This window comes from Lactuca virosa, chromosome 2 (assembly GCF_052849685.1).
Source record: "Lactuca virosa cultivar CGN04683 chromosome 2, Lactuca_virosa_CGN04683_v6, whole genome shotgun sequence".
NCBI classification, from domain to species: Eukaryota; Viridiplantae; Streptophyta; class Magnoliopsida; order Asterales; family Asteraceae; genus Lactuca; species Lactuca virosa.
In genome coordinates this window covers 98,193,140-98,265,228 of record NC_136427.1, presented here as the reverse complement: position 1 = coordinate 98,265,228, position 72,089 = coordinate 98,193,140, and the positions used below count along the sequence as shown (strand labels likewise).

The 72,089-nt window shown below is 38.5% G+C and overlaps 1 protein-coding gene across 5 annotated transcripts; it reads right to left on the bottom strand.

The window, feature by feature from the left end:
- Window positions 1–56,006: 56,006 nt before the first annotated feature.
- On the bottom strand, window positions 56,007–61,615 carry LOC145159323 (hydroxymethylglutaryl-CoA lyase, mitochondrial-like). Of its 5 annotated transcripts, XM_079078267.1 has the most exons (10): window positions 61,251–61,615; window positions 60,931–61,051; window positions 60,184–60,376; window positions 59,907–60,054; window positions 59,476–59,655; window positions 59,132–59,212; window positions 58,870–59,033; window positions 58,459–58,595; window positions 58,268–58,383; window positions 56,007–56,370 (listed from the first exon to the last, which is right to left on the bottom strand). In XM_079078267.1, the coding sequence occupies exons 3-10, from the start codon at window positions 60,348–60,350 to the stop codon at window positions 56,140–56,142; spliced, it is 1,224 nt and encodes a 407-aa protein (XP_078934393.1). In that variant the 5' UTR covers window positions 60,351–60,376; window positions 60,931–61,051; window positions 61,251–61,615; the 3' UTR covers window positions 56,007–56,139. The 5 variants fall into 5 exon arrangements, with proteins under 5 accessions (XP_078934393.1, XP_078934392.1, XP_078934390.1 ...); XM_079078266.1 differs by lacking the exon at window positions 60,931–61,051; XM_079078264.1 differs by lacking the exon at window positions 60,931–61,051 and having other exon boundaries at window positions 61,323–61,615.
- Between the last annotated feature and the right edge of the window lie 10,474 nt (window positions 61,616–72,089).

Sequence of the window (72,089 nt, the reverse complement as noted above, 5' to 3'; positions counted from 1 at the left end):
TACTTAAATGTAAATCTAATATTTGTAAATGGCTTGCAGATATTTATTGAAGAGTAACCAGCTGAGCACAACCAAGTTGAAACTACACACTCGGAGTTTAGTTTATTATTTATGCTTAGAACATAAAATACTTGTAATGTAAAACAATATTTGTTTTCGAACAATGTATGCTTTAATTTAGCATGTCTAAATTAATGTCTCGGTTATTTTATTCAAATGTTTGATAATTTACTCAATCGTTTTTATAAAGATAATATTCATATTCTGAAATGATTAACTTCTATTTATGAGGCTAGATCTCTTAATAGAATAGTAAAGTAAATATCAACATTTTATAAATAAAATCAAGTTCTATATACAAGCACTTTTGACTTCAACTTATTTTAAATCAAACTCATCTTTGACATTGTTATCTTTATTATATAAATGACATTCACATATTCCAACTTCAAAAAAAGGATCTTTGAAGGCAAATAACGTAGTTTACTTGACATATGTGAACCTTATTTATATGTAAAGGATTCCTAATGATATTTTCACTAAAGTGTAGAGAAAATAATTAAGGAACTATACACTTTGGTGTATGACTTCCTTTCAAATGAATGTTTGAGATTAAGCACAAGATACCAAATCAACTTTATTAACAAGGGCTAATGACATAAAATCCCTTGAGTTTTCAAGAAATGTTTGGTTTTACCCTTTAATGACTTTTAGGTTCATTAAAACCTGAACGTTATGTAAAAATTTGTTGGGTTTTATGTACTCTAACATCCCTATGGTGCACATATAACCCTAATGCTTTGGATCTAAGTTTTCTCTAATTATACATGCAATATTCATTTTCCAAAGCATGAAGCCTAACTAGCATGCAAAGGTGATATTTAAATCATAAAAACTAGTTAAAAGATTACCTTATGTAGTAGCTTGTAGAATCTTAGCCTTTATGAGAGCTTAGCACCCCAGGTGTGATGCCTCAAACAAGTCACAAACACCAATAAATAATTAGATGAATATGAGAGAGGTTTATGAGACTCTAAAATCGGCTAGCTCTTCTTGGAATACAAGGGGGGTCGATTTTAGGGCTTAGGGTATACATGTATTGTGTAGAATTCCAAGAGTCATATGTTTAACCCTAATTCTTACACTTAAGCTTATGGTCCAACAATTGATTTGGACTAACACTTCATGGACTAACCCATAATCTTAGCCCATCACAAATCAATCATAGATCATTAACCCAAACCATCTGTATCACTAGATTTACATAATCAGTCTCCGTTAATTTAATTAGTCTCTTTTGATCACTAAATTAATTCCAAATTAATTCTTGATCAATACTAATTGAATAATATGATTTCTCAATTAATATATAATTCTTATAATATATTAACAAATCACAAATAACCTCTTTCTCAAATATCCATCTATCAAATTGTTCTGGTGAAGGCAACCCGAAATGCACCATGCTACTATCGGGTCAAGTACATACCAATTATAGTTATGGCTTAGACGCCTAATCCAACAGTCTCCCACTTGGATAAGTCTAATAACTATAACTGCCAATGTAACTTCAAAATTGGATTAGCAATCGTAGCTCTCAAGTACATACAAATTATAGTTATGGCTTAGACACGTAATCCAATAGTCTCCTGTTTGGAACTTTTCCAAGTTACTGCTCCTCCATTTAAGGTAAATATCCAGCCCGACTGAGAGCAGAAATTATATCTATCGGTCTGAAAGTTGGCGTCACTATACCCTGTCACTCTCAAGTCATCACTCCCACCGAGGGTAAGGACCCAGTCCCTAGTCCTTCGCAGGTACTTAAGAATGTTCTTTACTGCAGTCCAATGAGCTTTACCAAGGTTCCCTTGATATATACTAACCATGCTCAAAGCAAAGGCTACATCGGGGCGAGTACATGTCATAGCATACATGATCGAGCCAACTGCAGAAGCATATGGTATTCGACTCATTTCTGCTATCTCAGCAGGTACTCGGACTCTGAGTCTTACTCAGTTTGGTATTGCTCTGGATAGGTAATTCTCCTTTCTTGGAATCCTCCATGCTGAAGCGTTTCAATACCTTGTCCAAGTAGGTACTTTGACTAAGTCCTATTAGACTTTTACTCCTGTTTCTCAATATCTTTATCCCTAGAATGTAAGCAGCTTCCCCGAGGTCCTTTATAGCGAAACACTTCCCAAGACAGGACTTAACCTCCTGCAAGGTCGGGATGTCGTTTCCTATGAGCAGTATGGCATCCACATACAATACCAGAAAGCTAACTATACTCCCACTAGCTTTGACATATACACAAGACTCATCCTCACTTCTCGAAAAACCAAACTCTTTGACTTTCTCATCGAAATAAAGATTCCATCTGCAAGATGCTTGTTTCAATCCATAAATGGATTTCTCAAACACACTCTATTAGGGTACGCTGCATTGACAAAACCCTCTGGCTGATTCATGTAAACATCTTCAGCCAACTTCCCATTTAGGAAAGCGGTTTTGACATCCATTTTCCATATTTCATAATCATGAAATGCAACTATGGCTAGCATAACCCTTATAGATTTAATCATAGCCACTTGTGAGAAGGAATCATCATAGTCAACTCCAGGAGTTTGAGTAAAGCCCTTCGCAACCAATCGCGCCTTATAAGTGTGTACTTTCCCATTCATGTCGGTCTTCTTCTTGAATATCCATTTGCACCCGAACATCTTACGACCTGGTACATTGTCAAACAAGTTCCAAACTTGATTGTCATACATGGACTGAATCTCGCTGTCCATCGCCTCTTTCCATTTTGTAGACTCGGGGTCTGCCATGGCTTCCTTGTACTTGTTAGGTTCATCCAAATTTACCAGTGTACTATCACTGATAAATGTATCACCTTCAGTAGTAATATGGAAACCATAAAACTCAGGTGCCATTCTAACTCTACTGGAAAGTCTTAAAGGTAAGGACTCGTCAATAGGTTTAAAAGGAGTTTCCTCCTCGGGTTGAGCGCTATGTTTGAGGTTCCTTCATCACTTAACTCTTGAAGCTCTTCAAGGTCAATTTTCCTCCCATTGTCCTCTTGACATATGAGTTCTCGTTCGTTGAAAACCCATATCCTCAAAACGAAGACAACATTGTTACTCGGTCTATAGAAGAGATATCCAAAGGATTTATGTGGGTAGCCGATGAAAATACATCTCTAACTACGAGGTTCGTATTTTTCGTGAGTCTCTCGTCTTACGAAAGCCTCGCAACCCCAAACCTTGATATGTGTTGACGAGGGAACCTTCCCCATCCACATTTCGTGAGGTGTTTTGGCAACCTTTTTAGTTGGGACTAGATTAAGGATATGGGCGGCAGTCTCTAAGGCATACCCCCAGAATGAGATAGGTAACAAAGCTCGACTCATCATGGAACGAACCATGTCCAACAAGGTTCGATTGTGCCTCTCAGCCACACCATTAAGCTGTGGTGTCCTAGGTGGCGTCAATTGTGACATAATTCCACATTCCTTAAGAAAGTCGTGGAACTCGATACTAAGATACTCACCACCTCGGTCGGATCAGAGAATCTTTATCTTCCTGCCCAATTGATTCTTCACTTCTTGTTTAAACTCTTTGAACTTTTCAAAGGTTTCTGACTTATGCTTGATTGAGTACATATACCCATATCTGCTATAATCATCAGTAAAAGTCACATAGAAGCGGTTAGCAACCCTTGTGAAGGATCTGAAAGGTCCACACACATTTGTGTGTATGAGATCCAACAAACCCTCACCCCTTACACAAGAACCAGTGAAGGGTGACTTGGTCATCTTTCCAAGAAAACAAGATTCACATGTGTCATCCGACTTTAAGTCAAATGACTCCAACACTCCATCCTTTTGGAGTTGGGCTATGCGCTTCTTCTTGACATGTCCAAGACGACAATGCCATAAGCATGCTTTATCCAAACCATTGGACGAATCGATATGCAACACATTATTTCCTAAGTTATCTACAACCATCACAGTTTCATATATACCATTACAAGGCAATGCTTCAAAATAAAATTTACCATTATAATAAGCATTAATACTACCAATCTCATTATTAAATGAAAAAGTAAAACCTTGTTCATACAAACCATGAAAGGAAATAATATTTCTCGCCATATTAGACGAGTAGCAACAATTATTCAATTCTAAATTTAACCCACTACTAAGCAATAAAGAATAAACTCCAATCTTGGTGACAGGCGACTTTTCCCTATTCCCCATGATCAAGTTCATCCTCCCATGCTCCACATCCCTACTTCCTTTTAGACCCTGCAAATCAGAACAAATGTGAAAACCACATCATGTATCAAGGACCCACGAATTAGAATGTGATGAGTTATTAGACAGAATAGTGTAAATACCTGCAAAGGTGGGCTTGATCTTCCCATCCTTTATGTCTTGCAAGTATTTGAGGCAGCTTCGTTTCCAGTGCCCTTTTTCATGACAATGGAAGCACTCTACTTCCTTTCGGTTAGAAGAGGGTTTAGCATAACCAAATTTGGTGCCACTAGAATAGGATCCATCATGGGACTTTCCCTTGTGTCTCTTAGAAGGAGACTTTCTCTTCTTTCCCTTCCCATGTCCAATTGCCAAGATAGGGGCAGCAGCAGTAGGAGTAGGTACAACAGATTTTCCTTTCAAAATACTTTCAGCAGTTCTTAAAAGACCATGAAGCTTGCTTAAAGTGACCTCCTCCTTGTTTATATGATAAGTCATACGAAACTGATCATAACAAGGAGGAAAAAAGTGTAGGATAATGTCAATGGCCAACTCTTCATCGAAATTGACATTCAACTTCAGAAAGCGGTCCACAAACCTTTGCATCTTTTGCAAGTGGGCCGTGATAGACTCTCCATCCTTCATTTTGGTAGTAATCATGGAGGCAATAATTTCATACCTTTCCTGCCGAGCAATTTGATGGTACCTTTCCATCAAATCTTGGTGCATTTCATAAGGAGAAAAGTCCTCATAAGACTTTTGAAGCTCAGCGGTCATGGTAGCAATCATGATACACGAAACTTTTGTCACGTCCCTCTCATGAGTCTTATACTCAGCAATCTGTTCGGGAGTAGCAGTGTTTTCATCAATCTCCTTTAGCTCTTTATCGAGGACATATTCTTTGTCCTTGTAGCGAATGGCCATTCGAATGTTTCGAATCCAGTCATTGAAGTTTGATCCATCAAAAATGACCCTCCCACATAAGTTCATGAGGGAGAAAGAGCCGGAAGGGATTGGGTTTGAAGCATTGTTTGAAGTAGACATCTGAAAAGAAAGACAAAGTTTAGATTAGATAAGGATCCTTAATATAACACCCAAATGAAATATTAAGGCTAGGACCCAACACAATATTCTACAATTCAGAAGAGGGATGTCGTAACCAATTGTAAAATATTTGAAGGTAGGTAAATGACGATTTACCAATTTCCACCATGAAAAACAAAAAAATGAAGATTTAGGTTTTAAATGAATTGAAATTCCTAGATTATTTTGAGATTCATTGAACTTTTCAATGACATGTTTAAATCTCGATTATGCCCTTCAATTTTGTGACTGGGATACCGAGGATCACAAACAAGGTGTGAATAACCATGCAAATGTGCTTGGTACTCTTGATGTTACACATCACTTGATCAATGTGCCGGTTAACCATACACGTTCCATTGATCCATGACTAACATCAAGCTACCCTTTGCCACCCTTGCTAATCCCAAATTAGTGTGCCGGTTAACCACACACGCTCCACTAACGACTTAGCAAGGTGCAAAGTGCAATTTCCATGGAATTGCACTATTTTCATATTTTTCCTAAAGTAACTAACATTGGGAATTTATAAAAGTTTAGTTACTTTATAATATCATTATACTTATTAATGAGGATTAATGTCCTATCCAACCCGTTCGGCTAACGACCATCCACCAGTCAAGGAAGCGGTGGGTGAGAGTGGACACCCATTCAATCGTCATTTTATAGGCAATTTCTTTATACCCCCTTATAGACCGGCTTCGTGAATGAGGCCTACTAACGGTAAGACTGACTTGAGTTAAACATATATATAAGTATTAAACTTTAATATTATAATTGTATAGGGTTTAATTTTAACTTTTAAAATTCTAGGGTTTGGAATTAAAGTTTCATAAATGAGACATTTCAAATCCCAAAACTTGAGGCCACGTTTTGAAACTCTTCAAAAACTCTTGATTTTTAGAATTTATGTTACATAAATGAGACTTTCCAAGTTCCATAACTTTAGGACAAGTTATGAAACTCTTCAAGACTTTTGGAATTCTATAACTTAAAGATTTTAATGTTTCATGAATGAGACTTATCATATTTCATAACTTGAGGACAAATTATGAAACTCTTCAAGAAACATTTAGATCAAATCTTAACTAATAGAATTATCATATAATTTATCATTTACCAATTTGACCTAATACTTGTCATATAGCAAAATAATTCCAAATTTTACAAATAATTAGTTCTTCACAAAATCAAGTGATTATCTTAAAATTTGACAACCATCATGTTATTGGATGAGGATAACCATTACCATATCATTAAAAACGAATATTTTGAACAAAAACAGTTTGTGGTAATAATCCTAATCCAAAACAGGCCAAAAACTCGAAAAATCTGCCAACTAATGTTCCAACTCGTCAAGCCAGGCTATGGACTCCTCGAGTTCATGGTCAGATCATCCAACTCGTCGAGTTCCATGATGGGACTCGACGAGTCCAACAGTCAGACAGCAAAAATCATAAATTTTCGACTTTGAAAATCACACAATTGCATCAATATAATAAAAAACACCCATGGCTCTGATACCACTGTTGGGTTTTATGTACTCTAACATCCCTATGGTGCACATATAAACCTAATGCTTTGGATCTAAGTTTTCTCTAATTATACATGAAATATTCATTTTCCAAAGCATGAAGCCTAACTAGCATGCGAAGATGATATTTAAATCATAAAAACTAGTTAAAAGATTACCTTGTGTAGTAGCTTGTAGAATCTTGGCCTTTATGAGAGCTTAGCACCCCAAGTGTGATGCCTCAAACAAGTCACAAACACCAATAAACAATTAGATGAATATGAGAGAGGTTTATGAGACTCTAAAATCGGCTAGCTCTTCTTGGAATACAATGGTGGTCCATTTTAGGGCTTAGGGTATACATGTATAGTGTAGAATTCCAAGAGTCATATGTTTAACCCTAATTCTTACACTTAACCTTATGGTCCAACAATTGATTTGGACTAACCCATAAGCTTATCCTATCACAAATCAATCATGGATCATTAACCCAAACCATATATATCATTGATTTATATAATCAGTCCCCGTTAATTTAATTAGTCTCTTTTGATCACTAAATTAATTCCAAATTAATTCTTGATCAATACTAATTAAATAATATGATTTCTCAATTAATATATTATTCTTATAATATATTAATAAATCACAAATAACCTCTTTCTCAAATATCCATCTATCAAATTGCTCTGGTGAAGGCAACCCGAACTGGACCATGCTACTATCGGGTCAAGTATATACCAATTATAGTTATGGCTTAGACACCTAATCCAACAAAATTTTCATTTTCACCCTTTTAACAGGTTACCCGGTTACCTATACACATGTTGCACCATATAGAAACTATTGGACTTTTTTTCGCTGACATGGTGCTGACTAGAGGGCTGACAGCTCCTTCCCTTATTTAATAAAACAGGAATGAGAAGAATGGAGACTAGGGATTCGAACACCTGACCTCACACACACAGCACAAGGGCCTTTCCACTAAGTTGCGCCATATTTTGGTTAAAAACTCCTTCCGCTTTGTATATAACATATCTCACTGTATTACAATAATAATCACTTTGATTATTATTATTACTTTCAGTAATATATTATTATTATTATTATTATTATTATTATTATTATTATTTTCATTTTCATTAATATTGTTATTGTTATTATTATTATGTAACTACATTTTATGAATGCATAAATACATATAAATATTTTTTTAAAATGTATAAACACATATAAATACAATGTAAAAACATATAAACACATAATTACATTTTTAAATTATATAAAAACATATTTCAATGTATATACATATAAAAACATATTTAAAATTACGTATAAAAACAAGTGGAGATATACGTCTTTTTATTTTTAAATATGTTTTTTATATGTATAAATACATATAAAAACATTTTTCTATATGTTTTTATATGTATAAAAATGTTATTTATATTTTTATACATATAAATATGTATACAAAATGTTTTATACGTTCTTAAATTTATTTATAATTATTTTATACATTTAATACGTATTGTATACATAACGATACGATAAGTTTTTTTACAATACGTTTTAATATGTATAAAATATTTATTTATACATATAGTTATACTAAAATGTATTTATACATTCATAAAATGTAATTACATAATAATAATAATAATAATAATAATAATAATAATAATAAATGAATAGCTTCTTTTCTACAATATATATGGAGGAAGCGGGATTAAAATCATGAAATGTAGGGCAACTTGGTGGAAAAGGTGTTGTACCTCTCTACGATAGGTCTCGAGTTCGATCCTCTCTTTCCTCATCTCTGCTCAAATTATATTTTTTTAGTTGAGGACTAGTGCTGACGTTGTTGCCTTGTCAGCTCCACGTCAACATCTACAGCCTAAACCGGATAGAAGGGTAAAAATGACCAAACCTACAAAAATTTAAAGCATTATTGAACCTAAAAGTCCTCAACGGGTAAAACCAAGTATTCCTTGAAAACTTAAGGGTTTTTATGTCATTTTCCCTATTAACAACTATAGTAGTTTTAATTATATTTTACGTGGTAAAGCATAATGGTGAAATCTTTGTTGAAGGTTTCAAAAGTTGAGATAAAAAACCAGTAAGAACCATCTAAGGCCTTAATGATAATAAATTATGAATTAAATCTTACTTTGTATGATTTAGTTTCTAATTAGTAGAAATATCTTCCTTTAATCTTTTGGGGATAATACTTCAATCACTATTAATTATATCTTGAATACAAATACCAACTAATAAGTAGATTAAACACTTTATAAGATTTAGTATGGAAAGACTTCATCCACATCTTACTTAATGTTTTGTGGATTTGAGGCCGATGTTGGACTAAAGCTTCTAAACCCAAAATCTACTAAATACATAGTTGTATAATACTCTTTTATTTAATTCGACTAAAATAGTTCAATACATATCGATTGAAGGCAAACGGGCAACAAGCTGCGCCGCTAGCCCGTTCTGGATGGCAAAACCAATTCTTTTGAAAACAACATTTGTGGATCTAAGAGATATGACATTAGAATGTATGACCCGTTGTTACATTCAAACCCACCAAGAATAGGTTCTTTTATTGTTGTGAAAGTTAAGTTAGTAGAAAGCAAGCTTCTAATGTCAAAGCAAGTGGGAGGTACATGGAACTTGAAGCAACTCAAGAGCCATAACCTTATGTAGTAATAGTTAGCACTGGTCTTAACAAGGATTGTTAAACTTGAATAATATCTATTCACAAACACAAATTGTTTGTATTAATGGTAAAAATCCTCTATGACTTGAGAAATGTAGAATCTCTCATTGATGAGCTTTTATTGATAGTTTTTGGAAAATCCATCAAGTACAAAGATGTTATGTCAGATATCGAATCTGATAAATGACTTAGAGTCATGAACATGAGATGTAATCCATGTATGAGAATCAAGTATGGGCTTGATTAAATTTTATCCCTATAGCAAGGTTAGAAGGAGTAAATAATTCTTCTAGAAATAATAAATTACATGGATAACCATACACATTTAAAGCAAGACTTTTAGTAAAAAGGTTTTTCTCAAACTCATGTCATTGACTATGGTCCTCATCATACTCATGACATTGACTGTGATCAAACCTTTTTCACAAGTAGCTATGATTAGATCAGCAAGGATATTATTTACTATAAATTCATATTCTTAATATGAGATATAGCAAATAGATTTCAAGAGAGACCGCTTTTCTTGATAGACATCTACTAGAAGATATATATATATATATATATATATATATATATATATATATATATATATATATATATATATATATATATATATATATATATATATATATATATATATATATATATATATATATCTTCTAGTAGATTAGCCTGGAGGTTTTCTTAATCCATGTTATCCTAAACAAAATGTGTAGAGCTTGAGATCCACTTGTGGATATAAAGCAAACATCTCAATGTTGCAATCATCATTTTGATGTAAAACCACAAGGTATGTTTTTATATCAAAATGAATAGAACATGTGTGTTTACTAAGAACTAGTGGGAGTATAGTGAAATTCCTAATCTTGTATGAATGAGATCCACTTGTGGATATAAAGCAAACATCTCAATGTTGCAATCATCATTTTGATGTAAAACCACAAGGTATGTTTTTATATCAAAATGAATAGAACATGTGTGTTTACTAAGAACTAGTGGGAGTATAGTGAAATTCCTAATCTTGTATGAATGAGACATACTTAATCATTTGAAATCATATTCTGACTAAGCAACGTCGTTTTCACCTTAACTCGGAATTGTTTTTTAAATGAAAGACTTAGGAATGAGAAGATACATTCTTGGAATGTAAAATCTATAAGGGATAGATAAAATGAATGTTAAAAGCTTCATTTCCTTATACATATATTGGCAATATCTTGAAAGGGATCAAGACACAAGATTCTTTTGGAGAATTCTTGGCATTGTAATATGGCACCATTTTGAGCTAGCCTCAAAAGTACATAGCTCATAGGCTTGAACTAGATGAAATGATTTATATTCAATTTTCTTGGAAAATGAATTCATCATTTACGCCATATTATGCATAGGACATGGTATTTGATCATGTTGTAAGCATGTCATAGGATACTAATTGAATACATGGTTAAGTCACTAGATGAATAAGAGAAAACTCTAAGAGTACTTTGGAAGAACTAAAAGAATGTATATGAGACAATCAGTTTAGAAAGGATCTTTATGGAAAGAGCTACACAATATGTTAATTTCTAAACAGATATAAATAATTATTAAATATAATTGGATTTTGACTTCATTATGGAATGAAGGGTAAGTTTTGTTGGAATGAGGTCCAAGCAAAACATAATGACACAATCTACTATACAACAAGAATACACTACTTTAGAAGTTGAATTCAAATACGATTGGATTAATGGGATCATTGAAAAACTATGTTGATTTTTGCCATTCAAGGATCATATAGAAATATTTGTGACTTCGAGACTATACTTAATCAAGCTAAGAGACTCTATGTCACGAAAGAACACCAATCATATTCTCTAAGATATTTAACTATACTTAGAGTAAAGTTAAGTATGTAGATGATAGTATCATAGAATTCATACAAATTAAATTTTTCCAGACCCATTGATAAACTCATTCTTTTGAGCTAAGTATGAATAGCCACATTTCAGCTATAAGACTTTATTATTCTAGAAATGGTTTTTTATATTTGTATTTAGTATTTGGATATTGGAACATTATAACAACTATTAGATAATGTTATGATATATTGGGATATAGTCCTCACATTTATACTTGTTGGGTTCTATATTAACATGTTTAATCCATGAATAATGTTATTATTCTAAATGTTTATAGTCGGTTATAATTGCGGGAGCAATTATAAAGCAAGACTAATATGAATTGGATTGGTTGACTCTCACTAGATGAAAGTAGGAAAGTGGTTGTAACCAGGTTTCATAGATACTTGTCAGAGAACTAGTATTGAACTGGCCCGCATCAAGATCATCTCATGGATCGCTATCATGATTGATAATTGATTAAAATATACTATCTTTGTATCCTTAACACCTGAGATACATAGTGGGACTTAAGTGTAGGGAGTACTATGCTTTGATATGGTCAAATGTTGTTCCTTAACCGGTAAGTTATAAAAGCCATTTTCAGGTATAGTGTGAACTATGCAAGAGGCTTATGTAGTCAAGATGGGATTTGTTCCTCTTATGTGTTGAGAGTTTGACATCTAAGGCACCTTATCAAAAGTTGAACAACCAATGAGATTGACCGCGATTCGTATCTCATGTGCAACATGATGTCTGTAGCAAAGGCATAACTGAGAAACTAACCTTATACACCAATTGTAGCTTTGAGCTTTGTGGGAATTGGGCGTTGATAGAATGGAACAAAGTCGTATATTGTTGGGGGCAGTGAAATGTTGCTAGAGGTTCACCATTGTCTATATCAGTCTAATATGAGTCTTGCGCAAGTGGGAGATTGAAAGGTCTAGTATGCTCAAGAGTCATATTAAAGTGTTATTGCTAATTAACATATGATACTAATGGGTCACACTAACAACAACTTGATATAATTGATTATGTATTAGAAATTGATTTTAATAAATATTCAATAAACTCCTATAATTAAATTGGAAATTATTTATTTCATAGAAATAATAATTTTCATTATCAAGTAACATAATATATCATATGGTCTTATTTATTAAGTCATGTACAACATTTTGGACCAAAAGGACTTTTTGTCTTTTACCAAAAGGTTAAGGTTTATATTTTATAAAAGATTTTATAAAAATTACCAAGTTTGACTTCCTTTTTTATATCAAAACTGTGAGCATGCTTGCATGCATGCTAGTGATGGGTTTTTGATTATTTAAAGGGAAAGAAATCATGCTTTAAAGGTATGGGAGACAAGTAGGCTTTAGGATACATTATTGTCTTAAAGTGTTAAGGACTTATGGTCAGTTAGGAGGTAACTAACTCGCAGTTTGTCGACCTCGTCTCGACATATCTGAAGAAAAGCAGACAAAAAGCAATTTGGGATGAGTTAAACAAGATAAATATTGCAAAAGATGTTGAAATGGACCACATGCGCACAAGTGCACGCCGCATGCAAGTGCACGCGGCACACTTGCTTCTGTGCGGCGTGCTCCAAGAACACGACGAACATCAGTTCAGAAAACTACTGTTTCGCCCAAAATTCACCACAATAAACGTATATGGATGCTCGACTAAGCTTCTAGAGCACAAATAGGTAGTTCATTCCGCTTAAAACATTGCCAATTTACAGATTTAGCTAAAAATTTAGACAAAACTTTCAAATTCTAAAAAATCTAAATGAGGATCAATGGATGAAATAAACTCGAAATTAAGTATCAAGGAAGTAAAATTGGTAGTATAGTTAGCTAAATTACTCATCCATTTCACAATATTTAACCAAAATCCATCTATTGAAATAAATGCGAAAAAGCCCTAAAACACAAATTTTTTCCTAAATAGGAGATAGGATTAAGTAAGAAGGATACCTGGAAGTAGAGGAGTCGAAAGAGATGCCAAAAATCCAAGGTTGTAAAAATCGTTCGACGGTAGCTCGACGGTCGACTAGTATTAAGGGATTAATCGGGGATTAGTCGGAGACCATAGATTATTAATAAAATATTAAAATTAATCAAAGATTAATATATTTTAGGAAAAATAAGTAACTGAAAATTAAAAAATAAGAGAATTTGTAATTTGAAAATTTGAAAATAAGAAAATATGAACATTTTGGTATAATATTTGAAAATTTTGAAAATTTGAAAATTTTGGAGTAAAAAAATTAATTTTTTTTACTTTTATTTTTTTTTTTTACTTTTTGACTTTTGTTGACTTTTGTTGACTTTTGTTGACTTTTGTTAACCGATTAATCCCGCCAACCCCGATTAATCCCAAATTTCCGTCAAACACACTAATCCTAGTCGGTTGAAGAATGCCAAATGACTAATCCACGATTAATCCAAGATTAATCCCGATTTTTGCAACCATGAAAAAATTAAAGGTCGGGAACAGGCGCGTGATACGTGCGTCGTGCAGGTGGGACCCAGTCGAGATAGAAAAAGAGGGGACAAAAGGATTGTTGGAAAAGTGTAGATGTAACATTCCATAAATAATGGCATAAATTTTTCGTTTATCAAATAAATAAATCGTTAATACATATCATTTCCATAAAACCATGGTAATCAAGAATTAGCAAGAAAACATCATCGAATCAGAGTAAATCACAGAATGCATAAAACATGTGGTTTGTGCCCTGCAACCATCCCGAGCTCTTCCATTTGAAAACCGAAGTACCTAAAACATAACTAAAAAGTGTAAGCACAAAGCTTAGTGAGTTCCCCAAGATACCACATAACATACATATCATATAACGGGCCCCGCCCACGGTTCTATAACGGGCCCGACCTAATGAAATACGGACCCCGCCCACACTCACATAACAGGCCCCACCCAATGAGATATGGGCCCCGCCCACACTAGCATAACGATGAGATACGGGCCCCACCCACACTCGAATAACGATGAGATACGGTCCCCGCCCACACTCGAATAACAGGCCCCGCCCAATAAACATACATATACAAGCACATACAAGTATCACATAGACAACAAGTAAAATAACATAACCAATCGAGGGTCGACCTTGGTGCCTTAGACCCGCTAAACCCAGTGAGGAACCTCACCTCGCATTGCCGAATCATACAGAAAATCCCTGACTACTAGCCGACAGATCCCCGAACTGTCAAAATCAAAACAACACCCAATAAACAATTGGGTTCCAATCTATATCCATAAATCCATGCTCAGGGTAAAAATACCATTTTACCCCTAACCTAGCTTGGACCAAGACTTAGGCCAAAACCATATAATCTATAAGGCCTAAATACCAAACACCACCCAAGGTCCAATCCATGGCCCAACTTTCCAAATTTGGCCTAAACCCATAGTGGGCCTCCACAAATAAATATCAACCCAAAACCTGATGGCCCAACATGGTCCAAAACAATAAATCCCAAAAGATGGCCCAAACTAAAGCCCAAATACCGAAATTCCACTCTATTGAGTACGCGGGGCGTACTCAGCTTGTACGCTAAGCGTACTGGCTGATGTGCTTGTACGCTGCGCCTACAGGTTTGTACGCCCAGCGTACTCCTCCTGTTTGACCAACTCTTAATTCTAGCTCTTAATCCATTAAGCCAAGACATCCAAAACCTCAAAATAGCTAAATATAAGTGACTTGATCCATAAAGTAGAAGGCTTTAAACCTTTGCATAGCTTAATGAAGCCCAAGACCAAAGATGAATTCCAAAGGTCAAAATCACTCTAAAATGTCTAAAAAAACTTCTTAATACCTTAAGACCTTAGTCCAAACTTCCAGATCTGATTCAAAGGGACTTCTTAAGTCATAAAGTTCCTGACTTTATGACTTATCATGACTTAATGGGACCCAAATCAAAACCCTAAGTCCCAAGCTTCACCAAAGACTACAAAATCATGCATGGATGGTTTATACTCATCAAGATCGAAACTTTATGACTCCATAACCCCAACAAAAGTCAAAATATGAAGCTCAAAAGTTCTTGAGTAACTTCTACTCATGAGAACCACCACAAGGCGACCAAAATCATAACAAAGTGCCAGCTAGCTAGATCTACAAGAAAGAGTTGCCGAGGTTGAGACTTTGTACCTTTAGAACTTAGATCTAGGCGAACAAATCTTGGATCCAAAAGCTCCAAGTCAAGGAATGATTCTTCAAGAAGTTCCTTCTTCCTCCTCAAGCACCAAAAACACACATAAATCACTTTGAATGTAACATCGGGTTCCTGGTATGTTTTTAAATTACAATTTTATTCATTTTTAGTCAAGAACTCGACGAGTTGGACGCCCAAACTCGTCGAGTAGGAAATGGATTTGGACGCGGGTTTTGAAGTCTACTCGACGAGTAGGACCGCCAGAGTGAAACCCTAATTTCAGGGTTTGTACCCTATTTAAGCATCTTAATCCTCTTATGCCAGCCTCATTTATAGCCTCCAAGTCCCAAAACCCTAGCCACGAAACCCTAGAGCCTTGTGTGAGCTTGTGAGCCATTTTTGAGTGAAACCTTGTGTGTTTTGAAGCTTGTGAAGAAAAGGGAAGCTTGAGGACTCAAGAAGGAGATACGAGATCCAGCAACTTCTATTATTCCTCATCATTTTCGGGTAAACAAGTCTCAAACTTGCTTAGTAGCTTCTTAGATCTCTTTATCATCTTTTTATTAAGTTTTTGGTCCAAGAAGCTTGATCTTTGGGATATGGACGTCCCAAGTGAGTGAACCATCAGATCTGGAATCATTAAGGGCTTTCATGGCAGCAAGGTGCAAACTTTATGGCCATTGAAGCCCGATACAAGCCATATGATGTTATTTTTGGCCTTTTAAGCTCCGAAAGGCCATGCATGGAGTGAAAGGTGGAAGATTTGCGTGTTCATGAAATGTTTAAGGCCTAGATCTCTATTTGTATGTTATAGTTTGGTGTAAGGATGACTTGTGGGCCAATATCTAAGTCCGAAAGAGTTAGGGTTTGACCAAAACCCGTCAAGAGAGGGTATTAATGGGTAAACTTGGAAACTTTACCCTTAAAAAGACGTTTTTAGTGTGTATGAGAAGCAAGAAGCTTAGATCTAAAGTGTAGAGGCTTAATCCATGAAGATGGCCCAAACAGACAGAGGAACTTGTCGATTCCATAGAGGAACTCGACGAGTTGAGTTGATTTGTCCCGATTCTGCACATGGTAGAACTCTACAAGTCTGAGGATGACTCGACGAGTTGAGTCACCTAATCGCAACTATGAGTAACCAGGGAACTCGGCAATTCAAGGGGATGACTCGACAAGTTGGATCGTGATTTCAGGGTTTTTGATTTAGGGGACTCGACGAGTTGATGGACCAACTCGGCGAGTTGAGTCAACCCAAAATGTTGACTTTGACCAGACTGTTGACTTTGACCAGGGGTAAAATGGTCATTTTACCCTAAGAAGGATTATTGAATTTTGATCAAGTGTTATTGTGATAATGATAGTCGGGGATTCGTTGGAGCAGCAGTTAGAGATTCCTCACCGCGAGATTTCACAGACAGCTTTGCAAAGTGAGTTTTCCTCCAGTAGGAACGGGTCGAAGGCACCAATGCCGGCTCGTTTATGTATGTTAGTATATGTTGGGCTAGGGCCCGATGTAGGTTTATGTGTTTCCGGACTTCAGTCCGATGTCGAGGCAAGCCCGAGGAATGTCTATATGCTTGGTGTCTTCGTGATTTTTGCATGTGTCTATTAGAATGTTTCCGGATTTCGGTTCGATGTCGGGGCAAGCCCGAGGAATGTTTATATGTATGCTAGATGATTATGTTATGGTTATGTATACCGAGCTTTGCTTGATGTCGGACGGGGCCTGATGCCCGATTTTGGTCCGATGCCAGGCAGGTACCAATGCCGAACTATGGTTCGATGCCGGACAGGGCCCGAAGTAGTGGGCTAGGCCCAAGTTATGTTGTTATGTGATTATGTGATTATGTGATATGTGTATGGTATGTGGTAGTTTGGGGTGACTCACTAAGCTTCGTGCTTAAAGTTTTCAGTTTTGGTTTCAGGTACTTCCGCTAGTAATGGGAAGAGCTCGGGATGACTGCATTGCACACACCACATCGTTTAGCTTGGGATGATTTACTCTGATATTTGGACATGTGATTTTGATGCAGTGTTTTGATATGATGTTTCTAGATACTATCATTTATGGTTTAATGAGATGTTTTGGATTACTATGGTTTTATTTATAAATAAAAAAAAAAATTTAGGACTGTATTTTTAGGGTGTTTCAAGTTGGTATCAGAGCCTTGGTTTGAGGGATTCGGGCACACTCTCGGGTGTGTCTGAACTCAAACTAAGGACTTTGTATGAAAATTTTGAAAAGAAAAGCATTTTTATACAAAGAATTTTGAAAAGAGGAAAGAATTTTAAAAAGAGAAAAGAACTTTGAAAAGAGAAAAAGGGTGTGGTGCATGCAATCAGACGAGCTCAAGTAAGTACGCCCAAATTACCCATACAAGTTTATGTTATGATATCCTTATGAGAACTGTATGCTAGACTAGGGCTAAGGATCTAGGAAGGATGCCTTATGTGTCTGCTACATGAGCTTATTGAACTATATGATAGTACCGATTAGTCAGTAATATGATGGCCTGAGTAGGATATCGGAAGGGCTCCGAATGGACCTTCGGAATAAGGAAGTAAGATTGGTGAAAGTGCGATGGCAACATCGGAAGGACTCCGAATGGACCTGGGAACCGGAAGAGGAGATGCGCGAGCATTACCCCGATTTATTTGGGTCAGCAGACTTCGAGGACGAAGTCTAATTCAAGTGGGGGAGACTTGTAAAAATCGATTCAGGTATTGGCTGGAAAGTTGACAATTTGGAGAGGTTCATGCTGGACTCGGCGAGTTGGAGGACCAACTCGTCGAGTAGAGTCGGGTATCTGGAACGCGGGACGGAGGCGACTCAGCGAGTCGGAAGGGTCGACTCGGCGAGTCCGAGTTGTTTAAAGAAAACCCTAATTTTAGGGTTTGCCCCCTATATAAACATCATTATCCGCCCCAGTAGCGACCCTTAGCACCTTAGAAGAACGTTTACTGTCGCACACCCTCTTGTGAGTGAAGTAAGATCAATTGGGAGCTTAACCTTGAGATTTTGGGGAGGATTCCAAGCTTGAAGAAGAAGTATCAAGAGGAAAACACTAGATCTAGCATCTAGTTCGTCTTGGGCATTGATTTAAGGTATGAATCTGTTACCCCAAGCATAAATTCTATTTGAGGGTTGTGACCAACTTTGAGGAAATGGAAGCAAGCCTAGATCTGGACCTATCACAAGGATATGGTTCCAGATCTGGACCTTCATAGGTCCCAATTATCATAAAGTTGCACCTTTTAGTCAGCTCATTCCCTCCCCATACATGGAAACCTTGTTGAAGGTTAGTTTTGGTGATTATGGCCATGAGAGGCCTTGCATGCACGTAAATTTTGCAACTTTACGTGTATTCCACACTAGTAGAGTATAGATCTGAAGTTTGGGACCCTGAGTCCCACTGGAAGAGGCCGTAAACACAATGGACTAATAGGGACTCGACGAGTCGTGCAAAAGACTCGGCGAGTCGAAAGGGTTTACGGTCAAGTGTGTACCGCCAAGGGTTTAGGGTCAAGGGTGTACGGCCAAGGGTTTACGGTCAAAGGTGTACGGTTGGTGGTTTACGGCCATAAACACCAAGAAACTCGACCAGTCCCGCGGATGACTCGGCGAGTCGACGAGTTAAGCAGGGAACCCGACGAGTGAACGATTGTAATCGACGAGTCAAGGTCAATATGGACTGTTGACCTTGACTATAGACTTTGACTTTGACCAGCGTTGACCCTGGGGGTATTTATTCGATTATGTTGAGTTAATTACTCATTGATTATAGTCAGTTAGGAAGAGCAGCATACGACACACCTGAATTCAGTTGCCAATTCAGCCTTGTGAGGTGAGTTTTCTCACCATATATGTTGAGTCTTATTGTGTTGCGTCATGGGCTTGTGTTTTATATCCGGATTGGGCCTGTCCATCCGTGATTATCTAGTAGGGTTAGACTATATATAGTGCATGCATGTATTGATTAGTTAAGTTTCTTGATTATCATTATAGTTTTGTAACCCTAAGCACCTCTACAGTCGAAGTTCTTAATCGAGCTCTTCTGAGGTGTTAAAGCATTAATCATACGACATCTTTAAAGCCATTCTTATGTTCATAATTACGTTCTTAATTGTTTTCCTGCGTAGAATCTATCGATCCTAATAGAACTTTGTTCTAACAATTGGTATCAGAGCAGGAGACTGTGTGATCAATACACATTCCTTCTGTGTTAAGAATTTGTTAGGGTTTCTGCTTTTATCGTATAAATAGAACCCTAATCTCAAGTTTACAGGTCTGATTCTAGAGGCTCACCATGTCTCACGAAGATTCTCAAACAAATCCTATCAAAATCTCTAACAGCATTAGATCCACTACCAGGATTCCCATTATTTACACTCAAGACTATGAAGTATGGGCGCATCACTTTGAAGATTATGTGGTCGGATCCGAAGATAATGGTTATCTCATCTAGGAAGCCATCACGCTTGGGCCGTTTGTTCATTCTGGAACGAACACGACTGTTAAGACCCAAAAAGAGTATAACAAGCTGGTGGCGGCCGTAGACAAGATGCCACAAGATGAGAAGGACAAGTTGCTATGTAATGTGAAGGCCATGAGAATGATCAGATTCGCCTTGCAATCTGACACTTTTCGGTTAGTCGGTTCATGCACGACGGCCAAAGAAATCTGGGATAGGTTGAAAGAACTTTACTCAACCGATGAAGATCTAGAACACTCTATTCAAACCTTGCTGCTCTCAGAATTTGGAGTTTTCGAACAGAAACCAGAAGAAAAACTGATACAAACTTTCGATCGGTTCAATCATCTCCTAAGTAAGATGATTAAACATGGAATAGAAAGAAAGCTGATCGAGAAGAAGGTAACCTTCATGAACGGTCTGAGACCAGAATGGATAGCTGTGGTTTCAACAGTAAAAGCACATGAACAATTTAAATCTTACTCACTAGCGAAACTTGTGGGAATACTCAAGTCCCATGAGAATGTGGTAACCAAGGAGGCAAAGGTAGTTTCGGGTGTAGGATCGTTGGCCCTTGTCTCAAAAGGAAAAAGTACTGCAGAAGAAGAAGAGGAGTCAGATATGTCTGAGTGTGACCTTACAAGCGAAGAATATGCTATGATGGTCACCAATCCAAAGAAGTTTGCACGAAGAAAATTTCCTATCAATAAGAACCGAAACTGGCAGGGAAGTTACAGTTCTGAGAAGGTGAAGGATGAATCGAAGAATTCTTCTCAAAAGAATGAAGACAAGAAGGAGAGCAAGCATGCAGTGGACTCAGGGTTCGACTGCAATTACTGTCACGGCAAGAACTGATGGGTTTTGAGCATTCTAACACTTCCTAAGTGTACATGCAACCCTAATAACCTTGGATCTATGTTTGTCTAATAATCATGCAAAGTTGAATTCCAAGGTTATATTCCTATCTAGCATACATGGGGAACATTTTTAACTTGAATGAAAGATAGAATAACTTACCTTGTTGTTGATTATGATCCTTGAAACCTTGTGAGCCTAGCACCCCAAGTGTGATGCCTCAAATGCTTCACACAACACCAAATGCAAAGGAGTAAACTTTGAGAGAATCTTACACTTGCAAAATCGGCTCTAGTCCTCTTGTTTCTTAGTGTAGCCTATTTTGGTGGAGAATGGGTTTCTTATATAGTGTTGACACATCTAGGGTTACACCATGTAAACCCTAATGTGTCATGACTCTTCATTTCCATGACCCATGGGTTTGTAACTCCCATGGAGCATCCATGGAGCATCCTATGGGTGGAACCCAACTTGATAATCCATGGAGCCTCTTAGCCCACTATATAAGATATGGAAGATTTACATAATCTACCCATATATTTAATTAGTTATCTTTTGATCACTTAATTAATTCTAAATTAATTCTTGATCAAACTAATTAAATAATATTATTAATATATTAGAACTTATAATATATTAATAAACCATAAGTGTTATTTCTCTCATTTTAGTTTATCCAATTGCATGGTGCCATGCAACCCAAATAGACCATGTCGGGTCGGGTCAAGTACATACCAGAAATAGTTATGGACTTAGACACCTTATCCAACAAGAACCACTTTGCCAAAGATTGCATGCTGAGGAAAATGGCTGAGAGAAGAGATGGTGAAGACGATGAGGCGTACTACATGCGCAAGTTGGAAGAGATCAAGAAAAAGAAGTCAACTAACAGTTCTATGAATGCCTTGATTGTGTAGGAGAATGCAGATGAAGATGAGTTCGGTGGAATTGAATTTTGGTCAACCGATTCTGAGCATGAAGAGGTGAGAAAGCCAACTCATGGAAGAGCTTATGTAGCAAAGGAAGCAGGTTCGGCTGGAAGATGTTTGATGGTCATAGCAGGTGGATCAACCGAAAGTGCCAGTAAGGAACCGAACCTAATTGAGGACAAGTGCTTTGCAGCCAAGCCCGTGAGCGAGAAGATCGACGATTGTGATCGGCTGATCAAAAAGGTACAATCCATCCTTGAATCACTAAAAGTTCTAGTAACAAATTATGAAGAAGAATTAAACGAATTTAAATTTAACTTTTCTAACTTAAGTGGAAGTCTCATGCAAAGTCGCTTAGCGAATTCTAACCTTACTGACCAACTCAGCAGGGTGTCTTCAAAAAGTGAGGAGAGAAGGATGTGGATTGAGCTGAAGAAGGCGGAGTTAAATAGGGCTAGGGATGAAAGTATTTATTTACAACGAGACAATTTAAAGTTTTTAAAACAAAGGAATGTTTTTTGTTTAATTGCTAAGCGCTTATATACTTATATTGCTCAATTGCATTTAAGTTGTGAGATAGGGAAAAAGATTCATAAGATGATCTTACCCTTCCTTGAATTTAAGGAGGATGAGGTCATTGCTGAGTGTGAATCAATAGTGTCCTCAGAAGAGACATCCATTCACTACAAAATCGGACTGGACAAGATAGAGACCTTCATTGACTCTAAGGAACATAAATGTATGCTCAAAAATCTTTTAGATGAAAATGATAGGTTAAAAATAAAGTCCGAAACTATTCAATCATTTGACTCGTCTAACACCAAATTAATTTCAGAAAATAAAACGAACTTAGAAAATACGTCTGAATTTGATGAGGAAAGTGAGATGAGCGAAATCTCTGTAGAAGACGTAGTTGATTGCTCTGAGTTTATGAAGAGCGAAACCGAGAATGAGAAACCCCTCATATCTGAAAATTCGGTTGAATTCGGTCGCCTGTCAAAAGACAAGCCACAGAAACTCAAAGAAAAAGCTATGGTTTATCAACAGGTTCAAACTGTGCCGAATCAAGTCTATGCAGTTACAGGGGTCACTGCAAAACAAACGGCAGAGTTAAAAATCTTGGTCGACAAAGACAATGCTGAAGGGTGCGACGATTACTTCTGGTCAGCCCCTATTGACAACGCAAACGAAACCATTGGCTTATCTGAGCAAACTTCATGGAGGGTGAAAGGAAGATACATTGCTGAACCCATCAACAAACCCTCGAGTTTCGACAAACCAAGCACAAGTGGAACAAAAGAAATCCCTGAAGAACCAATGAAAGAACCGATTGTTCCAACTAAGACAACCGAAACTCAAAAGGAGAAGCCAAAGGCTAGCTTCAATATCCACAAATCTCAGAAGGAGTTAGCTGAACAGAAACGCCAAAGAAATCAAAGATACATGAAAAATCTGAATGAGCGAAAACGTTATTGGCAATCTCAAAATCCCAACTACGTTCCTCCTAAGAAAGAATCAATTGACAAAGGAAAGGAAAAGCTAAAAGGAAAAGAAAATTTCAGTCCAAATTCCTACTATTCCAAATCTCATAACCGAACATCTACTTTCGGCTCCAAAACTAGCGCGCAGAACCGAATGTCTAGTTTCGGTCCAAACGTCAAGGCTAACAACTGAACGTCTACTTTCGGTTCCAACACCGGAATTCAGAACCGAAAGTCAAATTCAGTGAAGGACATCAAAGGAAAGGGAAAGCTTGATACTGATTCTAATTTCAATGATAAGAAAAAGTCAGCTAACCGTAGGACTCAGAAAAAAAACACCAAAACCATCTAACAACACACCATCAAAAACACCAAAAATTAAACAAGATAAAACCAAAATCAAGGTGTACACCATCAAAAGAAAAGATCAATCAACTCTAATAAAAAGAACTTATTTGGTTGATATTTCTACTGCAGTTCCTTTTTCTGTGAAAGACTCACCAGGACCCAAGAAACTTTGGGTTCCTAAATCTGCTTGAATTTGCAGGTGATTAGTGACGAGCAGTTCGATGATGAATGGTATATACACAGTGGCTGCTCGCGTCACATGACAGGAAGGAAGGAAGAGCTGAGGGAGTTTCGGTCCCTAAAGGATGGTGGATGTGTGAAGTATGGCAATAACTCATATAGAACAATCAAAGGATATGGTATGATAACCAACGAAGACTTCTCGATTCGAAAAGTAGCGTATGTGGAAGGATTACAGCATAACCTCATCAGTGTGTCTCAATTAGTTGTGGGAACAGGTTTGAAGGTTTCATTTGATGATGAGGGCTCAGAAATAATTGAGAAACAATCTAAAAAGGTTATGTTGAAGTCTAAACGCAAGGGAGAGATGTATCCTTTAAATCTCAACCCAATAAAAGGAAAACATGCGATATGCCTGCTATCAAAGGCGAACACTGATGAAAGCTGGTTGTGGCATCGACGCCTCTCGCACCTCAACTTCAAAGACATTAATAAGTTGGTGCTTGGTGACTATGTTCGAGGTCTTCCTCTTCTCAAGTTTGATAAGGAACATCTGTGTGCATCGTGTGAGATGGGCAAACAAAGCAGAAAGAGCCATCCTACTCGGCTCAATACAAAGATTGTTGAAGCTCTTGAACTTCTGCACATTGACTTATGTGGACCTTCGGCTATCGAAAGCTTCGGTGGTAGTAAGTTCATTCTTGTCATAGTAGATGATTTTTCATACTTCACCTGGGTTTTCTTTCTTAAACAGAAATCAGATGCAACTCCCAAGTTGAAGACGTTCATCAAGCAAGTGGAAGTGCAGCTGCGAAAGACAGTGAGGAATATCAGAAGCGACAATGGGCTGGAATTCAAGAATAAAGATTTAGAGGATTTTCTGGCTGACAAGGGGATATCTCACAACTTTTCGGCCCCCTATACACCACAACAGAACGGAATTGTTGAAAGACGAAACCGTTCGTTATGTGAGGCAGCCAGGACCATGCTAAGCTTCGCTTCTCTACCGCTATACTTATGGGCTGATGCTGTTGCAACCGCGTGCTACACTCAGAACCGATCCTTGCTCAACAAAACATTCTCAATCACTCCATATGAGATTCCGAACAATCGAAAGCCCAACGTCAAATTTTTCCACGTATTCGGTTCAAGGTGTTTCATCTTTAATTCCAAAGAGAACCGAAACAAGTTTGATGTCAAAGCAGATGAGGGGATTTTTCTTGGATGTTTACTCACTTCAAAGGCATACAGAGTTTTGAACAAACGCTCCAAACAAATTGAAGAAACATATTACGTAACCTTTGACGATAATTACATGAAGAAAGTTCAAAGGAGCGAAAGTGCCTTGGTGGAAATATTTCCTGAATCAGGACAAGTCTCGGTTCCAATATCCAACTTGTTTGAAGAGTACATTCGTCTATTTGATGAACCAGAGAAAGTTGCACACTCAGAGGCGAAAGCAGCAGACAACAAAATCGACAATCTCAAAAAGATCATAGATGAAGCTACCAAAGAAATGGAAAGTGAACCTCCTAAACCGACAGGTGGTCAACCCTCCAATGACTCTCCAAACAACGGCTCAATGTTCAAGGGGGAGAGTTCATCAGCACCAAAGACAACTGAAATGTCTTTCGAGGGGGAGAATCCAATTCCATCCCCAACTTATAAGGGTCCAGGCGAGGGGGAGCATACAACTCCAAACCCACCCAATAATAGTCCAATCAAGGGGGAGAATCTGACTCCCACAGAGGATGAAAACTCTGATCCTGACACAGGTTTCACTTCGCCAATCGAGGGGGAGAAAGAGAATACAACTGACGAAGGTGATCAATCAGAACTTGAACAGGAAGTAAATGCAGATTTGGATCCAGCCTATGACCCAAATTATCCTCCGTTAGTAAAATAGACCAAGGATCATCCCAAAGCACAAATCATTGGTGAATCATCTGAGAAAGTTCTCACTCGTTCTCAATTGAAAGCGAAACAAACTGCATTATTCTCTAAAGTTGTTTAATACGTTTATCTCCAAAGTCGAACCGAAAACAGTTAATGTTGCACTTGATCATTCTGATTGGGTTCAAGCAATGCAAGATGAGCTCCATGAGTTCGAACGCAATCGAGTTTGGAGGCTGATTCCCACACCAAAGGATGCTTCAGTGGTTGGCTTGAAATGGGTATTCAGGAATAAATTGGACAAAGAGGGGAACGTTATTAGAAACAAGACTCGGTTGGTAGTAAAAGGATATTGCCAAGAGGAAGGGATAGATTATGAGGAAACCTTCGCTCCTGTAGCAAGGTTGGAATCTGTTAGAATTTTTCTGGCATATGCTGCTCATAAAAATTTCGAAGCTTTCCAAATAGACGTAAAATGCGCTTTCTTGAATGGAGAACTAGAAGAAACAGTGTATGTTGAGCACCCACCTGGGTTTGTGAACGAGAAATTCCCTGATCATTGCTATGTGATGGATAAAGCTGTATATGGTTTAAAGCAAGCACCGAGGGCCTGGTATGAAACTTTAACTTGCTTTCTGAAAATGTCGAAATTTAAGCAAGGTTCGGTTGACCCAACCTTCTTCCGAAAGAAAGAAGGAAAACATCTAATGATAGTTCAGATTTATGTCGATGACATCATCTTCGGCTCCACGAATCCTAGCTTAACGGTTGAATTCAGGAAGTTGATGGAGACTAAATTTGAAATGAGCGCAATGGGTCCGATTAATTTTTTCCTTGGTTTGAATATTAGACAGGGACCAGAAGGTATATTTATCAATCAGGAGGCCTACACAAAGAACTTACTGACAAAATTTGGTATGACAGGAGATTCGAAAGTGAAGATTCCTATGGCATTTGGAACTAAGTTAACACCTTCTCTGGAAAAACCTGTTGTTGACATAACACTATATCGACAAATGATAGGGTCCCTTATGTATCTAACAGCTAGTAGACCGGACATTACATTTTCTGTTTGTTATTGTGCCAGGTTTCAAGCTAATCCAAGAGAACCTCACATGGTGGCAGTGAAAAACATCTTTCGTTACCTGAAGCGAACCTCATCTCTCGGTCTTTGGTACCCTGCTAGATCTGGATTCTTTATTCAAGCTTTTTCTGATGCTGATCTTGGAGGATGTGGTTTGGACCGAAAGAGCACAACAGGTGGATGCCAATTCCTTGACGGAAAACTTGTTAGCTGGCAGTCCAAGAAGCAAACATGTGTGTCACTTTGAACAGCCGAAGCTGAGTATATAGCTGCAGCATCTTGTACTTCTCAAGTAATATGGATTCAAAGTCAACTAAGAGATTATGGGCTGAGTATGAAGAAGATTCCTCTATATTGTGACTCAGAAAGTGCAATAAGAATATGTCATAATCCAGTGCAACACTCAAAGACTAAGCATATTGCACTTAGATATCATTTCATCAAGGACCATGTAGAAGATGGGAACGTGGAAGTACATTTCGTTCGGTCCTCTGATCAACTGGCTGACATATTCACTAAAGCCTTACCTGAAGCGAGTTTCAATAAAATTTTACAAGGCTTGGGAATGATGGAAGCAGAGTCGGTACCGAATCCTCAAATCTATTACTAAAAATTAGACAAGCGAAATAGAGTGAACGTTCGGTCTGTTTCGGTTCCAGATTTTCGGGAACCAAAATGAACCGAACGCTCGGTCTAGTTCGACTCCATAATTTTCGGGAACCGAAATGAACCGAACGCTCGGTCTATTTCGGCTCTGGAATTTTAAGGAACCGAAATGAACAGAACGCTCAGCCTATTTCGCTTCATTCTTTTAAGATAAGGTTTCGGTTGTACATTTTATTTATTCTTTTATTTTTTCAAGAGTGTTTTGTGCTACTTTATTTTATTATTTTTCAGATCCAAAAATATTTTATCTTTCTGTTTTTATTATTTTTCAGAAAATTTCAAAACTCCAAAGATATTTTTTTTTATTTTGTTTGGTTTGTTTGTTTTGTTTGTGTGGTGTGTTTGTTTGCTTGTTCTTCTAATTACGTCCCAAGTATACCAGTACAACATAATTTGGAGCTTAGGCAGGTATGATTCTTTTAATCTGAACTAGTTAAGGGTCCCTAGAAGCATGCTGATGCATGTTGACCAAAGCCTCTACGACTAAGAGCAAGGCCTTAATGATTCGATCTATACCTATCGTTTCTTCCCAATCAGGCTGTTAAAATCTACTCAAGTCAAGAGCTACCTTACTCTTCTCAAATGAGTTAAGAGTTTTTCTGCTTTGTCATGTCTTTATAGCAGAAGGTACTTTCGGTTCTTCAACCATCCTCCTTACATTCTCCATCAACTTTCAGTTCACCAATGTAACCCTTGAGACTCTCGGTCCTTACCACTGAGGTTTACGGTTGCACAAAATCTGTGTTTGTGATCTTAGATACGTACACCACGTGCTGAGTGAAACCCAAAATCCAACACCTACAATGAATTGACGGTGAATCATTATATTCCAGATCTTACTTGTTACCAAATGAATTCTCATTTTATTTTTGAGTGGTCTTTTATGAAATTGTCTAACACCAAGGCTTTTCTTCCCAAAAAGATCCAGTTTGTTTTTATTTTTGAGATTTCTATCACTTCTTTAGTCACTATAAATTATACCCAACCTACTTGTTCAACAGACCACATCGGTCTCACAAGTACTTCTTCCGACGTTCGGTCTTATGTTAAGAATCGACGTTCGGTTGAAGATAAGCTACCCTTAGCCTATAAATTAAAAGAAGCCTTTCGGTGTTTCTTTACAAACACTCGATCGTATTTTCTCGGGAAACCACACAAGCACATCAAGTCTCTCTTGACTTTGAAAGAAGCGATTCTTGCCCGGAATCATCTGCTTTATGTCTTTTAATAGACATCACTCACATCCGATACACATTTTTCTTTATTTCTTTATCTTTTGTCACCCTATTGCACGAAAATTTTTATTTTATTTTCCCACATTCTGGTTGCTGTTGCTTCGATTTTTGTTTACCTTTTGGAGCAACATGGGTTATCCTAAATTTTGGAGCGAAGCTGAATTTCAAACGACGAATTGAGGATAAGCTTTTGGGCGCGTGAATTTGAACAGTCCATATACCCACGCGTGCTGACGTATACCTAGGAAAACCCCACCTGTCACATCGCGCTTTTTCAGGCGACGTTTTAGTGATCGCGTCATTATCATGATGATTTTTCTCTCTCCTGGCAAAGGTATATAAAGGGTTTCTAATTTTATTTGTCTTTTACCAGCAACAAATTCTCTCAAACTACAAGGCGATTTGAAACTGTTTATCTTCTTTCTTAACTTAACAATGGCGACTTCTTCATCGGCTCACGATCAAACTGCTTCGTCCACATTGCTCTCGATCAAGCCAAACCAGAACATGATCATTGAACTCAACCCTTTTCTGTACGATTCGTATATGCTACACGTGGTTGAGTGTTTGAAGTATTCACCTCTGGTTTTAGCCCTAACACAGGTAAAATCCGTTCCAATGTCCCTCCTATCGCAAGTCTACACTACCGCTTCATATGATAAGAACAAGGAGAGGATTTATTTCCAAATCTTCTCTCACAAGGCTTCGATTTCAAAAGCGAGATTTTGTTCATCATTGCAACTTGCTGTGGATTCGTCTGTGATCTCACCTGACTTCATCACCACTACTCAATTGTTCTCGATGCTCTACGAGATGGGCTACACTGATGTGCTTACCACGGTTACGAAGGTTAAGAAGTCATGCTTACCGCCCCAATGGAATGGAATTCTTACTCTTCTCATCAAGAGTTTGGAGGAGAGGAGTGGTGGCTCTGATGGTACCAGTAAGGGTTTCCTGACCCTTCAATACGGTCTTTACAATGGTATAAATCTCGACTATGGGTCGATTATCTGGTCACAAGTGGTGCAAAGCCTCAACACTTCAACGAGGCATTCTGAAATTTCGTGTGGTCGATTCTGGACTCTCATTACACGAAGGGCGATTAATACTTTGCAGATTCCGGTAATGAAGGATGCCCTAGTCGCGTATGTGGCTACGTTTCACACCAAGAAAATCATCATTTCTGATCCTACAAAGTTCCCTCACAATGGATCTATACCTGAAACAATGTACAGGTGTGTCTCAACCGAGAGTAAGGTCATGGCTGAATATCGCAAGATTCTTCCCAAGGAACCGAGAGTCTTATCTCCTGAACAGCAGGCTGCCTTGGATGTTGTAGATAAGCCTGGAAACCGAGGAAAAAGGGCCACTACCAAGAAAGGGACAACCGAGGATGATAAGTCCAAGTCTGCTAAGTCAAGGAAGCGAAAGTCTGAGAAAGGGGATTCTTCTAAGCCAAAGAAGATTAAGAAAATGGCGACGAAATCCAAGAGTCCCTCTCCTTCCAGTTCAGAAAATGATGAGGAGGATGAAGAAGAGGAAATTCATCATGAATCACCGAGAGGTAACACCCCTCCCCGATCCCTAACCCCAATCGAACCTCTTCATGACAAACTTCCAACACCACCTCCATCACCGAAACAGACAGTTCCAGTTTCGGTTGCTCCTATTCCACCACCTACCTCATCTCAAACAACAACTTCTCTACCACCACCACCACCAGTTACTTCTATTCCTATTTCTACAACTCCCTTACCACCTCCTATTATTTCCCAATCAACTTCCACTTCAATCCCAGAACCGACAGTAAACGTCAACGTATCTGAAGCGGGGGCGAATACCGAAACAGAACCTCCTGTTACTTCAAAACCACTTTCACCCTCACCTTCAACCGATTCCGGTGCAACTCTCGGTGGTGCTAATGATGAGTTTGATTCAACCTACTACAGTCCCTATAGGCTTCCTACAGATGATGATGATGATGAAGCTCCAGTCACGAGAAAACAACTGCAAAGCATTGATGAGAAGCTTGATAAATTGCTTGATGACAACAAGTCATACAGTGGTGTTGTGCTCAAAGCTTTCATGGATACTGCTCTTGAGCAATATACTGAGTCAATTGACAAATCCACCAAGGCTGTTAATGAGTCTACTTCTTCTGTTAAGAAGGCCATTACTGACGTTGCAGAAATTGTTCACAGTACTCATATCTTTCTTGAGTCACTCAAAGGGCATGTTGATACCAATGCAGCTAAGGTGAATGCCTCTGTGGATTCCTTATCCAAGTCCCTTCAAGAAGAGCAAACAAAGTTTGAGACTGTTCGTTCTTCAATACAAGCAGAGAACTCTTCACTTATCAGTTCTGTGAATTCTCGGCTTGTATCTCTTCACGCTGATTTAGCAAAAGAGAGGCTCTAAAGGAAGATCTTGCCCGCCAAGTCTCAACAATTTAAGTTCAGAAGGTGAAGCTCGCTCAAGCTGAAAAGGAAATTTCTTTGTTGAAGACGGAGAGAGCTGTCTTTCATAGCTGTGTTGGGGATGTCAAGGATATGTTGACCAACATCCTTGGTGCTCATGATCCTATCCTTACTCTCACTATCAGAAATCATCTAACATCAAAACTTCTTCCTGCCCTTGCAATGTTACACGAGATGAAGGGTGTTTCGGAGAGATTCATACCTCCAAAACAAGGGGGGAAGGGGATTAACCGAAGGTTACTGTAAAAACCGAAACCGAATCTGCTCAACCGAAAGTCAAAGTTACAACCGAACCGAAGGGTAATGAAGCTTCGGGTTCTGGTTCTCAAACTAAGAAGAAGGGGATTGATGATGACAGTGATGACGAAGAAGAAGAGACTATTGCTGAGGCCCTTAAACAAAAGAAGAGGGACAGAGAGTTAGATGAAACCTTGAGGGTTGCAAGGGAGGCTGAGGAAAGGGAAAGGAGGAACAAGGAAGAAGAAGAAGCCTTAAAATGCAAGAAGGCCTTGTTTCCCCTCTGGACAAAAGAGACACTTATCAATGAGGCAATAGAGTTTCCAAGCGTTTACTGGTTGGAACCTGTCGCTTCGTTTGATTGTAACAATTCTAAGGACTCACAGTTCGACATGCCAATAACACGAAAGGCATTCACATTTCATTGTTTCGATTCGACTGCTGAAGTTCCTTTCCCTCATCCAAAAGTTGATCGTGAGCTTATCGACTTTTATCTGAAGTATGGTCAACCGCAGTACTTGACATGGAGCGCACAGAAGATTGTTACTGTCAAGGTACTCAAACCTTCGACTGCTGGGAAGTTCATAAATGTTAATTTTAAAATCACACGAGGATCAGCAAACTCGGTGTCGACTATTTCCGTGGCAGACCTTCCGAATTTAAATCCTCATGACTGGATCCTATTGTTTAACATTCTGCTCACCAATCCGAAAGAATATGAGCCGATACTGGATCATTTAAAGAGGATGTTGGCCTCCTATATCCATGAGGTTGCTGCTATGGATCAGAAGATAGCGAAAGTGATGAACAAGAAACCGACTGTCAAGCCAACACCGAAACCAGGGGATGTGAACAAAATGAGGATGGGCAAAATCGATTCTACAAATCTTACTGTAATGTTTACAAGGGGCGAAGCCAATAGATTTCTATTCGTTCTTGTTGATAAACATTTATTCTCAACTGACTGCTTGGAGCACATTATCAACATTATCCATCGGTGCAAGCAGAACTCAGAAGAAGACAAGAAGAACTTTACGGACATGCTTCGGTGGTACATTACGTTTCGTCATCATCTATTGGCCATCATACCGAAGGTGTTCAAGACAATCAAGAAGTCTTCTGCAGCTCAACCGAAGTGAGATTTCGGCTCCATTGACGCAAAGGGGGAGATTGTTGAGTCTTATTATGTTGCGTCATGGGCTTGTGTTTTGTATCCAGATTGGGCCTGTCCATCCGTGATTATCTAGTAGGGTTTGACTATATATAGTGCATGCATGTATGCATTAGTTAAGCTTCTTGATTATCATTATAGTTTTGTAACCCTAAGCACCTCTACAGTCGAAGTTCTTAATCGAGCTCTTCTGAGGTGTTAAATCATTAATCATACGACATCTTTAAAGCCATTCTTATGTTCATAATTACGTTCTTAATTGTTTGCCTGCATAGAATCTATCGATCCTAATAGAACTTTGTTCTAACAATACCAATGGGTCTAAGGCACCAAGGCTGGCCCATCTTCTGATAGCTGGTTTACTTGTTATGTAGAGATGTGATATGTATGTGTGTATGATATGTGGTAGAGATAGCCTTTGTGGCTAACGGTAGAGATGGCCTTATGGCTAATGGTAGAGATAGCCTTAGGGCTAATGGTAGAGACAGTCTTTATGGCTGATGGTAGAGATAGCCTTTGTGGCTAACAGTAGAGATAGCTTCATGGCTAATTGACATGTGATATGTGGTAGAGGTAGTTTTATAGCTAATGTGAAATGTGGTTTGTGTCGGGTATGCTTTGTGGGACTCACTAAGCTTTTAGCTTACCGTTTGTGGATTTGTTTCAGGTACTTCGGAGTCCAAGGGCAAAGGCAAGGCGTGATGATGCGGCGTGCACTCTATCTCTCTTTTCCGATATAGTTTAAGGGACACTCTGATGTTTTGAAAATAATAATGATGTAATGTTGATGATTTTGACAACAATTATTGGGATCTTCATGTTTTATGAAATATGGTCGATTAATTAAAAGTGAAAAATTTCTTTGTAAATTTTGGGTCGTTACAAGTTGGTATCAGAGCCTTGGTTTGAGGGATTCGGGCATACCCTCGGGTGTGTCAGGACTCAAACTAAGGAAAGGGTAATTATTTTCAAAAATAACATAAAAAGGCTTTTTTTTAAAAGAAGGAAAAGATGGGAGTGCAACGCGCATGATCAACCAATCCAAGTAAGTATATTCCCAATATGCTAGTCATGTTATTCTGATACTTGAACTTGGATGATCGTATGGAATATGCTATGTGTATGCTTTTAAAATTATATACGGTTAGGAGCTTATAGCCTTAGAATGATCGATTTGGCCTTATTTTCTGTTCCTTGTTTGGTTGTGGTCCTAGGGTAGAATCTTTTATTCAAAAGTCTATTTGATCCTCTTTTGTGTATAATTTGCATGCATAAAGGCAACCTGTTATGATTGGTCTATTTGATGTGGGTAGAGGAAATCTTAGGACAGACTAGGATGTGGGTTATGCGATGGTTGGTAGCATATGGTTTATTTGGGACGAATTGGAATTATCAGGTCGAGCCGTGGAGAAAGGTACAGGTAGGTGTGGAAGGTAGTATTGGGCCCGTACTACTGGAAACACAGGACCTGTACCCGAGCCAAAGTTAGATATGACAATTTCGAGGAGGACCGGTGTGGAGAGATCCGTTTTATGAAAATCCTGATCGCTATGATTTATGACATTCCAGTTCAGCATGGTAGTGACACATTTCGGGACGGGAGGATCTGGATCCGGGAATGGATCGGGTTACATCACAGACGGCATAGATGAGAGGTTGCGCGAGCTTATTGCAGTCGAGGTTACCAGGGGCATCCTTGACGCTACCCCAGTCATTTTCGGGACGGTCAAGGAGGGAATAATGGAGATCATGGAGGAGAGAATCAGATCATTCAGGACTGAGATTGCTGCAGGCCAGTTGGGGGCCCGAACTCCCTCGTTCCGGGATTTCAAGGCGTGTGGGGCGCCAGAGTTTTTCGGGGTCAGGGACCCCATTGTCAGCCGACGCTGGGTGGCGGATATCGAAAACACCCAATGCACGAGTTCTTACCCGGATGTGGCAAAGGTTGGGTTTGCTTCTTGTATGCTGAGAGACAGAGCTCGTGATTGGTGGGGCGAGGTTACTAGACAGGTGGGACCAGCCGGGGTGGCTGAGATGACGTGGTCCGAGTTTGTTCGGCGATTTGATCTAGAGTTTGCACCACCCATTGAGGTGCAATGTTTAGTGCGAGAGTGTCATGATTTGCAGCAGACCACAGAGACTGTAGCGGAAATCACCGCCAAGTTTCGGGAACTAGCTTTGTTGATTCCGCAAAACGCTACCGATGAGGAAATGAGGCGGACCTGATATCATTCCATGCTAAGGGACGATATTCGGGAGTTTGTAAGCTTTACGGGGTGTAAGACCCTAAATGAAATGGTGGAGAAGGCCCGGGAACGGGAAATGGAGCTGGAGTCCTGCACGAAGCGGAAGCCTAAGCAGGCTTAGGCAGCGGTAGGACAGGCTAAGAAGCCTAAGACGTCGGACACTTCCAGCAAGGGTCAGTAGGGTCGGGCCCGATGTGCCAAGTGTAGCCAGGTACACAATGGAGCTTGTTGTATCGCAGGTTCAATATGTTAAGCATGTGGCCAACAAGGCCATATGAGTAGGGACTGCCCCGCGAAGGGCTTAATATGTTTTTACTGCAACCAGACCGGCCATAAGCGGGTCAACTGCCCGAAGTTGCAGGGAGGAGGGAGAGCAGTGGCGGCGCCCGCGCCCGCCACAATGAGGATTACCGACGGTCGCCCTCCTAAGGCAGAAGCTCCAGTAGTGAGGAGCCGTGCATTTCAGCTAACTACCGAGAAGGCACGGGCAGCGCCAAACATAGTGGCTGGTACGTATTCATTCTTCCCTACTCTATGTAGTTGTTTCTCTTATGTGTACTATATGCTTGTATAGGGACCTTTTTGGTCAATGGTATCTCTGCTCATGTCTTGTTTGATTCGGGTGCTACCCGATCGTTCGTATCTCTTGCGCTTAGCAAGAAGTTCCGGGACGCGCCGGGAACTTTGGATTCCCAGCTAGAGGTGGAGATTACGGATGACCGCACCGTTAGTGCTACGAAGGTGTATCGGGACTGTGTCCTGAATGTACTTGGTGAGAGATTTCGAGTCGACCTAGTCCCGATACCGTTGCGAGGGCTGAAGGTGATTATCGGAATGGATTGGTTGGGAGCCAATGGGGCCATGATTGACTGCGAGCATCAGTTGGCGAGGGTTCGAACCCGAACTGGGGGAGAACTGGTGATACATGGTGATCGGGCATCGCAGGGACCGACCCTCTGTTCGGCTGCAAGGGCTAGGAGGTTCCTACAGCAGGGTTGTACAGGGTTTCTGGCATATATCTCGGATACAAGGGTAGAGATCGCGAAGGATGTAGGCAGTGTGCCCGTTGTTCAGGACTTTCGGGATGCTTTCCCCGAAGAGTTACCAGGGGTGTCTCCGGAGAGGCGGGTGGAATTTCGCATAGATTTGGTGTCAGGTGCCGCTCCGATAGCAAAGACACCATATCGGGTGGCACCACCTGAGATGCAAGAGTTATCTACATAGCTTCAGGAGCTGTTAGACCGAGGGTTCATTCGTCCGAGTAGTTCCCCGTGGGGAGCACCAATCCTTTTCGTGAAAAAGAAAGATGGATCCCATAGGATGTGTATCGATTATAGAGAGCTAAACAAGCTAACGGTGAAGAACCGTTATCCATTGCCAAGGATCGATGATTTGTTCGATCAGCTGCAGGGTGCGTCTTGGTTTTCCAAGATCGATCTTCGGTCGGGATACCATCAGATGAGAATTCGGGATGAGGATATACTGAAGACGGCTTTCAGGACTCGGTATGGGCATTATGAGTTTGTAGTGATGCCGTTTGGGCTCACCAATGCCCCAACAGCGTTCATGGACCTTATGAATAGGGTGTGCAGACCGATGTTGGACCGGTCGGTGATCGTTTTCATTGATGATATCTTGGTCTAGTCTAAGACCAGGGAGCAGCACGAACAACACTTAAGGGAGGTGCTGGAGACCCTAAGGTCGGAGAAGTTGTATGCCAAGTTCTCCAAGTGTGATTTCTGGCTGCGAGAGGTACAATTCTTGGGGCTTATCATCAATCAGGAGGGTATTTCGGTTGATCCAGCAAAGGTGGAGGCTGTGATGCGGTGGGAAGTACCGAAGAATGCATCAGAGATTCGTAGCTTCCTGGGTTTAGCGGGTTATTATCGGAGATTTATTCAGGACTTCTCCAAGATTGTTATGCCATTGACACGACTAACCAAGAAGAATGTGACGTTTAGGTGGGGTACGGACCAGCAGTTGCCCTTCGAGACCTTGAGGCGGAGATTGTGCGAGGCTCTGATCCTTGTTTTACCAGAGGGATTAGATGATCTGGCGGTGTACTGTGACACATCGATTTCAGGGTTAGGTTTGGTACTGATGCAAAGAGGGCACGTGATAGCATATGCCTCGCGAAAACTAAAGCCTCATGAGGAAAATTACCCTACTCACGATTTGGACCTGGGGGCAATGGTGTTTGCCCTCAAGATTTGGACGCATTACTTGTATGGGGTGCTATGCACCATTTACACCGACCATAAGAGTCTAAGGTATTTGATGGACCAGCAGAACCTCAACATGCGACAGAGAAGGTGGTTGGACGTGCTAAAAGACTATGATTGCGAGATTCTATACCACCCAGGGAAGGCCAACGTAGTGGCCGACGCTTTGAGCCGTAAGACGACATGTTCCCCGATTAGAAATGTGTGTTTGAGGATGTCAGTGATCTCTCCATTGTTGGAGATGATCAAAAAGGCTCAGGTTGAGGGAGTAAAGAAAGAGAATTGGAAGGTAGAAAGGATCCGAGGGCAGTATCTTTTGTTTGTCAAGGATAGTCGAGACCTATTGATGCAGTGTGGTCGGGTGTGGGTACCGAAGACTGGGGGAGTGAGACAAAAGATATTGGAGGAAGCGCATAAGTCCAGGTTCTCCATACATCCAGGAGCTACGAAAATGTATAGGTACTTGAGGCTGAATTACTGGTGGCCATGCATGAAGCGGGAAATTGTGTGGTTTGTAGAGCGGTGCTTGACCTGCAGGAAGGTCAAGGCCGAGCACCAGCGGCCTCATGGTAAGGTCCAGCCGCTACCCATTCCCATGTGGAAGTGGGAGGAGATCACGATGGACTTTATTACGAAGTTGCCAAGGACGTCGAGGGGTGTGGATGTCATATGGGTGATTGTGGATAGACTAACGAAGAGTGCCCATTTCATTCTGATATCAGAAATTATATCCGCGGAGAAGTTGGCGGATATTTACGTGCGTGAGGTAGTGGCTAGACATGGGGTTCCTGTGTCGGTAGTCTCTGATCGTGATGTTCGGTTCATGTCTAGGTTCTGGAAGAAATTCCACGAGGAGTTGGGCACTCAGCTACATTTTAGCACGGCGTACCACCCCCAGACCGACGGTCAGAGTGAGAGAACGATCCAGACACTGGAGGATATGTTGCAGGCATGCGTGTTGGATTTTGGAGGGAGTTGGGATACGTATCTTCCACTGGCAGAGTTTTCGTACAATAACAGTTATCATGCCAGTATCGATCGAGCTCTGTTTGAGATGTTATATGGTCGGAGGTGTAGGACCACAGTTTGTTGGGATGAGGTTGGACATCGGGTCATTGGAAGCACTGAAGTAGTGCTCAAAACTACTGGGTTGATTCAGCAGGTGTGCGACCGATTGCGGGTCACGCAGAGCCGTCAGAAAAGCAATGCTGGCCTACGGCGATCAGATCTTGAGTTTCAGGTGGGGGATTTCGTGTTGCTGAAGGTGTAGCCCTGGAAAGGGATCATCAGGTTTCGGAAGAGGAGAAAGCTGGGGCCTCGGTATATAGGCCCGTTCAAGATCACAGCCGGGGTGGGCAAAGTAGCATATCGCTAGAATCTGCCAGAGGAGCTTAGCCAGATTCACAACACGTTCCATGTGTCGCAACTTGGGAAGTGTGTCCCAGACGAGGCTGCGGTTGTCTCGTTGGATGATATTCAGGTGGATGAGAGCTTGAACTACATCGAGAAGCTCGTTGCCATCTTGGATAGGAAGACGAAGTCTCTTCGGAATAAGGAAGTAATATTGGTGAAAGTGCAATGGCAACATCGGAAGGGCTCCGAATGGACCTGGGAACGGAAAGAGGAGATGCACGAGCATTACCCCGATTTATTTGGGTCAGCAGACTTCGAGGACGAAGTCTAGTTCAAGTGGGGGAGACTTGTAACACCCAATTCAGGTATTGGCTGGAAAGTTGACAATTTGGAGAGGTTCATGAATGGACTCGGCGAGTTGGAGGACCAACTCGTCGAGTAGAGTCGGGTATCTGGAATGCGGGACAGAGGCGACTCGGCGAGTCGGAAGGGTCGACTCGGCGAGTCCGAGCTGTTTAAATAAAACCCTAATTTTGGGGTTTGCCCCTATATAAACATCATTATCCGCCCCAGTAGCCACCCTTAGCACCTTAGAAGAACGTTTACGGTCGCACACACTCTTGTGAGTGAAGTAAGATCAATTGGGAGCTTAACCTTGAGATTTTGGGGAGGATTCCAAGCTTGAAGAAGAAGTATCAAGGGGAAAACACTAGATCTATCATCTAATTCGTGTTGGGCATTGATTTGAGGTATGAATCTGTTACCTTAAGCATAAATTCTATTCGAGGGTTGTGACCAACTTTGAGGAAATGGAAGCAAGCCTCGATCTGGACCTATCACAAGGATATGGTTCCAGATCTGGACCTTCATAGGTCCCAGTTATCATAAAGTTGCACCTTTTAGTAAGCTCATTCCCTCCCCATACATGGAAACCTTGTTGAAGGTTAGTTTTGGTGATTATGGCCATGAGAGGCCTTGCATGCACGTAAAGTTTGCAACTTTACATGTATTCCACACTAGTAGAGTATAGATCTGAAGTTTGGGACCCTGAGTCCCACTGGAAGAGGCCGTAAACACAATGGACTAATAGGGACTCGACGAGTCGTGCAAAAGACTCGGCGAGTCGAAAGGGTTTACGGTCAAGGGTGTACGGCCAAGGGTTTAGGGTCAAGGGTGTACGGCCAAGGGTTTACGGTCAAAGGTGTACGGTTGGTGGTTTACGGCCGTAAACACCAAGAAACTCGACGAGTCCCGCGGATGACTCGGCGAGTCGACGAGTGAACGATTGTACTTGATGAGTCAAGGTCAATATGGACTGTTGACCTTGACTATAGACTTTGACTTTGACCAGGGTTGACCCTGGGGGTATTTATTGGATTATGTTGAGTTAATTACTCATTGATTATAGGCAGTTAGGAAGAGCAGCATACGACAATCCTGAATTCAGTTGCCAATTCAGCCTTGTGAGGTGAGTTTTCTCACCATACCTGTTGAGTCTTATTGTGTTGCGTCATGGGCTTGTGTTTTGTATCCGGATTGGGCCTGTCCATCCGTGATTATCTAGTAGGGTTAGACTATATATAGTGCATGCATGTATGCATTAGGTAAGCTTCTTGATTATCATTATAGTTTTGTAACCCTAAGCACCTCTACAGTCGAAGTTCTTAATCGAGCTCTTCTGAGGTGTTAAAGCATTAATCATACGACATCTTTAAAGCCATTCTTATGTTCATAATTACGTTCTTAATTGTTTGCCTGCATAGAATCTATCGATCCTGTTAGAACTTTGTTCTAACAATTGATATCAGAGCAGGAGACTGTGTGATCAATACACATTCCTTCTGTGTTAAGAATTTGTTAGGGTTTCTGCTTTTATCGTATAAATAGAACCCTAATCTCAAGTTTACAGGTCTGATTCTAGAGGCTCACCATGTCTCACGAAGATTCTTAAACAAATCCTATCAACATCTCTAACAGCATTGGATCCACTACCAGGATTCCTATTATTTACACTCAAGACTATGAAGTATGGGCGCATCACTTTGAAGATTATGTGGTCGGATCTGAAGATAATGGTTATCTCATCTAGGAAGCCATCACGCTTGGGCCGTTTGTTCATTCTGGAACGAACACGACTGTTAAGACCCAAAAAGAGTATAACAAGCTGGTGGCGGCCATAGACAAGATGCCACAAGATGAGAAGGACAAGTTGCTATGTAATGTGAAGGCCATGAGAATGATCAGATTCGCCTTGCAATCTGACACTTTTCGGTTAGTCGGTTCATGCACGACGGCCAAAGAAATGTGGGATAGGTTGAAAGAACTTTACTCAACCGATGAAGATCTAGAACACTCTATTCAAACCTTGCTGCTCTCAGAATTTGGAGTTTTCGAACAGAAACCAGAAGAAAAACTGATACAAACTTTCGATCGGTTCAATCATCTCCTAAGTAAGATGATTAAACATGGAATAGAAAGAAAGTTGATCGAGCAGAAGGTAACCTTCATGAACAGTCTGAGACCAGAATGGATGGCTGTGGTTTCAACAGTAAAAGCACATGAACAATTTAAATCTTACTCACTAGCGAAACTTGTGGGAATACTCAAGTCCCATGAGAATGTGGTAACCAAGGAGGCAAAGGTAGTTTCGGGTGTAGGATCGTTGGCCCTTGTCTCAAAAGGAAAAAGTATTGCAGAAGAAGAAGAGGAGTCAGATATGTTTGAGTGTGACCTTACAAGCGAAGAATATGCTATGATGGTCACCAATCCAAAGAAGTTTGCACGAAGAAAATTTCCTATCAATAAGAACCGAAACTGGCAGGGAAGTTACAGTTCTGAGAAGGTGAAGGATGAATCGAAGAATTCTTCTCAATAGAATGAAGACAAGAAGGAAAGCAAGCTTTCAGGAGACTCAGGGTTCGACTGCAATTACTGTCACGGCAAGAACCACTTTGCCAAAGATTGCATGCTAAGGAAAATGGCTGAGAAAAGAGATGGTGAAGACGATGAGGCGTACTACATGCGCAAAGTTGGAAGAGATCAAGAAAAAGAAGTCAACTAACAGTTCTATGAATGCCTTGATTGTGTAGGAGAATGCAGATGAAGATGAGTTCGGTGGAATTGAAGTTTGGTCAACCGATTCTGAGGATGAAGAGGTGAGAAAGCCAACTCATGGAAGAGCTTATGTAGCAAAGGAAGCAGGTTCGGCTGGAAGATGTTTGATGGTCACAGCAGGTGGATCAACCGAAAGTGCCAGTAAGGAACCGAACCTAATTCAGGACAAGTGCTTTGCAGCCAAGCCCGTGAGCGAGAAGATCGACGATTGTGATCGGCTGATCAAAAAGGTACAATCCATCCTTGAATCACTAAAAGTTCCAGTAACAAATTATGAAGAAGAATTAAACGAATTTAAATTTAACTTTTCTAACTTAAGTGGAAGTCTCATGCAAAGTCGCTTAGCGAATTCTAACCTTACTGACCAACTCAGCAGGGTGTCTTCGAAAAGTGAGGAGAGAAGGATGTGGATTGAGCTGAAGAAGGCGGAGTTAAATAGGGCTAGGGATGAAAGTATTTATTTACAACGAGACAATTTAAAGTTTTTAAAACAAAGGAATGTTTTTTGTTTAATTGCTAAGCGCTTATATACTAATATTGCTTAATTACATTTAAGTTGTGAGATAGGGAAAAAGATTCATAAGATGATCTTACCCTTCCTTGAATTTAAGGAGGATGAGGTCATTGCTGAGTGTGAATCAATAGTGTCCTCAGAAGAGACATCCATTCACTACAAAATCGGACTGGACAAGATAGAGACCTTCATTGACTCTAAGGAACATAAATGTATGCTCAAAAATCTTTTAGATGAAAATGATATGTTAAAAATAAAGTCTGAAACTATTCAATCATTTGACTCGTCTAACACCAAATTAATTTCAGAAAATAAAATGAACTTAGAAAATACGTCTGAATTTGATGAGGAAAGTGAGATGAGCGAAATCTCTGTAGAAGACGTAGTTGATTGCTCTGAGTTTATGAAGAGCGAAACCGAGAATGAGAAACCCCTCATATCTGAAAATTCGGTTGAATTCGCTCGCCTGTCAAAAGACAAGCCACAGAAACTCAAAGAAAAAGCTATGGTTTATCAACAGGTTCAAACTGTGCCGAATCAAGTCTATGCAGTTACAGGGGTCACTGCAAAACAAACGGCAGAGTTAAAAATCTTGGTCGACAAAGACAATGCTGAAGGGTGCGACGATTACTTCTGGTCAGCCCCTATTGACAACGCAAACGAAACCATTGGCTTATCTGAGCAAACTTCATGGAGGGTTAAAGGAAGATACGTTGCTGAACCCATCAACAAACCCTCGAGTTTCGACAAACCAAGCACAAGTGGAACAAAAGAAATCCCTGAAGAACCAATAAATGAACCGATTGTTCCAACTAAGACAACCGAAACTCAAAAGGAGAAGCCAAAGGCTATCTTCAATATCCACAAATCTCAGAAGGAGTTAGCTGAACAGAAACGCCAAAGAATTCAAAGATACATGAAAAATCTGAATGAGCGAAAACGTTATTGGCAATCTCAAAATCCCAACTACGTTCCTCCTAAGAAATAATCAATTGACAAAGGAAAGGAAAAGCTAAAAGGAAAAGAAAATTTCAGTCCAAATTCCTACTATTCCAAATCTCAGAACCGAACATCTACTTTCGGCTCCAAAACTAGCGCGCAGAACCAAATGTCTAGTTTCGGTCCAAACGTCAAGGCTACCAACCGAATGTCTACTTTCGGTTCCAACACCGGAATTCAGAACCGAAAGTCAAATTCAGAGAAGGACATCAAAGGAAAGGGAAAGCTTGATACTGATTCTAATTTCAATGATAAGAAAAAGTCAGCTAACCCTAGGATTCAGAAAAAAACACCAAAACCATCTAACAACACACCATCAAAAACAGCAAAAATTAAACAAGATAAAACCAAAATCAAGGTGTACACCATCAAAAGAAAAGATCAATCAACTCTAATAAAAAGAACTTATTTGGTTGATATTTCTACTGCAATTCCTTTTTCTGTGAAAGACTCACCAGGACCCAAGAAACTTTGGGTTCCTAAATCTGCTTGAATTTGCAGGTGATTAGTGACGAGCAGTTCGATGATGAATGGTATATACACAGTGGCTGCTCGCGTCACATGACAGGAAGGAAGGAAGAGCTGAGGGACTTTCGGTCCCTAAAGGATGGTGGATGTGTGAAGTATGGCAATAACTCATATGGAACAATCAAAGGATATGGTATGATAACCAACGGAGACTTCTCGATTCGAAAAGTAGCGTATGTGGAAGGATTGCAGCATAACCTCATCAGTGTGTCTCAATTAGTTGTGGGAACAGGTTTGAAGGTTTCATTTGATGATGAGGGCTCAGAAATAATTGAGAAACAATCTAAAAAGGTTCTGTTGAAGTCTAAACGCAAGGGAGAGATGTATCCTTTAAATCTCAACCCAGTTAAAGGAAAACCTGCGATATGCCTGCTATCAAAGGCGAACACTGATGAAAGCTGGTTGTGGCATCGACGCCTCTCGCACCTCAACTTCAAAGACATTAATAAGTTGGTGCTTGGTGACCATGTTCGAGGTCTTCCTCTTCTCAAGTTTGATAAGGAACATCTGTGTGCAGCGTCTGAGATGGGCAAACAAAGCAGAAAGAGCCATCCTACTTGGCTCAATACAAAGATTGTTGAAGCTCTTGAACTTCTGCACATTGACTTATGTGGACCTTCGACTATCGAAAGGTTTGGTGGTAGTAAGTTCATTCTTGTCATAGTAGATGATTTTTCATACTTCACCTGGGTTTTCTTTCTTAAACAGAAATCAGATGCAACTCCCAAGTTGAAGACGTTCATCAAGCAAGTGGAAGTGCAGCTGCGAAAGACAGTGAGGAATATCAGAAGCGACAATGGGCTGGAATTCAAGAATAAAGATTTAGAGGATTTTATGGCTGACAAGGGGATATCTCACAACTTTTCGGCCCCCTATACAACACAGCAGAACGGAATTGTTGAAAGACGAAACCGTTCGTTATGTGAGGCAGCCAGGACCATGCTAAGCTTCGCATCTCTACCGCTATACTTATGGGCTGATGTTGTTGCAACCGCGTGCTACACTCAGAACTGATCCTTGCTCAACAAAAGATTCTCAATCACTCCATATGAGATTCCGAACAATCGAAAGCCCAACGTCAAATTTTTCCACGTATTCGGTTCAATGTGTTTCATCTTTAATTCCAAAGAGGACAGAAACAAGTTTGACGTCAAATCAGATGAGGGGATTTTTCTTGGATGTTCACTCACTTCAAAGGCATACATAGTTTTGAACAAACGCTCCAAACGAATTGAAGAAACATATTACATAACCTTTGACGATAATTACATGAAGAAAGTTCAAAGGAGCGAAAGTGCCTTGGTGGAAATATTTCCTGAATCAGGACAAGTCTCGGTTCCAATATCAAACTTGTTTGAAGAGTACATTCGTCTATTTGATGAACCAGAGAAAGCTGCACACTCAGAGGCGAAAGCAGCAGACAACAAAATCGACAATCTCAAAAAGATCATAGATGAAGCTGCCAAAGAAATGGAAAGTGAACCTCCTAAACCGACAGGTGGTCAACCCTCCAATGACTCTCCAAACAACGGCTCAATGGTCAAGGGGGAGAGTTCATCAGCACCAAAGACAACTGAAATGTCTTTCGAGGGGGAGAATCCAATTCCATCCCCAACTCATAAGGGTCCAGGCGAGGGGGAGCATACAAATCCATACCCACCCAATAATAGTCCAATCAAGGGGGAGAATCTGACTCCCACAGAGGATGAAAACTCTGATCCTAACACAGGTTTCACTTCGCCAGTCGAGGGGGAGAAAGAGAATACAACTGACGAAGGTGATCAATCAGAACTTGAAGAGGAAGTAAATGCTGATTTGGATCCAGCCTATGACCCAAATTATCCTCCGTTAGTAAAATGGACCAAGGATCATCCCAAAGCACAAATCATTGGTGAATCATCTGAGAAAGTTCTCGCTCGTTCTCAATTGAAAGCGAAACAAACTGCATTATTCTCTAAAGTTGAATTCTGCATGTTTAATTCGTTTATCTCCAAAGTCGAACCGAAAACAGTTTATGTTGCACTTGATCATTCTGATTAGGTTCAAGCAATGCAAGATGAGCTCCATGAGTTCGAACGCAATCGAGTTTGGAGGCTGATTCCCACACCAAAGGATGCTTCAGTGGTTGGCTTGAAATGGGTATTCAGGAATAAATTGGACAAAGAGGGGAACGTTATTAGAAACAAGACTCGGTTGGTAGTAAAAGGATATTGCCAAGAGGAAGGGATAGATTATGAGGAAACCTTCGCTCCTGTAGCAAGGTTGGAATCTGTTAGAATTTTTCTGGCATATGCTGCTCATAAAAACTTCGAAGCTTTCCAAATAGACGTAAAATGCGCTTTCTTGAATGGAGAACTAGAAGAAACAGTGTATGTTGAGCACCCACCTGGGTTTGTGAACGAGAAATTCCCTGATCATTGCTATGTGATGGATAAAGCTGTATATGGTTTAAAGCAAGCACCGAGGGCCTGGTATGAAACTTTAACTTGCTTTCTGAAAATGTCGAAATTTAAGCAAGGTTCGGTTGACCCAACCTTCTTCCGAAAGAAAGAAGGAAAACATCTAATGATAGTTCAGATTTATGTCGATGACATCATCTTCGGCTCCACGAATCCTAGCTTAACGGTTGAATTCAGGAAGTTGATGGAGACTAAATTTGAAATGAGCGCAATTGGTCCGATTAATTTTTTCCTTGGTTTGAATATTAGACAGGGACCAGAAGGTATATTTATCAATCAGGAGGCCTACACAAAGAACTTACTGACAAAATTTGGTATGACAGGAGATTCGAAAGTGAAGATTCCTATGGCATTTGGAACTAAGTTAACACCTTCTCTGGAAAAACCTGTTGTTGACATAACACTATATCGACAAATGATAGGGTCCCTTATGTATCTAACAGCTAGTAGACCGGACATTACATTTTCTGTTTGTTATTGTGCCAGGTTTCAAGCTAATCCAAGAGAACCTCACATGGTGGCAGTGAAAAACATCTTCCGTTACCTGAAGCGAACCTCATCTCTCGGTCTTTGGTACCCTGCTAGATCTGGATTCTTTATTCAAGCTTTTTCTGATGCTGATCTTGGAGGATACCTCATCTCACGGTCTTTGGTACCCTGCTAGATCTGGATTCTTTATTCAAGCTTTTTCTGATGCTGATCTTGGAGGATGTGGTTTGGACCGAAAGAGCACAACAGGTGGATGCCAATTCCTTGACGGAAAACTTGTTAGCTGGCAGTCTAAGAAGCAAACCTGTGTGTCACTTTGAACAGCCGAAGCTGAGTATATAGCTGCAGCATCTTGTACTTCTCAAGTAATATGGATTCAAAGTCAACTAAGAGATTATGGGCTGAGTATGAAGAAGATTCCTCTATATTGTGACTTAGAAAGTGCAATAAGAATATGTCATAATCCAGTGCAACACTCAAAGACTAAGCATATTTCACTTAGATATCATTTCATCAAGGACCATGTAGAAGATGGGAACGTGGAAGTACATTTCGTTCGGTCCTCTGATCAACTGGCTGACATATTCACTAAAGCCTTACCTGAAGCGAGTTTCAATAAAATTTTACAAGGCTTGGGAATGATGGAAGCAGAGTCGGTACCGAATCCTCAAATCTCTTACTAAAAATTAGACAAGCGAAATAGAGTGAACGTTCGGTCTGTTTCGGTTCCAGATTTTTCGGGAACCAAAATGAACCGAACGCTCGGTCTATTTCGGCTCCATAATTTTCGGGAACCGAAATGAACCGAACGCTCGGTCTATTTCGGCTCTGGAATTTTAAGGAACCGAAATGAACCGAACGCTCGGCCTATTTCGCTTCATTCTTTTAAGATAAGGTTTCGGTTGTACATTTTGTTTATTCTTTTATTTTTTTAAGAGTGTTTTGTGCTACTTTAGTTTATTATTTTTCAGATCCAAAAAAATTTTATCTTTCTGTTTTTATTATTTTTCAGAAAATTTCAAAACTCCAAAAATATTTTTCTAATTTTTTTTTTATTTTGTTTGGTTTGTTTGTTTTGTTTGGATGGTGTGTTTGTTTGCTTGTTCTTCTAATTAGGTCCCAAGTATACCAGTACAACAGAATTTGGAGCTTAGGCAGGTATGATTCTTTTAATCTGAACTAGTTAAGGGTCCCTAGAAGCATGTTGATGCATGTTGACCAAAGCCTCTACGAATAAGAGCAAGGCCTTAATGATTCGATCTATACCTATCGTTTCTTCCCAATCAGGCTGTTAAAATCTACTCAAGTGAAGAGCTGCCTTACTCTTGTCAAATGAGTTAAGAGTTTTTCTGCTTTGTCATGTCTTTATAGCAGAATGTACTTTCGGTTCTTCAACCATCCTCCTTACATTCTCCATCAACTTTCAGTTCACCAATGTAACCCTTGAGACTCTCGGTCCTTACCACTGAGGTTTACGGTTGCACAAAATCTGTGTTTGTGATCTTAGATACGTACACCACGTGCTGAGTGAAACCCAAAATCCAACACCTATAATGAATTGATGGTGAATCATTATATTCCAGATCTTACTTGTTACCAAATGAATTCTCATTTTATTTTTGAGTGGTCTTTTATGAAATTGTCTAACACCAAGGCTTTTCTTCCCAAAAAGATCCAGTTTGTTTTTATTTTTGAGATTTCTATCACTTCTTTAATCACTATAAATTATACCCAACCTACTTGTTCAACAGACCACATCGGTCTCACAAGTACTTCTTCCGACGTTCGGTCTTATGTTAAGAATCGACGTCGGTTGAAGATAAGCTACCCTTAGCCTATAAATTAAAAGAAGCCTTTCGGTCTTTCTTTACAAACACTCGATCGTATTTTCTCGGGAAACCACACAAGCACATCAAGTCTCTCTTGACTTTGAAAGAAGCGATTCTTGCCCGGAATCATCTGCTTTATGTCTTTTAATAGACATCACTCACATCCGATATGTGGTAGAGGTAGCTTTATAGCTAATGTGAAATGTGGTTTGTGTGGGGTATGCTCTGGGGGACTCACTAAGCTTTTAGCTTACCGTTTGTGGATTTGTTTCAGGTACTTCGGAGTCCAAGGGCAAAGGCAAGGCGTGATGATGTGGCGTGCACTCTATCTCTCTTTTCCGATATAGTTTAAGGGACACTCTGATGTTTTGAAAATAATAATGATGTAATGTTGATGATCCAACGAGCTAGTTAGGGGAGATAGCAGTGACTTCTCATGCAGCTGATGGCGGAGAGAGGGTTGGTGATTAACCTAGGGCAAGCCTAGGATGAGATTAGCAGAGAGCTGAAGTAGTGGAAGGGACTTGGTGGAGTCAAAGCAGTTCTTAAGGAAAGTACGGATAGATGTGGAAGGTAGTATGGGCCCGTACTACTGAAAGCAGAGGATCCGTACTCGAATTAACGAAGGCTGAGATGAACCCAGGAAACTTGTAGTATGTGAGATCCCTCGAGTATTGATGTGTATACTGATGTTTGTTATGGTGTATTTTCAATATGGTGACACTATGCACTAGGCCATTTGGCACTTCAGGCGCTGGTGAGGGATCAGGCTCGGGCTCTGGAGCCGGCAGTTAGACGAGAAGACGAGAGAGTTCATCTCATCTGAGGTCACGCGCAACATTTTATACCTGACTCCTGTTATCTTCGGTACGATCAAGGAGGGTATCTTAGAGCTTTTGGATGAAAGACTGAGTGCATTCCACACTGAGGTGGTGGGCATGATGGGGTCGCGCACACTAACATTCAGGGAGTTCAGATCCTGTGGAGCTCCCGACTATCATGGGGCTCGGGCCCCCATTGCTAGCAGCAGGTGGTTGGCTGATGTTGCCAACGCCTTTCGTACGAGCCGATTTCCCGAGGGGGACAAGGTCCAATGTGCTTCCTGTCTTCTGAAGGACAGGGCACATGACTGGTGGGAGGAGGTCGGACATGCCATTGGAGATGATGCGGATCTTGATGTGATGACTTGGAGTGACTTTTCGGCCAGGTTCAGGGTCGAGTTTGCACCTGTGATTGAGGTGCAACAGCTTGCCAGGGAGTTCCAGGATCTCCGACAGACGACTGAGACAGTGATGGAGATCACCGCTATGTTCAAGGAGAGGGTCCTTCTCGTTCTGCAGTACGTGGCGGACAAGGAGATGAAAAAGGCCCGATATCATGAGATGTTGAGGAGTGATATGTGGCAGTTCGTGAGCCGATCCAGCTGCAAGACGCTGGAGGATATGATTGCAATAGCTAGAGAGAGAGAGAGATAGAGGAAGAGAGATAGATCTAGAGATAGATAGGAAGAGGAAACCAGATGTGGCATCTTGTATGGAGGGTTAGGGAAAGAAGCCCAAGGTGTAAGATCACAGATCTAGGAGCGAACAGGGCCGCAGCCGTTGTGGAAAATACGGCCAGTTTCACGACGGGACGTGCAAGGCAGGGAGTTCGGGCTACTTCAAGTGCGGCCGAACTTGTCATATGAGCAGAGAATGTACAGCTACCACCACCACCACCACAGCTTCAGATCTGATTTGCTTTTAGTGCAATCAGAAGGGCCACAAGAAGGCCCCGTGTCCAAGTCTAGCAGCAGCAGGGCAGGTGGCGGCACCCGTTCCTGCTACATTGAGGATTACAGACGGCCATCAGGGTCGGGCCGAGGCACCTGTAGCGAGGAGCAGGGCCTTTCAGCTGACAGCAGAGGAGGCACGTGCAGCACCAGACGTGGTGACGGGTATGTATCTTCTCCTTATCTCTTTATTTATATTGATTATTGCTTATGTTTCTGTGTTTCATTATAGGATCGTTCCTTGTGAACGGTATATCTGCTCTGGTATTGTTTGATTCGGGGGCTATCCGATCTTTTGTGTTGCTCACGCTCAACATGCGATTCGTAGGGGCTGGGGGGGAGCTGGATTGCCCACTTGATGTGGAGATAGCAGATGATAGGACCGTTAGGGTTGCAAGGGTTCACCGAGGATGTACACTGCAGTTGTTCGATGAGCAATTTTCCGTAGATTTGGTCCCTATTCCCCTGCAAGGGAATAAGGTTATTGTTGGTATGGACTGGTTGAGCCCCAATGGGGTAGTGATCGGCTGCGAGCAGCAGCTAGTGAGGGTTCGGGCTCCTAGTGGGGAGGGTTAGTGATTCAGGGCGAGAGGCCGCAGGGTGGACCGACTCTATGTTCAGCGGCGAGAGCGAGGCGCTACTTACAGCAGGGTTACGCAGGTTATGTCGCCTATGTCATCGATACCCAGGAGAAGGGTAAGGCGACAATAGATGATGTACCGATTGTTCTAGACTACACGGATGTATTCCCAGAGGATTTGCCTAGGGTACCTCTGGAGACACAGGTTGAGTTCAGGATTGACCTAGTCCTTGGTGCGGCTTCGATAGCCAAGGCACCATATCGGTTGGCTCCTCCTGAGATGAAGGAGTTGTCTACACAGCTGCAGGAGCTGTTAGACAAGGGATTTATCAGGCCGAGTAGTTCACCATGGAGAGCCCCGATCCTGTTTGTGAAGAAGAAGAAGGAAGGGTCACATCGGATGTACATAGACAACCGAGAGCTAAATAAGGTAACGGTGAAGAACCGTTATCCCCTCCCGAGGATTATTGATTTGTTTGACCAACTACAGGGTGCATCTTAGTTCTCCAAGATTGATCTGCGATCGGGTTATCACCAGATGCGAGTCAGAGATGAGGATGTGTAGAAGACAACTTTTAGGACTCGTTATGGTCACTATGAGTTCGTGGTGATGTTTTTTAGGCTCACCAATGCTCATGCCATGTTCATGGATCTCATGAACCGCGTGTGCAGACCGATGCTGGACCGGTCTGTGATAGTCTTCATCGATGATATTGTTAGATGTTGTTTTATGAATCTTATAGGGTAGTTTTCATTAGTATTTAGGATCAAATTTTTTACATTTGCATGTCATTTATTTAAATGATGTTCAGCTCATGTCTTTCGTTAGAATTCCCGTACTGCTCATGTTTTTATGTCAATTTCAGATAGTTCGAGTGGAGCAGTACTTTGGGAGCAGTTGGATGCGTGTTTGGAGCTTAAAATGGAGCTTGGAACTTATGGAGTATGTTGCGGAATGCTTGTAAGATTCTTTGGTCAAGAAACATTCGATCGAATTGATCACACGAAGATAGAATCTACAATCTAAAGTTAAAGGATGTTGCTGGCAGCTTTGACCCGCTGTCAGTATTTTGACCATATCTCGAGAACCGTAACTCCGATTGACACGATTCAAAATGATCTAAAAAGCAGACGAAATTTCAGACGACTTAGGCACAACATGTGATTGCAGGTTGCCTTCATGCGATCTCCTGGGGACTTTTTGCGATCGCAGGTTAGGTCGCAGCATGGATTCGAGGTTTTTTAGTGCCCAAAATTCATCCGGGACTGAAAACTCAATACATGCGATCGCAGGTTGTATACATGCGATCGCAGGTTGGCCAAAAAGTGTCAAAATAGCATCCTACTTCATTAAAAAGGCACGATACGCGTTTTCTTGAAAACCTGCGATCGCAGGTTGTCTACATGCGATCGCATGTGCGCCGTTTTTGCTGCTGGACGTATAAATAGACCCTGATAGCATTCTAGTAATCTAAGTTGGCGATTCCAGAGGTACCAGACGACGAAAATACGATTTTGGAGGCGTTTCTTCTCCGATTTCAACGATTTCTGAAGATCTGAAGACTGTGGATCATCTCCTTCAAGTAGATTAGTAAGATTAGCTGTTTGATGTCTCTTTTCATCTGTTTTTATCAGATTTTAGCCATGTCTGGCTAAAACCTTAGTTTTCAGTTCTGCAAGACGAGTACTTTTCATGTGATTGATCATTAGATTTGGTTTTTGATTTGTGTTTCTATCTAGATTCTTCAGTTTTGTTCTTAATGAATGTTTGATTTTGATTCTTGTTAATCTGATCACCTAGCTAGGGTTTGATCATTCCAGTTAATCAGTTATAGAATACGTAATTGTTCTTGTCAACTGGTAAAAGTAACAAGTAATAAATCGGTTCCGTGTTTAGGATTTGACTTTATTATAAACTGAAAAATCATATCTTTACGCTTCCGAGCTTGTGAGAAGTATTGGGTATTGCTGGGAATTTTACATAGAATTTAATGCAATTTTTCTAATTTAATTAAGAGCTTGTTTAATTGAACAGTAAAAAGTTTAGGTTAATTGAAGAGCTTGTTTTGATTAACTAATTTTGGTAAAAGAGAAATTACTAGAGCTTGTTAGTTTTTCTCAGTACCAGCTTAGATAGAACGCATATCCAATAATCAGATATGAGTTAGTTGCATTATTAGGAAAGTCGCAGCAGAGCTGAAATCGTTTTTAATATTTATTTTCGTTTAATTTTAATATCACTGCATTTTTAGTTTTTAGTTTTTAATTAAACCCCCCCCCCCCCTTTATATTTTGTTTCTTGACTAGATGTGCCTGATGCAAAAAGGCATTGACTTTTAGGCTGTGTCCCTGAGGATTCAACCCTGCTTCCCTGTGTTATCTTTTTAGTGCAACCAGCAGTGATACTTTACTTGTTTAATACGCGTGCGACAGCGTGTTAACAGATATCTTGGTTTATTCCAAGACCCAGGAGCAGCATGGGGAGCACCTGAGGGAGGTGTTGGAGACACTGAGGAGGGAGAGACTTTTCGCGAAGTTCTCCAAGTATGAGTTCTGGTTGCGCGAGGTGCAATTTCTGGGGCACCTTGTCAACCAAAAGGGTATTCTGGTTGATCCGGCCAAGATAGAGGTTGTGATACAATAGGAGGTTTCGAGGTCTCCGTCTGAGATTCGGAGTTTTCTTGGTCTAGCGGGTTACTATCGGAGATTCATACAGGATTCCTAAAAGATTTTCAAAAAGAGTTTATTATTTGTTTATCTCAAACTTGTGGGCACACCAACATCAAGTTGACGTTTTCAAAACCGCATGTATTCCTATGATGGAGTAAGGATCAAGGCAAGGAAGGACAATCAGCTTGAAGATAGATAGGTTTCGTTAAATTCCTTTTAATAGATTTCGTTTAGAAAAAGATAGTTATGGTTTGCACTCTGTGATTTGGGTAATTCATATAAATACCGTCACCACTCAGCATTTCCGGTAACGTTTAGGGAAGGTGTGACATTTCATACAAGTGACATGGTCATCCCATGGTCTTTCATGCTAAAGTCACAAAAACAATCTAGCAACATACATAGTATAGTGACAATACTCACTTTACACTCAGATCGGGTATATCACAGCTCGAACAATCGTGAAACTGATGCTATAATCCACCTATCGACACACCCAAGGCCAAGCCTTAGTATGCACTCTAAAACTAGCCTATTGACCAAAAGTCACCCCGATCAAAAATTCAACTCAGAAGACCACCATGCCATGGCCAACCTATAGCCACGTTGTGCCAGCTAAATGCTAAATTTGTCGCGCAAACTACGCTTACCACGTCGTGGCGAGCACCATGTTACACCGTTGTTACTGCTTCCAAATAGAGTAACAGATTAAGCCGTTAATCTGTTAAGCCTTTCGTTCCAACTTTATAGAAAGCTTATATGGACTCCAAAAGCTCATAAAAATCCGGACTTTACGGACATGCATGTCCCATGCATGTCCTTCACTCAAGCTAGATCAAATGGTAAGAACTTGACTTAAAACTCATGCAAAGCTTACAAAGCTCATCCAACTTCTAGATTTAGAAGATATTAGTCTCAAAGGACCTAAGTGAGCCATAAAGTTGCAAATTTATCTCATTTCATCATTCAAACTTCATTTATGGACCAAAACGTGTTAAGGAAGCTAGATCTACAAGAAAGGAATCACCAAGATGGGAGCTTGAGGAATTACAAATAGTCTAGAAGGTGCACAAAATGATGGAGGTGGCTTACTTGCTGGATTCTTGCACTAGAGACTCCTTCTTCTTCCTTCCAAGATCACAAAAACACCAAAGATGAACTCAAAACTTACAAGGGAGGCTAGGGTTTAATCAAGGGTTCTTTGGAGATGATGAAGGTTGAGGGTGGAGGAAACCCTAGTCATCACTTCCTTTAAATAGGGTCTTAAGTCCGAAAAATTAAAGTTTAGCATTCTGCCTCCACTATGTCGTCGCCATTGCATGACTACGTCGTGGTGCCTTAATGAGATGTGTGTTGCATGCAGGAATGTCACATCGTGGAGATCCCTCTGCCACGTCATGGCCATCAAGAATTCCCAAAATATTAGTATTGAAATTATACCTGAAACCGGGCGTTATAGTTTAAAGTTGCAACGTGTCAGTCCCTTGTGCATGTGCCGCGTTCTTACTCTTACTCAACATTGTACATTCAAACACATCACATTTTGCATAGTAGAATGCCCAATCATGAAATAGCAACGTACAACATTGTTTATATCAAAAGATCTCTACGCATCGCGTAAATCCAACTTACACATCGCGTACCTTGGGCTGCAGTTTTTGTGCTTAACCAAAAACACATCTTCATCCCATATAAATTCATATTACACAACAATTGATCCAAACCAAAATCCAACAATTATTCTAAAGTTTCAAATATCATTTTGAACATATATCACGTAAATCCAACTTACAAATATTTGGACCATTTTTCCCTTTTACACTAAATTCACGTACAATTAATTTTCTAAGATTTTTAAAGATGTTACATTTGGTCTAAATTACAAATAAAAAATGACTATTTTGGTCCTTATATATTGTTGATTTTTGTAATTAAAAATTTCATCCTTACATTATCAAATATTTGTAGAAATTGTATTTGCTTCCTGTATTATCAAATATTTGCAAAAATAGACCATGTTTAATTTGAAAATTACAAAGATAGTTCATATAGATAATAAAATAGAAAAGGAAAGATTATTCATCTACTAAAAAATAAGATGTTTTAACTCTTATATCTTTCATTTTAACTGAAGAAAGAGAATATGATAAGGATATAAAAGTCACTAACATCTTATTTAAGTGGATGAATAAAAAACACATAGAAATAGCACCTCTCTAATCATGATCAGGAGATAAAAGTCACTAACATCTTATTTAAGTAGATGAATAAAAACACATATAAAAATATCACCTCTCCTAGAAAAATAGTCACGGCCTAAGAGATAATTTACAGAAATGGTCGATGCCTAATAACAAATTTACAAAAACTGTCCCTCTTTCAAAAAATTACAAAAATGGTCCCCACGTTTCAGAAACTTAAGAAAATGGTCCCTATTTAACTTAAATATTACATAAATGGTCGTTGTATTTCCAAAAAATGGCGTCTTAAGTATATGATTATGAATCTGTTGCAACGTGGAGACCATCTCACTAGTTTTATAAAAAGGTAAATCATAGAACTCACACAGGTACACAACAAATACTAATCACATATCATAGTTAACAACGATATCTCAATCATTTTAACTATGGCATATATATTAGCCTATATATATTAGAGAAAATGTAATTGTTTGTATACAATTAATGAATATTTGCATTTTTAATTCTTATGGCTAAATGCGAGCGCAGCTTTCGACCCTGATGGGCGTCCTAAATGTTTACAGATAAAGTCGCCCGTTTGCAAAAGCTTACGCAGATCAACATTGGTTTTGATACCAAGGCCATCAAGCATGTAAACCACATCCTCAGTAGCCACATTTCCCGAAGCACCCTTGGCATATGGGCACCCTCCTAATCCTGCGATGGATGAATCTATTGTGCTTATTCCCATCTGTTAACAACAATTACAATTTATAAGAAAGATGTTTGTATGGAATAAGTGTTGTATGCATAAAGACTTTTTCTTTTTTTTGGACCGAATGAATGAAGTGTCTGAATGAGTGAAGTGATGTCTTCTCACTTAACCCGTTAAGACATGCTTAATGTATTATTAGTCCGTAAAGTACAAAAAGAAACAAAACCCATGTCGGTTAGAGTCTTTGATTTGACTAGTGCTCATATCTGTTATTTGTTACCTTCATAATTCTATCTAATAGATTGCATTATATGAAAAGACAAATATGTAGTGTGGAGATTGTGTAAAAAATTAGGTATTATTCTGTTAGAATTTAGCATATGATAAACTATCCAGCATTTATAAAGTTTAAAGTTAAAGTTAACTTATATGTTTGTTAACTTATAATCATATAAGTTAGAAAAAAAACTAACTTTGATGTTCTTTTATAATTTTATTGTATCTATTATTTATTATATATACTATATGCATTTGAAAATTCAAACTCTTTAAATTTCAACTTAAAATATCTAATTTATTAACTTAAATATGTTATTAATGTGAAATATTATCATAATGATGGGTGATTTTAATAATTTATGAATAATATACTTAAAATGTTGATCTAAATATAATGTTAACTTCAAAATATAATCAAAATATCAAATAAACGTAAAAAACATATTCATTTTTTTTAAGTTTAAAATGTTTAAATATTTCAAATGTAAAACCTATTTTGACATGTTAAATTAACTAAAAAATATCCAAAATTATTTTTTTATGATAATTAAAATTTCCATATAAATGGTTTTTTATTTCATTAACAATAAGAATAGTTAAAAATAATATAAAACTATAAATTACATTACGTTACCTTACAAATTAAAAACCAAATGTCAAATAACGTCAAAAATAACACTATATTGACAACCATATTTAGTTTTATTTCCATGTACCCGCTACACGCCATTCAATTATATGATTTTAACAGATGTTATGATAAGGCTCAAAATAATTAAAAAAATTTATATCAAATTAGTGTAACAAATTAAAATTTCATAGTTAATATCAATAAGATAATTATTTTCAACATGTACTTGCCAAATTTCTAACTATTTAATTTTATTTTGCACAATGTGCCAATATTCGCCTGGTAATTTTATAAAACAAAGAGTCTGGTCAAACCTCACATTGGTCAACCCCCTGTTCTCGAGTTCCTTAAAGAAGGAACGGGAAGGAAAAGAGAGAAAAGTTGTGTTATTGAGTTTTTTAAAGAGGGTAATTAAGGAAAAGAAAGAGAATGAAGTGTGAGGTTTCATTTAAGGAGGGAAATGAAAACAAATTGAAGAAAATGGAAGGAAAGTAGAGCCTTTTTTCCTTCAAAATTTATCCTCTAAAAAATGAGATGATTAAGAAGGAAAGTTCCCCTCGATTTCCTTTCCTTCTTTTTCCTTTCCTTCCCCTTAATTTTAAACTCGAGAACAGGGGTGCAAGGGATGAAAGATTGATGAAAATTAATATATATATATATATATATATATATATATATATATATATATATATATATATATATATATTATAAATATTTAGAGAAAAGCTTAAAAACGACCAAAATCATCTCATTTTTAAATCTGTTTAATCAGCATTAAGACAAAAAGCAATAAATCCAAACTGCTACCCCTTCCATTTAAAAAGTCACAAAGGCTACCTAAGCAGGTTAAGGGCTATAGCCTATTAAAGGGACTAAAGTGAGAGGATTTTTGAAAATTCATTACCTAAAAGTTGACAAAATAAGTCGAGTGACTAAAGGTGGACATATGGAATAGTTCATTAGTCATTTTTAACCTTTTTGCTTTTACTATAATCTAATTTGGGTTTTAAGTTTTAACTTTACCTGGAGGGACACTAAAATATTTGGAAGAGATTGGCCATATGTGTCATGGAAATGAACCGCAAGCTTTTCAACAGGAACAACTGCCATCACTGCTCCAAGCATTGGAATTACCGTGCCTACACAAAAATTATACATCAATTATAAAAAAAAAAAATTAAATTATGAAAATAAATAGGATTGAGATAATTTACCTGGTGTCCCAATCCCAATAGTATCCCCAAGTGATATTTCATAACAACCCATGTCATGAAGTTCTTTTGCCACGTATGCAACTTTTGATGGAGGTGTCATTCCATCAACCGGGCATCCAATCACACATGACACATATCTGCATTACAACAAATAACTTGTTATGTAAATAAATACAACTTTTCTTTTCAGTTTTAAATAAATAGGAAAGTACTTTAGTAGGCCCCATTTGTTACATAGGACAGGACAAAACAGGTTGTACTGCGTTTGACATGCATTGGAACTGGACGACATATACAAAGGTGGAACAAGATGGTATAAAGACTCTTGATATCTCGTGTGTGAAAAAGACGCAAATGCCCTTCTCATTCTCATTAACAATTTAACACAACCATAAGGAATTAAGAGCATACCCACGAACAGGAATAGAGAGCTTTGTAGCAGCAGATACAACAGCACGATAACGAGCAAGACTTTGTTGAATAGTGCAATTAATGTTTGACTTTGAGAATGACTCGGATGCTGATGCAAAAACAGCTATTTCCTTTGCTCCAGCTGCAATGGCAGCTTCAAAACCCTAGTTGAAACAAAAATACATGTTTATGAGTTTACCTATGCAAAGTGCAAACACAATTATTTATTGTATTTGTACAGTTTTGGAGGAATATTACTTACCTTCATATTAGGAACCAATGCAGGCAATCTCACAGAATCAATGTTTGTAAATGCTTCAATAACATGCTTTGCATCTGCCAGCTTCATCAAAAAACAATAATCACATATAAACAGTAATAAACATGTAAGATTGAAATTAAAACGCACAAGAAATAGATAAAAAATGATGATACATTATACAAGTTCGTCAATGGGACAAAAATTGCAACGTTTTGTCTCACACAAAAAGGTGGAACACAGATCTCTCGTCTGTGCAAAAGACGTAAATGCCCTCCCCATGTTCCGTCATTAAAAATAGCTTTAGAAAGCTTGTCCAGCATAAATCCTAGTGAGAGAAAAGATACCTGAGGTACCCATTTTGGGGAAACGAAACTTGTGGCTTCAACAACAGATAATCCAGTAGAAACAAGCCTCTGAATTAGTTCTATTTTAACAGATGTAGGAACCATATTCTTTTCATTTTGTAGTCCATCCCTTGCACCAACTTCCACTATCTTCACATACTTTGGTATGCCTTTGAAAATCTTTTAAAAAAAAAAAAAAAACAAGCAGAATATATTATTAATTATTCCCATTTGAGGTCAATTGTACCTTTAAAAAGTTAAAATTGGCATGGATTACTTGCATAAAATGTAACACCAACAAACTTTTATTTAAAGATTAGCTAAAGAGCATGATGGGTTATCGCAATTCCATGCAAATTTGAAGAATTTATTGACTTTTGAAGATAAATAACTACATTTGACCTTAAAAGCTTATGTTCATTGGTTTTCACCTGATTTGTTATGTACTGTAGGCCTACATCATTATGCTGAAAGTATGCTAAATGTTCATATCCTACATGGTTCCTCCCTTGGCTTTGAGACATATCTCTTGCTTTATGTCTCGAAATGAATTCTCCTTTCTCATAATCAAAATCATCCCTGAGAATATTTACAATAAGTAAACTTTCTCTTTAGATCAAACACGCTGCTTTTCAGTTTCATGTATGCAACAATTAAAAAAAACATAGATGTGATACAAAAAGTAAAGAGTTAGAAAAAGACACATACTCATCACTATTTGATGAGGTGGAAGTATTTCCCTCAATCCAGCAATTTCCCATTCCAGTGTCCCCTCCACTTGTGCTACAGCCGTTGGATGAGAGTCTATGGAAAAGATCAATGGTGCTTAGGCTTGGCAATTTGTCCATACCAAGAGGCTCCTCCAAACTAGACATTGTAGAAACACTACTATATTTCAACCCTGTTGTACAAGTACTGATTCATTAAAGTAAGCACTTTAAGGTGCTTTTTAAGCAACCATGACAAAAAAAAAGGTTGTACTAATAGAAAATCTGGAAGGTGGGACATGAACTAAATTTTGTCCCATTCAAAAAAGAGGGACAAAAATAGCCCTAAAATGTCCATTCGGTGATGTGGTTTTAGGACTAAAATGAGAATTATTTACTTTGGTTCGGAAGACAAGAAATACACATTAACTGGATAGTAAATTTCCAATAAACCAGTAATTAGGATTCTATCAGAATCTTCTTCAAGAACCAGAAAAAATTGCTGCAAATCCGATGCTAAATTATTGAAGAATTTACGCTACTGACGAAAAATGAAATCCAAATTCCTAAATTTGTGATGCTCAAAATATAATTCTTCCTATAAATCCTCTGGCTTACTCATCTAAACTAAAAGCAATTCCTGAATTCCCCAATCCCTAAAAATAGCAGTTTCATTTCAATATCTCTCTTGTTTTGAAACAAACCATGAAAATGCATCTGAAACAAAAAAAAATGTAAACAAAGGCACCTGAAATCAATAGAAGTTCGTGGATGGAAAAAAATACAGCAAACCCTGATCGGAAAATTTGATATAAATAAACGCGGAATGAGGAATGATCTTCTAGAAATGATCGGTCCTATAAGGGCATCTACAATGATAGATGCTCAAAGTCCAAAAGAAACAGTATTAAACATAGCTCCTATATATATTATACAAGGAAAAGTGTAAAAAGGAGAAAACGTAAGGCACAGACTGCGTACAGCTGCCTACTACCATACATGTGGTGATGCAGCTATCAAATAAATTAAAAATTACAGACAAAGTAGTTGAAATTGTGTGCATCGTACTTAACGTATGGTAGTGTGAATTCAAAGCTTAGATTCATATTCAATTCCTCTCTCTCCTCCCATCATTCTCACCGGCTAGACTATCATAAATGAAGACAAAAACCCCTTTGACTGGGGATTTGATTTCCGGTTCTTCGTATTTACGGAAGTTGCTGAAATATAGATGCATGTTGAAGTAAGTTTTGACGATGAATTGATTATTTCTTCCATGAATCAGCTAGCAAAGCCTTGCAGAGAATTCCTATAACTGGAATTCGTCCGAACAAAAAAAAGGCCCGGCTGGGTATTGACCGGGCCAGGGCTGCGACTCGTCGCCGGAGTTTAATAATGTAGAAGGGGTTGACTAGTGATTCACATGTGTCTAGCGATGAGCGACCCCAGAAAAAAACCGGATATTCTTATAAGTAGACCGGTTTTTAGGTTTTATTTATTAAGGGGATGTCTGGATAAATAGTTTTTGGCTTATTAGGTTATTGTTTATTTGCTTATTGTGGTGAGAATAAGCACTTGTGTTTGGATTAGCGGTGGGAATAAGCAATAACCAATAAGTATGTAAGTGTTTGGCAAACAAAACAGCTTATACGAGTAAAATGACCAATAAGCAATAAGCATTCATCCTCTTGCTTATTAAAATCAGCTTATTTGGCTTATTCCTACCGCAATAAGCTGATTTTTAAAGACTCCTATCTAAACACTTAAATTTGCTTATTGCGGTGGGATTAAGCAATAAGCAATAAACAGCCTATATTTTCCCTATCCAAACACCCCCTAAGATAACTGGACTATGGGTTTGGACGGACCAGAATAAGGTTTTTAATCACGACCGGACTAGAAAACCGAAAGTTTTTTTTTTTTTGAGCGACATACATATAATGAGTTTAAAAAAAAAACGCTTCCTTAGTCGACGTGCATTGTTGTTGTTTTTTTTTAAGAAATTAAATATGTTCTTATTTTTTGTTCCTACAAATCCTCATACCAAATGAAATAGTAACATGTGTAACATTTAATATTTATTTAATAATATTTTAATACACTAATATGACACATGTCATCATTTAATTGAATAGAAATATTTATAGAAACAAAAGTAGAAGGATATTTAATTTCCTTTTTTTTTGTTTATTCTCTCGCATTCCACTGTTATACAATAGGTTACAAATCTTCTTACTCTCTAAAAAAGTGCAATTTTTTATTAAAAAAAATGTTGTTTTTTATATAAAAAGATGCAGCTTTTTATTAAAAGTGTTTTTTTATTAAAAGTATTGTTTTTTGTTAAAAAAAAGCAGCTTTTTTTAATAAATAGTACAATTTTTTTTATAAAAGGAGTTGTTTGTTGTTTTTTACAAATAAAAGCCGTTAAGTGTATTTTTTTTTTTATTAAAAGTGTTATTTCTTAATTAAAACCTGTTAAATGCAGTTTTTTTAATAAATAGTACAGTTTTTTGGTTCAAAACAACATTGTCAAAGTCTAGTTCGGTCCAAAACTTGAAACCCGGTTTCGTACACGGAACCGGACCTGATACACCCCAAACCGGTCTGCTCTTTGGGTAAGGAAATTCACAATTTTCGGTCTTCAAGTTTTTTGTCTTTAGGCCGGTTCGGTCCGAGTCCGACCCGTTCATCCCTACATGTGTCCAGTTTAGATAAATCAATAAAAAAGTTATTTTTATAAAAGAAATCTTAAATTGACGTTATTTTACCTAAATTAATGAATAAGTCTCAAACTAAATTTATAAATGAGCAAATTACACGAATGGTCCCTATGGTTTAGGGTAATTTGCGCATTTGGTCCCTAACTTATTTTTTTAACTCGAAAGGTCCCTATTGTTTGTTTTTGTTACGCGTTTGGTCTTTGTCTTACCTAAAAAGACTATTTTTCCTTTAAAATTTTAATTTATTTAAATAAATACACCACAACCTCACTCATTTCACCTTATCCTACCTACCCCACCATTTTTTCACATTTAAATAATAGTTCTTTAGGTAAGACAGGGACCAAGCGCGTAACAAAAACGAACAGTAGGGACTAAGTGCGTAACAAAAACAAACAGTAGGGACCTTCCGAGTTAAAAAATAAGTTAGGGACCAAACGTGCAAATTATCCCAAACCATAGGGACCATTCGTGTAATTTACTCTTTATAAATAAGTCCCAAACTAGTGATTCACATGCGTCTGATTTGAATAAATGAAATATATATATATATATATATATATATATATATATATATATATATATATATATATATATATATATATAGTTAGGTTATTTTGTTCTAAGTATTGTGTGCCTATGAAATTGATTCTGAGCCAATCATTTGGGATAATTTAAGTAAGGGTTCTATATTTATTAACTAATTAAAAATAATCAATTTAATTACACAAATTTCACCATAAGGGTATTCTGGACAATTAGCTATATTTAAAAAAGGAAATTTTCGGAAATTTAGGGATAATTAGATCTCCTAATTTTAAAAATCTGAAAATCTTATTCAATATTAATTCCAACATATTTTTATAATGACCGAATTTATTGTGTCAGAATGACATTTTTTTAGAAGGTTATATTCTATGAGAATGTCAGAATACATATTCTTATAGAATACATGTGTTGATTGAATGACAGAATACATATTCTTATAGAATGAATATCAGATCATATCATTCTTCAAACGAAATAACAACATTTTTTTATTGAATGAACTTTCTAAGAATAACAAATTTTTTGATACAAGTTAAATTTTTGTCGTCACATTCTTAAAAAATAAAAATCTTAATATATTATTCTATCATAATGAAACACTCATTAATAACAAAACAAACACAATTGGTATATTATTCTAACCAAATATTCTACCAGAATATATACTATAATATATAGTCGTATCATTATATTGTAAATTATTATGTCAATGCTTTCTTTTGTGAAGATCATTGACCATTGTTCATCTTCATCCCACATGCCATCATCCAACCTTCCAACACTTGATCATCAGGTTCCTTTCACACATTCTTTGAGAATAACTTCCTTCAAATCGAGTATTCGATGAGAATAACTGCCATGAAATCGAATATGTAAGAGTAACATTTTATAAATTCACCATGAGCATTCTAAATTTTGTGCATTCTAAAAGAATAAAACTATAAATTATGGCAGAAATCATGATAAAAGATTAATCCAGTTGCAATAAAACCCTAGAAAAATCATTCTTGTGTGATGTTACCATAATCATTCTTATGTGATTATACTAGAACTACAATTCTGGCATAATCATTCCTATGTGATTCTGCAAGAATATAATACTCTTTACACATTATTCAAATAGAAAAATACATTAGATGCAAAATATTCTTAAAGAATGAAACAGTTAAAGATGAGAATAACACCCGATGATGATGTAAGATAGCTATTCTAATATTTCAGTTAGTTGATCACTAAGTAATAACATTATAATACACAAATAATAACATTAATAGAGATAATTTGTTGTACTCCTGGTTCAGTAACTACATCAAACACATGGTGGGTATTGATGAATTCTAACAGATTTGTACTAGACATTTCGTCAAACACCTTCAGGGCACACACAAAATCATCACGCTTTGTAGAATATTACTAATGAAATGAACAACTAAATGCACCAACATCAAATATATTTAAAAATAAAGATGCCTTGAACACCATTACCTAATTCCATTCTAGCAGAATGATCGACATCAAGATGCATTAAAAAAAACCGAGATTTCAACTATGCATTTTATCGAACACATGGTGTGCTTCTTCAGTTTCTTCAAAAAAAATTAGTGAGAGTATTACCAATTCAGTTTCTTGGTGGTCGGGAACTGGAGATACAACTAAAAAAACATGTTATGATTAGTACAAGAGCATATCAATATTCAGATATTCATATTCGAAGAGGGAAAGTATTAAATACCTGGTAGATTGGGGCGCACAATCGAGCAACTGCATTAGGGCCACAATAGTACTTCTTCAAGATGACTGGTCACTCAACGCAGTCAAACATGGGATCCAAATCCAGGACCTTTCCGTTAGCGTCTAGCAAGCGTATGGAAAGCAAGAGGCCGACGAACATGAAGATGAGGAAGAAGAGTAGTCGAATAGAGGATCTAGAAATTGCTGTCATGATGGCGGATAATAGGCTAACTGTGGTTCTCGGATGTAAGGATCGATTTCTGGTGGAAAGGAGGAACGGAGGTATCACTGATTTGAGGAATCCGTCGTACTCTTTAAGGTTAGGGATGTTGGCTTTGTAGGGTTAAACTAATTAAGGAGATAATTAAGGAGAGATTAATTGAATTATTTTTTTACCATAATTAGATATAGTAAGTTTACCATTATACCCTTTTTTAATTTATTTAATGATTTATTATTCCTGAATTCTCATTTGTGCATTTAGGCACACACTATTTGCTAGAAACATTTGAACCTATATATATATATATATATATATATATATATATATATATATATATATATATATATAAAGGAAATCTTAAAGTGACATTATTTTACTTAAATTTATGAATAAGTCTGAAACTAAAAGTTGTTTACTAATGACGATTTTGTATTTTTCTCACAGTTTACCAATTTCATTACTGATGTAGACGCCTAGAATAAGCTGGGAAAAATCTTCATTAAAGTTTCATTATTTTGCTCTAATTTACGAAAATCTACATAAATAAGTTGAGAAAATCCCCATTAACGTCTTAACAATCAAATTGGATTGTTAATAATATGAATGTTAATAATAAATTGTGATATGATGAAATCCCATATTTTGAAAATAATATATAGAGGCATAATTACCAATATTAAGCTTATAAACAAATAAATTATTAAGATTATTTCAAATTATTTGATTAAAACTAGAAAAGTTTCCCATGCTTTGCATGGGTTGGAGGGTTTGGATTTGTGTTTGTGTTAAAACTTCTTGGGTTTGTTGCCAAATTAAGACAATCAAAAAATTGAATGAACAAACCCAATTGAAATTTGTAAGGTACTCCTATTATAACACATATATTACCTGTTCGCAAGGTTGAAGAAAATCATGACATGGGATTTTGTGCTTGGTAACATGCTCCAACTTTAAGAGGGAACATGGTCATATTTCCATCCTAGTGTGCTTATTAAACAAAAACAAAGGTGGTTGTTACAGGATGATGGCAAACATTATTCATTTGGTTGTCAAATTGCATTCCACTCTACCAAACACAGATAGTTTTTTTTTTACAATTATAAAAATTAAAAGGATCAACTCTTTCATTTTAGTCATTTTGGTAGGATATAGAAAAGCAAATGGCAGACTTGCATTTCATCTTTTAGCTTCTAAACCACCTCCTTTACCTAAAAACCAAAAACAAAAAATAAATACTACAATTCGCAATTTCATTTAATTGTATTATATATACCATATCATTTTGGTTCCTTGCCTCTCACTGTAATGTCTGCCAAGTTGTGATGACCACCAATCCGTTTCAATTCTAAAATCAAGAACACTCTTAACTGACAAACCAATGGGCATCTTCAGTTATGGTTGCTGCTTTAGCATCATTCCTTTATATATTTCATGTAGATGGTCAATTATGATGTTCTCTCCTAAAGACACCAAGAACAGAGGATGATCATGTTAGAAGTTATATCTAATAAGCTTAAATCATGAAATTAGAATGGAATGAACAATAAATTTTATGACATTGGTCATTTAGAAATCATTACTATAGGAAACAACTGCAAATTTTATTTTTACACACTTGAAGCCTGCTATGAAACCGATAAAGGTATAACAAAAGAGGTCCATTTAGACTACATGATCCCAAGCTCCATAAGACTTGAAATTCTTCCTCAGGGCATTCTCTCTCATCTACCAGACATGACATGTGTGGCTTGTAAAGCTAAAAACAGAAACCACGGTCTTTAAAGGGAAGCAAACATCAAAGGACCATAAAAAATAAAATCTATGCGACCACAATAGTAAATCACAACTAAATCAAAGTAGGGAAACCAAAACCCAAAAGAAAATCAAACAGTTGCAGGAGTATAATGTTGAACAAAGCACGCAAAAGGAAAATACAAAGAATGAAAAAACATTGGACAACAAAAACGGGGCAGAATACTGCATCGTTCTCGAATTTTTCAAGACCCATGAAGATGGTGTAGCCTCCAATCAGCCTTTGAAGAAGAAACACCAAGAAAATAAAAATAAAAAATAAAAAAAATCAGATAGCATACAAACATTTCAAAAGATTCATAGCTCACCATATCTTAGAACCTCACATATCATTCTTAAATAGGAAATAAAAATAATAAAAACATATACCAGGAGAGGGATGTCATACAAAGCAACGACTAAGCATCAACATGTGGAGCTTGTAGATGTGCTTCTTAGATATCTACTAATGCGCCCTATAAATCCACATTTACCCCATCAGTAAAGATTCCTAAATGCCAATCATATGAATTTCAGATTGTTCCCTTGCCACATTTTAAAAAAGGAAAACCTGCCAAATCAAAAATATGAGGACTCCGAAATATACACAAACAAAGCCTTTACAAGATCCAAAAGTCAGTTTTAGAAATCAACATGAAAGTTCATGAGCAGCTATAACATAATACTGTTAAAGTTACCATAAATGGTCCTGTTAAATGTAACAGACATCATAAACGAGACGTTATCTCGTCAGGACTTTGGCCAAGGCCCGGTCTTGGCCAAGGCAGTCTAATACCAGAGCGGCAGTTCGTTTCCCTCCACGAGGGATGAATATTCCCCGCAATCTTCTCATTCACTCACGACCAATCAGGACGTGACAGAAAGCTAAGGTGATGCCCAGAACTGGCGTCACCAGGCAGTTAGCCATCGTGAGCGTGATCCTCCCAATCACAGGAGGCCACATTTCACGCTGATTGGACGAGGTCCCCATGATCCGTTAGAGGCAGGTATTTAAGGATCTCTTCTGCCTCAAGGAAGGGATCCATCTTCTCTCTCGCAAACTTTACCCTAAAATTACCCATCTCAGAAAACTAACTTGATCGTCGGAGCGACGTCCCGGGAGAACACTCGGACGTCCTTTAACGATTCTTCTTTGTGTTGTGTTCTCAGGAAAACTCTAAAGGCAGATCCATCTTTCGGCATCCATACCCCTGATGAACATGTCACAACATTTTGTGCCATCCGGACTCATCCTAAGAGAGATACAGCCAATAAACGACACTGGTTCTTTGCAAAAAGGGGATCTACACCCAACAACATCGGGGACAACAGTAGAAGACATGTTCAAAATACTGGTAACGTTCAACAACGACCATCATCGCGAGTATAAAACACAGGCCCCAATACAGTTGCTAATGGCATAGGTCCCGCCGATTGCGGCAGAAATAACATAACCAGTACTCCAGAGCAGCTCCCGACAACTGCCGTCGGACGTTCCGCTGCCTCAGATGGCGATATCTGTCACACCCCTAAAACGGAACGGTGGAAACGTTTGGGGGCAGAGGACGTCATGTTAAGTATCACAACACATGCATCATAGTAATCAAAGTAACAAAAACCATCGTATTGATAATATAATATTTACATTGTGTTCAAAACATTACTTGAAATACATTAAAAGTACAACAAAAGTTAAGACGTAAAGCTCCGTCTTCACAACACCTGAGGGGATACCTGTCTACTAACGATCCTGAGAATAAAAGTGGTTTGAAAAAGTGTCAACATTAAAGTTGGTGAGTTCATAAGTATTTTTGTTATAAAAAGTATACTCTTTGTTCTTTGGAAAAGTTCGCATGTTCCTCCAGAAAATCCTATATTTTCTTAATAAGTAATATGATTGTAGTTAATCCTTTTGTGATCATTTAGTGAATACAAATTATATACAATACAAATCGATTAGATAGTTGAATGTGTGAATCTACCCTAAGCCCACAACCAAACAAGGAACAGGAAATGAGGCGGAAGTCACACATTCCACTGTCTACCGGATCTTTATTATATATAATCCTAATGTATTCGTCAAGTAATCACATAATTAACCTTAATGATTCTCTAGTAGAATGGTAACCACAATAGTTCCTTCTATAATCACTTAGTTTATACTAACTATATATAACATAATATCGAACGGACAGTTGAATGTGTGAATCTGCCCTAAGCCCACAACCAAACAAGGAACAGGAAATGAGGCGGAAGTCACACATTCCACTGCCTATCAGATATTGTTTATGTATAATTCTGATGTATAAACTAAGGAATTATAGAATTAACCATTAAAGGTCCTTTATGCTATACTAGTTTGATAATAAGTATTAAACCTTTTGTAAATAAGTTCCTAGTTCCATTTACTCAATTGTAAAACATTGTTTTCAGTAATAACTGTTATTGTTTTCAGAAAGTTCTATCGAAAACTGTTTACCTTTAAAATAACGATGTTTACCATAGAAAATCCTACATTTTCTATAAAACCGACTTGTAGTGTTAATCGTTCCAAGATCGAAAAGCACAAGTATAATTAATATACTTACTTTAATGATATCTAGTTTTGTTGATAAGTTAAACTGGTTGAAAAATTGTTTACCCTGAAAATCCGATGCGACGATACTACCCTTCTATGATCACTTAGTACATACGAGTTGTATATAACCGAGATCGAATAGACAATTGAATGGGTGAATCTGCTCTAAGCCCACAACCAAACAAGGAACATGAAATGAGGCGGAAGTCACACATTCCATTGTCTATCGGATTTCAATTTTATCTAACCTTATTGTATATACTGAGTAATCATATAGTTAATATCCCTTGGGAAAGTTTAGGAAAAGTATATTACTACGTAAATATATCATTATTTTCTCCTTGTGAGTTCTTATGACCATACTGATTGATATGACATGAATCGGACATCGATATCGTTAATGACGTTTGTCACCCGCAGACCTGCCGGTTCAACTGTAGCTAACAGTAGAGGTGAGGGATTGTCGATCCCATATAGATCTATACACAAACTCACGCTCTCCCTCCAGGAGACTCTGGTTCATAAAGGTGGACTTCCACTGGTACTTAAGTAAGTACACGAAGACGCATCTCACAAACTAGATTAACGACTTTACAAGTAATAATGCGAAAGCATTTTTATAAATAATTGGTAATTTTGTAAAAAGATCCCTTTGTTCCATAAACTATATTTATCATAGTTTATAAGTTTATTTCCATTTTTTAACCTGGACTTTGTAAAATAGTTCATATGATCCATAAACTATACCTATTATAGTTTATATGTTTATTTCCATGTTTTAACAAGTTTCACGTTTAAATACACATTGATGGTAAGAAAAACATAATAAGTAAATTATATTTTAAAACACAAAATTTCTTGTGTTTTACTTGTATTCTCCCCCTAAAAACATTGAAAAAGCTTGGAAAAATATGGGGGTATGAACTCACCTTATTTGAGTGATTCGATAGAAGATTTGGTATAGGACGTTAGCTCCACAAGTGAAGTCCCATTAACAAAACGAGTCCTAAACATGATTCATATAATATATATGTATACTTATTAATGAATATAATCATAAGAATGATAAGGAATCGAACTAATTTGCAAGTTTAACTTACAAATAAGGGTGTTAGATGCAAAGTTTGAAGGCTGTAAGCTGTTCACGGCCAGCTGGGTGTTCACGGCCCAAGAACACTTGATGTTCTTGAGTTTATGGCCCAATCTGGGTATTCACGACCCAATGTTCTTGACGAATGATGAACACTTGAAGATCCTAAGCATGATCCCTTGATGATTTAAGGGAAGAAGGATGATATTTGAGAGAGCAATGAGTGTTTTCGTTTAAAGATCTAGAGAGAAAATGAGTGTGTTTTCGGCCAGAGGTGGAGAAATGAGAGAAAATTTCGGACTTCTTTAATATATAGGTGAGGGTTCACGGCAGTAAACACAGCCCGAGGTGATAAGCCTTCTAGAAACCGCCTCACAGTTTGCGGTTCGAAGGAAGTTCACGGCCGAGAACAATTCACAGCTCCGGAGCGAGTTCACGGCCGATGCGAGATCACGGCCAGGGCGAGATCACAGCCGCAAACCGAGGGTTCACGGTCCGAAGTATGATTACGGCCTATGCAAGGTTTGTGGTTCGGACAAGGCTCCCTAATATTTCACTTCTAATTCAAGCAATTCTTCTAATTAAAGGTTTTAAACCAAATTTAGGTTTCAAACCTACTGAAATACGATAGATCAAAATGAGAAGTTTGACTTTTAGTTGACCAAGATTGACTTTTACAAGAATAAAATTATGGGTTGCTACAATATCGCATCCTGATCTGGGGCAGACAAATCCATATGACGGCAAACAGGTGTTCACCATCTCTAACTCTCGTAAGAGGGGCACACCTCATTACGCAGGAGACGAGATTGAGGCGCTCTCGAGAAACCTACTCAATATTAGTTTCTCGAGCAGCGATACTAGACCATTGAACTGGGATCCGCGAGACCCACTCCTTATATATGGGTTCATTCGCAACACGAAGGTTCATCGAATATACATCGACAATGGTAGTTGCTCCGATATACTCTATGGGCATTGTTTCCGACAACTACCAGACGCGGGGCTACAGCCCCCAACCGGTGGACCATTGGTCGGATTCACTGGGCACAACTTGTGACCATTAGGCACTATTCGGATGCCCTTAACATTGGTCGGTCACAACGAGAAAGACCGAGTCACAAGAACGATCGAATTCTCTGTGATCCGGTATCCAACAGAACATAATCTTCTGCTCGGATGATCGGCAATCTCCTTACCACACCTTGTACCGTTGATGATCCAC

Coding starts and splice junctions, on each gene's coding strand:
- LOC145159323 (XM_079078264.1), bottom strand. CDS start 61,419: ATGCATCTATATTTCAGCAACTTCCGTAAATACGAAGAACCGGAAATC. Junction 58,596..58,869: donor CTCTCTATTCCTGTTCGTGG/GTATGCTCTTAA, acceptor GTTGTAATGCAG/ATATGTGTCATGTGTGATTG. Junction 56,371..58,267: donor ATATTTTAGTGTCCCTCCAG/GTAAAGTTAAAA, acceptor TGTTGTTAACAG/ATGGGAATAAGCACAATAGA.